Consider the following 72,089-nt stretch of genomic DNA (forward strand, 5'->3'; position numbering starts at 1 on the left):
AAACCTCTACGTCATTTGGTCTCTTATTGAAAGTTGTTCCATAGTCAAGCATACCACATTTTAGAAAAAAAAGTGCATTCGAAATAAAAGGAAGAAAACGTAATGAAATAGCGCCATATGCATATTTAGCCACTGCCATCGTCATATTTATACTTTCGGAACCATAATTTCTGAAATGTGACATATCTTTAAACTCCGTTTTACAAGAAATCAACGGCTGTCTCTCACTATTTACTGTGCGAATACACACATAGTGTTTACATATTTTAACTGGATCAATGACCACAACTGCACACTTCATTGATGAGTTTATCCCAAAACACCTGTGTATAGACGGACTGGTCTATGATAAGCGAACCAGTTAAACCCCGCCCATTTTGAATCCGATAAATCTTGTTTCAGGGCAGGTTTCACCGTTTCTTGAATCCGATAAATCCGGTTTTGGTTTCTTGTAAAATAACGTGTTGGTTTTCAAACCCAGTTCCTGATTCTTTGTAATCAAACACGGCCTTAGACTATCCCAATGTTATAGTTAAATAGAAAAGGTTTTGTTTTTGGTTGTCACTTTTAGAAGTGCCCCCCTTTTCAGTATACTCCTACGTCACTGATATGAAACAAAGCAATCAGTCACTGTAATAGTTATACTCGGACACAGTATCTAATATTTATTAATAAACGTATTAAAAATTAAAAAATTGCCTTTGCTTTGTGTATTAATTAACAGTCATTTTGGTTTTTAAACACTATTTTAAGCATTGACTGTCAGCTCGGGTATAATAATATAGTTATATAATTCTAACCTTCACTTTTTCCTATTTTCAATCTCTTTTCTTTTCTTACAAATATGTACAACTATATTACCTTTGAATTACCAAGTATTAAAATGTCAACTTTTAAAGTTTTAATAGATTAGTTAATTCATTCTTTACTATTGTATTTGGAAAAAAAAATCACATAGCACACAATTATTTAGTTAAGAACACTTAAATAACCATTTCGATGATTTGTTCATTTCAAATTTTGTTGGAAACGCTTCACGTACCGCAAAATTAGTTTGTTTGGTAAACTCGGCTAATAATTTGTTTGATTGTTCTCATTACGCACATCTCATTAAAGGTGTTGATAGACGGGACATATTAATTCAAATTATTCAGCTAAGTAAATAGAAGAGTTACGAAATGGTATATACTCGACGCTGAGGTTGACAAATTAGACTTTGACTACAGGTATCGTATCAAAACACAAAAGTGATTTAGATTACCTGTGTATCAATTAAATCTTTTGTTTAAACAGCATAGTAATGATGTTCGCGTATATATATTTCTGATAACAAACGCCCCTATGAAAACTTTATCATACATCATTTCATTATGAATATTCCTTATGGAACAAATATTCAATAATAATTATTCCGTGAAGAATAAAAAATGATAAACCCCAAAGTATTTCTTCCTTATTATAATTGGGAACACTGACAGGAGGCGAGGGTATCTATAGCAGAGAGGATATAAAATCCAGAAGGAAAGCCGAGAAAAAAAGGATAATGAGAGAAAAAATCCCTCGCCAACCTTTAAAAATGAAAGCAACTTGCTATTTTTAATTTTTTCGAGCTCATTAGTGACGGACATTTTAAAAAAAGGTGTGTTTACCCGTTTCAGAACGGGTTGGAAGGGTTGTACTCAATGCAGAACCGACTTATCATACAATAATATGAAATTCAGCTGGCGGGCGGGAGGACGTGAAGGCGAGCAGGAGATAAGGGTACCAATTTTTAATAATATAAACTCCTAACCTTTATGGCCTCCCTATCCCTTATAAGACGTTGAAAATGATTTTATATATAACTATCTGATAATACCTCCTCAGGAAAAGATTAATTTCCCTTATATTATTTTAATGTAAAATGTGACTGGTTCGACCCAACGAAATAACTCAAAGGATCTTTGGAAAAAGACATCATATACATATTCCTTCAAAGTTTCAAAATATTCTGCATTGTAATTTCTGAGGTCTGAAATTTTCTTACCCGTTTTATCTGCCTTTCAAATAGTCCGAAAAGTACCCGCTGTCATATACACTCTTATGCATGTATTTTCTTTGTTTATTTCTTTACCTCTAACTTAATCTTTACAAAAACAATTACAAAAACAAAAACAAATAAACTTCATTTGTAAGTTCTCTTGTATTAGTTCTATGTAAAATGTGACTTACTAATCGCCAGTTTCACTCCCATGACAACTACGTGAATGGGTAGCATAAAATGCCCGAAGCGTTAATGGTTATGGAAAGCAATTTTCGTGCCATTTTCAGACCATACACGGAGCCTCGGGCACAATTTTACTCCAGATACTGGCATTGCATACATACCAGGTTTTTGTGCACAATAGGAATCATATCAGGTTCACACGCAGTAGTTTCCTTGGACAACAGGATGATGATCAACAGTTTAGTTTACTGTCTAAATTGGCCAGGTATGACATTAGATTTCCCAGTAATTTTGTCATTTTTATTTAGGTAAAATAAAAATATCGCATGTCGTTCCACGTTCGTTATCCTCTATTGTCGCCATCAACTTAAGAACTACCCGTAGAACATGAGCAGAAAGAATATAGTGTAAAAAATGAACTTGAAATTATCGTTCAGGTATCAGGTATATGTGGAACACGCTTACAGGCGCTTTAAAACTTTCAAAGGCAGTGGAAGCCTATTGAGACATCCGAAAAAAAAATCAACTAGAGTGTAGAGCTTTGTGTCGGTTTTTTCAGAGATTGATTAAATGTTGTTTGTTTTTCGTCCAGTGACAAATATTTCATGCATTATCAGGACGAGGTGGAGTGACATATTGATATCGCAATTAAAAAAGTAACAAATCAAACTGGCTTATTATTTGATTTTGTTTTAATCTAGAAGTGCATACTAGAAAAAAACATCATCCGCACCCCGCAAACACGTATATCTTTCTCATCCTATTATCACAAGCAATAATATCAGAAAATGATTATTCTAACTTTTTGTATAATTTTATGAACCAATATATTTATTTATCTTTTTAATACTGGTTAATGACATCATAACAGTGTGTACTGGCTGGTCTTTATCTCGTATGCGATCTTGACACGCCTACATAGCTGATGAGTATTCATTACTTTATATATAAGAGCAGCACGTGTAGCCAAAACTGGGAGTTGAGTTGTCAGGGGCGGATTCAGGCGGGGGCGTGGCGGGTGTGCGCCCCCTCCCTAAAATTTGCAAAGCATGGGTTGTCCTCAGCTTAATAAAGAATATTTCGATAATTTTACCTCAAAAATGTTTTCGCTTCGCTCCGCTCGGCGAACATTTAGGTTTGCAGCCCCCCCCCCCCCCTAACCTAAAATCCTGGATCCGCCCCTGGTTGTAGATTGGTGGCATAACTGTATATATGTAGTTGATATAATACAAAAATAGAACAGAAATATAGAGTTGAATTATTTAATAATCCGAGCGAGTATTACATGGATTTATCAGAATGTGTAGGATACCTGGTTAACATCACTCAAATTGAATTTTACCTGTTTTTAGCGATAATCAGTGTTTTGACATAGTCCCACATTTAAAGTCCGATTTGTCAACCTCAGCGTCGAGTATATCCCTTTTCGTAACACGTCTAATAGAAACAAATACATTTCTTTAAATTTTCAGTTGTTTAGAATCGAGTTTATAAATTATATTTATGAAGTACAAAATATAAGGTCCAAAATCTCCAAAACTTTTATATAAAATAATATTTTACAAATAAACAGAACCTTATCATAGTTCATTGCATAATGATATTTCAGTAAAACTTCATAAGCAAATCTGATGTTTTGACGTTAACCATTCTATACAGTTTTAAAAATATTTTCATAAACGGGTTTAAATCTGGATGGTCAGTTGGTTGGAAAAGCAATGTTATGTTGATTGAATAAAGCCCGCACGTGACCCTCCAACAAACGACCATCGCGAAAACCTCATTTGTTCTTGATAAACGTGTCTCCGGGCTTAATACACGTATTTCCAAGGATATCAACAACTTGGAATACATCATAATAAAAGTCGATCATTCTAAGTCCATTATAATTTATATAGTTTGTCAATAACATTGAACAATTTGATGCCTATAGGTCCATGAAAATATGCATTGTAACCCCGCAAAAAAAAAATAAACAGGCCATAAAACAGGCAGTGCACTTTTGCGGTGTTTGACTGATGTTTGTGAAGTACGTGTACATCAGATATACACACATATGTCCTGTAATTTATTTTGATTTAATTAAAGTCATATGAAACGAGTTTCTTAAAAATTTTAATGTTATCGAAATTATTGAAACAATGCATGCATATATACTACACTAAGTCTTGTTTGCACGTTTTTTTTTAAATATTTATTACATATATTTCACGTATTATCGACAAAACCGACAAAAATTTTTCTTTAAGTGGTTGTTGATCGCAAGCTAATGCACTTTCGAGTTTGTTGCCGAAGTTACCCTGACCGTGATAATAATAAACAATAAATACAGAGCATGTAGAAAGCGCAAGAGATAAGTAATTTTCAAGAGCCATGTCATTTGTTTTTCATATTTTCCATGTGTTCCCATTTGTTAATTAAACTATGCCTTAACAGTTGTTACATGATTTTTGGTATTAAATTTGTTCTTTAAGAATCTGTTATTTCTATTTACCTTCATGAGAACGTATGTTTACATTCTTTCATCACGGTTTTCCCCTGCCACTTCTGCTGTGCGGTGGCTGAAGTTATAACGAGAGGTCTCGTAGTTAACGTCTCTGCATACGGGAAAATATCGGCGAATTAGTGTCTGAGAAGTCAATAATTCAATATCGGTACATTTATGAAGATTTTGATAATATAAATGATTTTCTTTTTTTTTTAAAGTTCGCGTTCACTTCTTTTAGAGTAAAACTTAGCCATTCAAATATATAAAACATGTTCAACTGTTTGTTTTTTAGTTTGAAGTTTCATATGACTTTAAGGTGTTTATAAAGCAATATTAGTAGCAAAAAACGATGACGCGAGAACAACACAAAAGCAGTTATTCTTCAGAAGTCGACAAGTCAACAGTTAAACAAAGTCGAAAATGACACATATTATAAGTTATTCCAAAACAATAATCGAACATTTTAAAGGAAAGTATTATTAGAAATATACATATAGATTCTAACATTTGCACAAGTGGATTATCGGATTGATCCAATCAAGATTTTTAAATTCCGAGCCTGTGCGAGGATTTACAAATTCACTGTGGGTAAGGTTGTCCTGCGAGAGAAAGTTCTGTGCTGGTGATTCAGTCCTGACTGGTGCTGGTGGGTCCTGATTTTGTGCTGGTGGGTTTGTTTACATTGTATCAGAACGGCAATAAAACAACCGTTCTGTTGCTTAATTTTTCTCTGATACGTCCTAAGTACCATTTGAGGTAAATTACAGAAATAACAAACGAAATTGTCCTGACGACGTGCTGGTGATTAGAAAAACGGTCCATGTTCTGTACACCTTTGTCCTGGTTCTGTGCCTTTATATTTATGTTAAAAAGGGCAAATATTCAAGATCATTGATGCAAAAAAATAGTATAATTGATAGAAAATATACCTTGCATATATTTGCTGGATATTTCATATGAACAAAGTTGAGTTTATTTTGTTTTAGAGGGGGCAAGATCGTTTCTATTAAGGTGTTTTAAACATTTTTAAACTTTTGTTAACTGTTATTTTGAAAATATATGTTATAAATAACTGTTATTGACTAATTAGTTATTATCTGTTTTCTAAAAATTGACATTGTTGTGAACTGTTATTATGAAAAAATGACCCCTGTTAACTATTTTTTGATTTTTGATTTTTGAATTCATTTTTTTCTGTTTTCTCATTTAAGATCATTTAAATTGCTGTTATCGGTTATCAGTATTTTAAATTTACTGTTATCTGTTTTGAGCAAAATATAAAAATATTGCCCTGTTAATGGAACCCCTCTTGTCCCTCTTTTGAGATAAGAAAATATGCATATTATTTGCGGGATTGCGATCCTTTTACCATCAAAATACGGTGTGCAATATCCATTACCTAAATAAAAAAAGATTATGCGGTATGCTTGCCAATGGACACATTTCCATCGGAAACCAAATAAAGTAGGTGTAAACAACTATACGTCACCGTACGACCTTCAACAATGACCCGAAATATCATAATGTAAAAGGTTTTGCATGAAAATGGAGAGCATAAATATAGAATAAAGTACTTTGTTTTACTAAGTTGATCACCGCAAACTATCAGGTGACCCTGAACACTTCTTAGACGAGTTAAGATAACAAATTCAGCGTAACCTAAGCATCCTGGATATTGTTTCTCTTACAAATTTTGTATGATACTGTTGATACTTTTCTTTTTATTCAACCAATGAATCTCAGCCTTAATTTGTTTCTGCTCGTTAGAATCATGTGTCCTCAGCAGCTAAAATCAGATCCTTTATAAAAATTTAGTGTTTTCTAAAAGGATTACAATAATATTTTGGCTTTGTTTTTTGGGAAAAAGGGAGAGGGAGGTCACGATGGAAGTTGCTAAGCTTGGAATAGTTTTGAAATTCTTAAATTGTTGATAAAAAATAATTGGATGCCGATGATCAAGAACGATTTTATAACTGCAGATGATAATTTTACCCTGAAAACATTTTCCAAGAGGAGAAGGAGGGTTCCGTGGGATATAAAACTTGTACTTTAAAAGAAAAATTTATCTATTATCTATTAAGCACCATTTGCTGTACCTTTAAGCCTTTTGTCAACAAAAATTATAGTCTGATTTGTTGTCAGGGGGAATTTTCGAAAGTTCAATAAAACACTGCAAAAATTTATTTAAATAGTTCATGGAAGGGCAGACTAGAATTTGTCAGAGAAAGAAGACTAGATAACCTAAATAACACACACAAAAATATTTTTTTTAAGTTATGCATTTTTTAGATCCAAAAGTAAAGTCTGTTGTGAAAGATCTTTGATAAAGAATTAAGGTAGAGTTAGTGTACGATGTGTCCTACTTTTCCTTTTTTAAATATATTTCATGAATTAAAATAAAATATGCCTAAATTTCAATTGAAAATGAGTGAAAAATTAGAGAACGAAAATAAAAATACCAGTAGAAATACGCCTTTAGTTAAATATTTGTATTAGCACGAAGCTTTTAATTTTAGTGATTCAAACACACCTTCTCTGTAGTAATGAGTATCACTTCACCCATTTATTCCATTTTTATGATACAGTGAATTCTCAATGTTATTATATCAACATGTAGCCTTAATATATATACACATGTCTTATGTCTATCTCTAGATTCGCCTTACGTGACAAGGTAACACTACGACTATTGAAGTTATATTTTTATATAGCGGATGTGGTCGTGTGGTCTAGAGCGCTGGACATGAGGCTAAGCGATTGGTGCTGTAGTGTATCAAAGGTGTGAGTTCGAATCCCGTTGAGGGACAAAAATTTGTCAGCATAAAAGTCTAATTCTAACACTGTTGGGTGTAATTTTCAGACTTATATAAATATTTGTATTAACCCTGTGTCTCAAACACACTGAGATCCAGTGGGCATATATATTGTATGGTTGTCACTTGCTTAGACTTGTTTGTATGATATACTTATTTCTAGTGACTGTATAATGAATTGAATCATTATCCCATACGGTATATAAAAATTGTTGAGTTAGATTGCTGACAAATAACAAATACATTGTGTATTAAATAATAATATAACATCTTCACACGCTTAAAACACATGTCTTATGTCTATCTCTAGATTCGCCTTACGTGACAAGGTAACACTACGACTATTGAAGTTATATTTTTATATAGCGGATGTGGTCGTGTGGTCTAGAGCGCTGGACATGAGGCTAAGCGATTGGTGCTGTAGTGTATCAAAGGTGTGAGTTCGAATCCCGTTGAGGGACAAAAATTTGTCAGCATAAAAGTCTAATTCTAACACTGTTGGGTGTAATTTTCAGACTTATATAAATATTTGTATTAACCCTGTGTCTCAAACACACTGAGATCCAGTGGGCATATATATTGTATGGTTGTCACTTGCTTAGACTTGTTTGTATGATATACTTATTTCTAGTGACTGTATAATGAATTGAATCATTATCCCATACGGTATATAAAAATTGTTGAGTTAGATTGCTGACAAATAACAAATACATTGTGTATTAAATAATAATATAACATCTTCACACGCTTAAAACACATGTCTTATGTCTATCTCTAGATTCGCCTTACGTGACAAGGTAACACTACGACTATTGAAGTTATATTTTTATATAGCGGATGTGGTCGTGTGGTCTAGAGCGCTGGACATGAGGCTAAGCGATTGGTGCTGTAGTGTATCAAAGGTGTGAGTTCGAATCCCGTTGAGGGACAAAAATTTGTCAGCATAAAAGTCTAATTCTAACACTGTTGGGTGTAATTTTCAGACTTATATAAATATTTGTATTAACCCTGTGTCTCAAACACACTGAGATCCAGTGGGCATATATATTGTATGGTTGTCACTTGCTTAGACTTGTTTGTATGATATACTTATTTCTAGTGACTGTATAATGAATTGAATCATTATCCCATACGGTATATAAAAATTGTTGAGTTAGATTGCTGACAAATAACAAATACATTGTGTATTAAATAATAATATAACATCTTCACACGCTTAAAACACATGTCTTATGTCTATCTCTAGATTCGCCTTACGTGACAAGGTAACACTACGACTATTGAAGTTATATTTTTATATAGCGGATGTGGTCGTGTGGTCTAGAGCGCTGGACATGAGGCTAAGCGATTGGTGCTGTAGTGTATCAAAGGTGTGAGTTCGAATCCCGTTGAGGGACAAAAATTTGTCAGCATAAAAGTCTAATTCTAACACTGTTGGGTGTAATTTTCAGACTTATATATATATATATATATATATATATATATATTCGAATCTAAAGCCAGATATATGATATGTCATACATTTTTTATATTATACTACGTTTTCAGGACAAAACAACTCAAACACGCCTGACCGCCTAAACGTAAAATGTGTACTCAACTGTCTCTTAACGATAAGATAATTGCCCATTTTCATAAACCTTTATTCATTCCAACAAAGTTATTGAGATTTTGTTGAGGATTTTATCACTTACTGCAACAAGAAAATTTTTAGAATTTAATGCAAAGAAGGTTTAAAGTCTTTCGCCAAAAAATACTATCAAATTCTTCTTATCGTATGTTTAACTTCATGCAATCTCCATCCCTTTATGATTAATAAATTCAATTGTAAAATACTACTAAGTAACTTCCACATGACTTTATAATGTCTGATGTATACATATTTATGACATTTATGTATGTTGTGAGCACAAGATTCACTGCACAGTTTTAAAATTATGCTAATCCAAAAATTTAAATGTGAACTTAAGTTTTGCGGAATGTAGCTGGGGAGGGGCAGAGTGCAACAAACATGTTAAGCCCTGTCACGAGTGCTTAAAACAAGTGGTTGTCGCTGGTGGCTATCTGTCATATTTGGTTTTTGTTCAAATTTGTATTTTAAATCAGGTCTTCATTTTTTAATCGTTTTCATTTTTATAGCTAGTATTCGTTATGGTTTTTGCTCGATGTTGAAGGTCATACCTTGATTGGCAGTTGTTCACATCTTGTTCCATTCTAGTAAGTTTTTATTAGTCATGACTGTATGAAAAGCAAGTCTAGGTCGTTTTTTTTATGCAGTCGTAAATGTATTGGTTACAATGTATATATTAAGGAAGAAATTAGAGGCACCAGTAGTTAGATCATCTAACTTCGATTATTTAACTGAAATAAACCAGTCAAACGTTTATTGTCGTTATAAATGTCGCTTTACCTTAAGCACCTTTTAAAACTGTTTTAGTTAGCATATTATATTGAGAATCATCAATTTAAGGACATTTAATATCTTAAATAAAATTATTCTAATTAGATATATTTTCATCTGATATTGGACGGAAGATGTTGCCCTTTTATGTAATATAAGTTACGATTATTTGAAAACGCTTATTAAACATCCAAATGGATGCACAGAAGTAAAAATAAGGGTCACAAATCCGATTGAATACAATTCTCTGCCCAATTTTATTGATTCTGTAACGTTTGTTTCAAATAGGACCAACTTTTTACCAAAAAATCACCAGTACCGTATCAGGACCCACCACCACAATGCCAGGACCCACCAGCACAGAATCAGGACATGTCTAAACTGAGAAAATGCCTAATTTTAATAAATTGCAATGGTTTTTCACAAAATGATTTTGTGGTGTGGATTTGGGTATAGAAAGCGGACTCCAGGAGTTTTTCTGTTTTATTTTTTCAGTTCTAGATTTTCTAAAAATGAGCAATTTTGTGTTACACTTATTGAAACAGTTTAGAAGGTCACGTTTTTAATTGTTTGCCTATGAACCCATGAGAAACAAAAACAAAACATCTCAACTGTTTCCTTCCATTTTTTATTCGAGAAAACGACAAAAATCATCATTTTCGTTTTGTTTACATATTTTCAATTATCACCAGCACCAGTAAGGACCAAATCACCAGCACAGAACGTTCTCTTCCAGGACAACCTTACCCGCCGTGAAATTCAACGATTAAACTATTGAGGGTGGATAAATCCGCTCATCCACGAATTACTATGTTAGAATCTGTGTCTCTAATGATTATAAACTAAATTTTCATTTTTATGATAAACGAAAATCCTCTTTGAGTGCTTTCATCATTTCGAATTTCTACGTCATACGAATGTTTAGATGTTAATTTCTCTAACACCTGTTACTGTTAGTACATTTTGACTCATCCATAAATCTGATTAAGGTTGTGACCTTTTGAAATAGCCAATCATCTACTGAGACCATTTGTATTCACACGTTGATCATTTTTTTTTAAATGGGTCCAGATTGGGTTAAACTGCCAAAGAATAATAAAAAAAGCAAATGCATGATGTTATATTTCATTATTTGTCGAGATAATTGCATTAAAAGCTTGTTCAACTGAAATTTAGTTATAGATATTTCGTTTCTTTTGGATAGTTTTTCGGTGTTTCGTATTTTTTCCATTGTTTTTGTTGAAACCCTGACTTTAACTCAACGAGTCGAGCGAGGTTGACGAGGGGTTTCAACAAAAACATGGTATAATTAACGATACGCCGAAAATTATCAAAAAAAAAAAAGGAATATCTGTTTTAACCAATCGCAGCTTTTGCTGTTTAACATTATATATTGCATATCAATAGTTACACACCTTAAAAATAACTATGATGAGAATAACTTAAAAATGCCATTTCGGGCCTTACCAATAAACACCTCGCCTACTTTTCAAAGACACGGACATCCTGAATGGCCGGTGTATCAGTTAGACAAAACTCGTCAACTGCGATGGACACATTTATAATGACGTCGGATAAAGTTACACACGAAAAAATGTTGAAAGAATTAGATGTTCTGGATGTGCTTTGCGATTAAGAAACAGACATTAGCCGAAATTACTTATCTATTTATCTGTAGGACAACAATCCAAGCTGCAATAGGGATTCAGGAGTAAGCATGCATTTCAGGAACGAAAGCTGACATATTTCTGAGATTTTAAAGAGCTCTGGATTCCAATATCAAAAGCTAGACTGCAAAAGGTTATTTTTTTAATTAATATTCAAAATTATAAAGTTCAAAATGTTAAAATCTTTAAATAGCAATATATATATTATACATATGTGATTGTGAAAATACCCCTTTACAACGGGGGCAAGCGTCAGCCGGGTACTGACACCTGCGTCATCAACACAAAGTATTTACAAATAACATTATATATTGTAGTAAAACATGGTGCAAGATACTTCCAAATATTAAAAGTCTAATAAATACAAAAAATGTATAGATTAACGCTAAAATAACATAATTCATTGGTTGTTTTGTAAAAGTAAATTACAGTAACAAGTAATACAAATCTGAAGAAATTAATTTCACAATGATCATATTTACATTGTCAAATTGAATAAATCATACCATGTTTAAATATGTATCAAAACCTTAAACCGTAAATTGATTGAAAGGCCTTTCATTTAAATTGCTATGCGATGTAGAAAAAATACATATTGATTTTTGTAAAAGAATTTTGAATGTTAAAACGAGTAAACCGAATTTCATGGTTTAATAAAACCATAATATTGGCATAAGCCATCTGTTCATGAAGTTTTACAATTATAAAGCACTACTAATGCAAAAGACTTGTGCAACTAAGAAAATATATATTTCGAGCATTGAAGCTCAGAAATGACTGCTTTTAAGTTGATTTGTACTTCATTTGTTAAATATATTTGCTATTTGGAATTATATTTAATATATACATTTATTTTAAGGTGTATTTACTACTTCCGTCTGTTTTGTCATGTTCGTCTATTTTTGTAATTTATATTTAGTATATATCAATGATACCTATATGTTATAAAACATTTGGTTAATAAAGAATTGAAATTGAATTGAAATGGGTCATTGTTGACGGTCGTACTGTGACATATAGTTGATTACTCCTATGTCAATTGGTCTCTTGTGGAGAATTGACTCATTGACAATCAGTGAACTTGAAATTAAGGATACTACTGATACTAGAAGGACTGCTTCATACCTTGATCTTTTCCTCAATATTGACACAGATGGACGACTTCACTCGAAAATCTATGATAAACGGGACGATTTTAACTTCCTAATTATCAATTTCCCATTTCTCAGCAGTAACATACCCCCTGCCCCTTCGTATGGTGTTTACATATCTCAATTGATACGTTATTCTCGTGCTTGTTCACACTATACGGACTTCATATACAGGAGTGTGCTCCTTACGCAGAAACTGCTCCAACAAAGTTATGAGGAGGACAGATTAAAAATGACACTCCGTAAATTTTACGGACACCATCACGAATTCGTTGATCCATACGATGTGTCTTTGTCCAAACTAACTAAGGACATTTTTACCACGTGTTAGATTGTGGATTGTCATTACGTCGTCTGATCTTTTTATTACCGAACGTGACTTATTTCCTCAATTGTGACTGTTTTGCTGAGTGTGAAACCGCATTGCTATAAGACGTGTCACGGTACTTTTCTATCCCAAATTCATGTATTTAATTTTGATGTTATATTTGTTATTGTCGTCGGATTTTGTCAAATGTCTTAACGTCTATTCTGTTATATTCGTGTGTTATGGTAAAGATAATTAATCACCCCCTTAATTTATTAGATTTTAGTTTGGTTCAACGAAATTTATACGATATATTTGGTTAACAATTTGATTCAGAAGAAACACCGACATAGCTAGATAATACAATTAATTATCTAATCACTACCACAATTTGAAATTAATAAGTATTGTAATTTTCATTGTTATTAATAAATGTAATGTCAGTATTACAAATCTAATTTTGAATCAATCCTAATCCTATCTTATTTTTGGGAAATATTTTTACAAATTTAAATGTGACGTCACTTTGTGAGTTTTTTTAGAATTTCAAATGTGACGTCACTTTGTGCGTTGAGGCTTTGGCTAACTCGGCTGTGTATTTTTATGTGTTGGGTTAAGTTGTTTTATGTAATGTATCCGTTTTTATTCTGTAGTCAGTCCCCACTTCGGTTTTATCATGTATATCTATTATATAGTCATTTTATAAAATTTACTGTTTGCAAAATTATAAATTATTCTAAATAATAAGGATGTTCTTGTCCCAGGCAGATAACCCTGGCCGTGTTAGGCGCAACATTTTGGAAGTTTTGGTCCTCGGTGCTCTTCAGCTTTGTACTTGTTTTGGCTTTCAAACTTTTTTCATCTGAGCGTCACTGGTTGGTCTTGTGTGGACGAGACCCACGTCTGGCGTATTGAATTTTAAGCCTAGTACCTTTTGTTAGCTATTATTCGTGTGTTTCTTTGTCCTATATATTCTCCCATTTATTTGTATTGTGGTCCTGTCATGTGATGTTGTCGTTTTGGTGTTGTGTTTGACGTTGCCATAAAAGCGGGAGGTTTGACATGCCACAAAACCAGGTTCAACCCACCATTTTTTTTCTTAAAATGTCCTGTACCAAGTCAGGAAAATGGCCATTGTTATATTATAGTTCGTTTCTGTGTGTGTTACATTTTAATGTTGTGTTTTTGTTGTGTCGTTGTTCTTTTCTTATATTTGATGCGTGTCCCTCAGTTTTAGTTTGTAACCCGGATTTGTTTTTATCTCTATCGATTTATGAGTTTCGAACAGCGGTATACTACTGCTGCCTTTATATACCATATCTTATCTTTATAACGGTTAGTAACATGCTAATTGAATTTCGAATTGTCAGCTTCGTTTAAGGTCACCTGACCCTATTTGATTTCTTATGATCCAACGTTATTTTTTTAGCAACCTCATTACAGTCCTGATGTCAGCTGTGTATCACAACTTATGTTTATATCCTATATGTGCACCTGCACAATGGTGCATATTGGAATACAATCTGATTAATAATCTGAATATTCGAAAATTCAGGAAAGTTACCTTACTTAAAATTTTCAGGATTAATTTACAGAAGAGATATTAATATCAGGACCATTAACACGTTATTAGGTTTATTTGGCATACTTAAAGTTAAATCTGTCTCCATTATATACTATATATATTCAGGTGAAATAGGATGCAGATAGACTAAGAAACTGTTGAAGCTAATTGTACATTGAATTTTGCTGCCTAAAAATAAATTCAAACTTTAAATGAAGTTCAAGATTATTTATTTAGTTGGGAAATCTGTTGTTGGAGTAAGGTAAGTTTGCAACGTCTATTGGCCAATATTACAGAGATATTAAGGACGATGCTACATAATAAATTATTCTTCGTTGTTTCTTTATCTTTGTTCTTCTTTTTTCATTTAGACCATCAGGTTCTAAAGTATGAAACTGGTGGATCCAAAAATTTTCTCTTCTCCTTCTCACCGAGGACATCCTAGGCATTAAATTTCATCGGCTGGTACAAAGCTGGAATATTAGCTTAGTGAAATTAGTGGCCTCGCGTCAACTCTGTTGTACTTGTGTCTAAAAACTAAGTCGATCGCGACTAAGTTCCTTGAAAATGCTTTCTTCTTCTTTCTATTGTTTTCTCGAAATTCAGATTTAACAAATAAAAACTATGGTATAATTGTGAAAGTTATACCGCACGTATCTGTGCAACTTAGTTTTTTGGTGTGCCGGCTTGCTCATTACACATTCATGTAAACTTAAAGCCAAGTGAGCTTTTCTCATCACTTGGCGTCAATTCTCCGTCGTTGTCCGATTACTTTTACAAAATCTCCTCTGAAACTGCTAGGCCAAATTTAAACAAACTTAGCCACAATCATCATTGGAGTATTTTATTTAGAAAATATCCGGGTTGCAACTAATATGACCAACATGGCTTTTAAAAAATAGAACATATGTATAAAATGCAAGTTTTGTTTATAATCTAGAAAACCGCTATAATTAAGGAAAATCTGACAGTGGCAATAATGTTCAGAATGTTGGACTTACCTTATTATCTATATACATCAACACTATGAAAAGAAAAAAGATTACTTAGTTAACTCTATATTGGAGTCATTACCTTAAATGACGATGTTTTGTGTAAAATTTAAAGAAGATTAGCAAAACAAGATCAACAGAAAAGATATTATTGCCATTACTTCTATTCTAGCCTGACAAATTCCCTATTTAATTCTCAATTCTATTCAATGTTTAAGATTGTCTATTGCTGAAGATGCATATAAACCAAGGTGAGCGACAACGTCGTTTTAGAGCCTCTAGTTTATTTTTATCATTACTATTTAACAAACAGTTTTCATTTGAATTTATAATCAAAAGCGTCCCTGTAGAAAAGAACAGACACAAGTTGTTTCCTTTTTCCTTTTTCGATATTCAAATTTTGAAAAAATATTTTAAGTCCAAACTGAATTTTTTTTTCACGAAATTTTTTTTTTCCTCAAAATTTTTTTTTTTCAAATATTTTTTTTCCTCAAAATTTTTTTCTCAAAATTTTTTCCTCAAATTTTTTTTCTCAAATTATTTTCCTCAAAATATTTTTTTCCGCCAATTTTTTTTTCCATTTCCTTATTCGGTTTCTACAGACAGGTCTGCTCCTTACCAGACCTGTGGACAAGTCTGCTATTGACCAGACATGGGAACAGGTCTGCTTATGACAGATTACCCAGTGGCGGATTTACCGGGGGGGCACAGGGGGCACGTGCCCCCCCAGTCGGGGTCACCAAAAAATTTTCTAACATAGTTTTATTGCTACTGTATCTGCTTATCTAGATATCTAGATCAAAAATCAAGACACATGCAGCTTGATCTGACTTCCTAAACTGGTCGTTAATTAACCCCAGCTTCAACATGCGTGATTTATGACAACTTATCGATGGGTGTGTAAATATTGACACCTTTGTGTAATGTCTATATCCAAAAGCATTTATGTAAACTACATGTACATCTACATGCTGATTGGAATTAATACGAATATATTTATTGATTTCTAATACAATATTACAGGATCAAGATCGATTAACAAGAGAAATCTTCTGATCAGGAAAGAAATTACCAACTAAAATCGGTCTGAAAAGAATATGTAAAAATAGATGTTTTGTGTCAGGAATGTTAGTATCGATATGAGATACGTCTTTATTACCAAGCACTCACATTGTATACGGTTTCTGGGGAATGTGTCTTTCTCAGGACAGTCTTTTTCGGACTTTATTAAACAACAAACGCTTTTTTTTCAATGCATACATCTTTTTTTTAAACTGAATGTCGTGTTTTTTCCCTTAATTTTTTTTATGGAAACCAATGATTTGTCTTTAAAAAAAACCCTTAAGTCCCCCTCCACAAAACATGAATGGTCTGTGCCTTATATATATATCATTAATAAAATGATATTGTACTTTTAGAAAACCTATACTCATATTTGAGATAAAGAACAGCAATAAAAGCGCTGTTCCTTTGCTTATTGTGTGTTTTTTTGCTGTGCATGTACTGATTTTGTGTCGTGGATGGATACCCAATATCCATTCTTTTTCTATTATAGTACAGTAATATGTGTATACACATTTTTTTCTTGTTTTAATTACCATGTATGAGGGTATGAATAGGTTACCATGAATGAGGGTATGAATGGTTTACCGTGAATGAGGGTATGGATGGGGTTTACAGATTAGAGAATAATGGTCAAAAAGTAAAGACTAGAAAAAAATGTGCCCAAAAAATATAGAAAACAGATTAAAGGTGTGATGAACTATAAAGAATAGAGGACAATTGGCAGCAAATAAAAGAGTAGAAAGAAATGGATCCAAAAATAATGAAAAGATAATAGAAATGAAGACCTAACCACCCCCCCTTTCCACGACCACCATCATCCCTAATACATGACACCACCACCACCCACACTCGCATATATACATATCTAAACAAATCTTTAATTTTGGTTTCATGGTGCCCCCCCAGACTTCGAGGTTCTGGATCCGCCCCTGTTACCGTGTTTATGACTTTTGATATCAGACCTGAGCTTTTAATATGTAAACAATAATCGCATTGTTCTTTTTTTCCCAGTATAGCAAATTTTTTTACTCGTTAGACTCTGTCGATATTATACACATTAAAAAAAAATCTGTTTTTCATTTTATATATTATTATATACATTAAACAATGGCTATAACATTACACACTTGTGATCACATACAGCTATCATTAAAGAAAGGAACGTTTTTGTTTAATTAGAAGGCGGATAGAAAGGTTATCCAACGCATCGGAACAACATTTTTATGTCATGGGATATCAACATCATTGTCGACGTTGCTTCGTTCCCCATTTTTACAGTCTCTTTCTAAATTTAACTTTATGCATTACATGGATATTTCATCGTAATTCACCTTGTTTGCCTTGGATTTAGGATTCTGTTTTCGACAAAATATACTAACGAAAATTGTACAGTGTCCGGATACATAAGTTGTTGAATAATTATGAACAATCTCGTCAATTTCGTCAGATTTGTCTTTACCGATTAAAAATGATGATATGGGACTTCCAAAAAATATACTCGTTGTGCACATGAATGAAATAGTTGCCACTTGAGGTTTAGCTACACACAAAATCAATCAACTGAAATAATGTACTAACAGTATACTATTCCCAGAAGAGAACTTCTTATACTTTTCATTATAAAGTAAAAATGAAATCAGACATGTTAGTGTTGGATGATGCTGTCAAATAGTTTTGTTATTGTTATACACACCATCCTGAACAACTAACTTAAGTGATGGTCTAATATTATGAATACAGAGATGAAATGTTGACAATATAAATTGATGTGGAAAAGATATTGCATCCATTGTTTTCCAATATTACTTTCATTTGTATTATAATACAATACACTGATACATCCTGACATAAAAAAAACTTCTAATTAAATATAATGCAGCCATGTAGATTTACGTACTAAAGTGCAAATATGGTCAGTTTTAGTTGATACGGTCAACAAATTTTGCTATACCAGTCAACCTGAGGTATCAAAAGTACTGAAATGTTGTTACATATCAATATATTGAACAAAAGGAGGACATGCTGGCACTCTTAATTTATTCGGACAAAATTTTGTATTCACTGTGTTCCAATATTACTGTCATTTGTATTATACATTAAATCCTGACATAAAAATATTACTGAATTATTATGCGGCTATAAAGATTTACATAATAAACATGATAAAGTGCAAATATGGTCAGTTTTGGTTGATACAGTCTAATGATTTTGCTATACAAGTCAGCCTGGGGTATCAAAACTACTGAAATTTAGTTACGTATCAATATATCATGTATATTGACCAAAATGAGGACATGCTGGCACTCTAAATTTATGCGGACACAAACTTGTAGTTGTTGTGTTCTAATATTGCTGTCATTTATATTATACATTAAATCCTGACATAAAAATAGTTGCTGATTTACTATGCGGCTATATAGATTTACAAAATAAAGTGCAAATATGGTCAGTTTTGGTTGATACGGTCAAATAATTTTGCTATATGAGTTAGCCTGGGGTATCAAAACTACTGAAATTTTGTTACGACGTACATGTATCAATATATTGAACAAAAGCATGAAAAGGAGGACATGCTGGCAAAAATTTGTGATTGTTGTGTTCCAGTATTGCTGTCATTTGTATCATACATTAAATCCTGACATAAAAATAGTTGCTGATTTACTATGCGGCTATATAGATTTACAAAATAAAGTGCAAATATGGTCAGTTTTGGTTGATACGGTCAAATAATTTTGCTATATGAGTTAGCCTGGGGTATCAATACTACTGAAATTTTGTTACGTATCAATCTTTTGAACAAAAGGAGGACATGCTGGCACTCTAAATTTATGCGGACAAAAATTTGTAGTTGTTGTGTTCCAATATTGCTGTCATCTGTATTATACATTAAATCCTGACATAAAAATAGTTGCTGATTTACTATGCGGCTATATAGATTTACAAAATAAAGTGCAAATATGGTCAGTTTTGGTTGATACGGTCAAATAATTTTGCTATATGAGTTAGCCTGGGGTATCAAAACTACTGAAATTTTGTTACGACGTACATGTATCAATATATTGAACAAAAGCATGAAAAGGAGGACATGCTGGCAAAAATTTGTGATTGTTGTGTTCCAGTATTGCTGTCATTTGTATCATACATTAAATCCTGACATAAAAAAAACTTCTAATTAAATATAATGCAGCCATGTAGATTTACGTACTAAAGTGCAAATATGGTCAGTTTTAGTTGATACGGTCAACAAATTTTGCTATACCAGTCAACCTGAGGTATCAAAAGTACTGAAATGTTGTTACATATCAATATATTGAACAAAAGGAGGACATGCTGGCACTCTTAATTTATTCGGACAAAATTTTGTATTCACTGTGTTCCAATATTACTGTCATTTGTATAATACATTAAATCCTGACATAAAAATATTACTGAATTATTATGCGGCTATAAAGATTTACATAATAAACATGATAAAGTGCAAATATGGTCAGTTTTGGTTGATACAGTCTAATGATTTTGCTATACAAGTCAGCCTGGGGTATCAAAACTACTGAAATTTAGTTACGTATCAATATATCATGTATATTGACCAAAATGAGGACATGCTGGCACTCTAAATTTATGCGGACACAAACTTGTAGTTGTTGTGTTCTAATATTGCTGTCATTTATATTATACATTAAATCCTGACATAAAAATAGTTGCTGATTTACTATGCGGCTATATAGATTTACAAAATAAAGTGCAAATATGGTCAGTTTTGGTTGATACGGTCAAATAATTTTGCTATATGAGTTAGCCTGGGGTATCAAAACTACTGAAATTTTGTTACGACGTACATGTATCAATATATTGAACAAAAGCATGAAAAGGAGGACATGCTGGCAAAAATTTGTGATTGTTGTGTTCCAGTATTGCTGTCATTTGTATCATACATTAAATCCTGACATAAAAATAGTTGCTGATTTACTATGCGGCTATATAGATTTACAAAATAAAGTGCAAATATGGTCAGTTTTGGTTGATACGGTCAAATAATTTTGCTATATGAGTTAGCCTGGGGTATCAATACTACTGAAATTTTGTTACGTATCAATCTTTTGAACAAAAGGAGGACATGCTGGCACTCTAAATTTATGCGGACAAAAATTTGTAGTTGTTGTGTTCCAATATTGCTGTCATCTGTATTATACATTAAATCCTGACATAAAAATAGTTGCTGATTTACTATGCGGCTATATAGATTTACAAAATAAAGTGCAAATATGGTCAGTTTTGGTTGATACGGTCAAATAATTTTGCTATATGAGTTAGCCTGGGGTATCAAAACTACTGAAATTTTGTTACGACGTACATGTATCAATATATTGAACAAAAGCATGAAAAGGAGGACATGCTGGCAAAAATTTGTGATTGTTGTGTTCCAGTATTGCTGTCATTTGTATCATACATTAAATCCTGACATAAAAATAGTTGCTGATTTACTATGCGGCTATATAGATTTACAAAATAAAGTGCAAATATGGTCAGTTTTGGTTGATACGGTCAAATAATTTTGCTATATGAGTTAGCCTGGGGTATCAATACTACTGAAATTTTGTTACGTATCAATCTTTTGAACAAAAGGAGGACATGCTGGCACTCTAAATTTATGCGGACAAAAATTTGTAGTTGTTGTGTTCCAATATTGCTGTCATCTGTATTATACATTAAATCCTGACATAAAAATAGTTGCTGATTTACTATGCGGCTATATAGATTTACAAAATAAAGTGCAAATATGGTCAGTTTTGGTTGATACGGTCAAATAATTTTGCTATATGAGTTAGCCTAGGGTATCAAAACTACTGAAATTTTGTTACGTATCAATATATTGAACAAAAGGAGGACATGCTGGCACTCTACAATTATGCGGACAAAAATTTGTAGTTGTTGTGTTCCAATATTGCTGTCATTTGTATTATACATTAAATCCTGACATAAAAATAGTTGCTGATGTACTATGCGGCTATATAGATTTACAAAATAAAGTGCAAATATGGTCAGTTTTGGTTGATGCGGTCAATTAATTTTGTTATAGGAGTCAGCCTGAGGTATCAAAACTACTAAGTTTTGTTGCGTGACAATATTTTGATTAAAAAGAGGACATGCTGGCAATCTAGATTTATACGGACAAAATTTTGTATTCACATTATGTTCCAATATTGCTGTCATTTGTATTATACAATACATCCTGACATAAAATATTACTGAATTATTACCCAGCAAACACAAAAACATCTTTAAAATGTTTTTAAAATGTTGTGTCTAATGTCATGAAAATATCACAAAAAAACGTGAGAAAAACATTAAATGTATGGTAGAATATATATCGCTAAAACGTTTTCTAATATATTTTCTAAAATATTTGCATAATATAATTAAAATGTTGTAAAGAAATATCATGATAATGTGAAAAACAATGGAGTTTAAAACATTTTGATAATCTTTTAAAAAATATTTTCTAGAAATATTTTCTGAACATTTGAAAAACATCATGAACATCAAATAATGTTATAAAAATGTTTTTTGGATGTTTTCTTGCAAGTGAGACTGTGCCTAAAAAATGTTTTCAAAATGTTTTAAGAAGATGTTTTTGGTTGATATCTAGATCATATCAATATAAAAATTTCTGTACTTTTGATAGAGTTTCCTGCTTTTTTAAATAACAAATCATTAGTTAAATTAATTTATACACAGTGATTAATTCTATATACAAACAAGAACAAATCAGTTGTTTTGCTAAGCATATGAAATTCAATTCAGTCTCTAAAAACAAGAAGTATCTACAAATTTTGACACATCCAAAATGGCAGACACAACTCATCATGGTCAAGCCACTTACCAAATATGAAGTCATTCTGTTCATCAGCATTACTAATTAAAGTAATGAAAAATTTGAGAACATTCATCATTTTGAAATACAATGTATAAGCAAACAGGAAACAGGTGCCAGATACAAAAATGTTCACACATCACAGTTCATCACTATCAAGCAGCTCATTAAATATGAACTCATCTTTATCAGCAGTTTTGAGAAAAACAGTGATGAAAATATTTGTTGGACAAAATCCGACAAATATAGGTGGACAGACGGCAGACAGTGCGAGAAAGCCCACATTCCAACCACAATGGTATAATGTTTAGTTTTTCACTCTCAACTTTTATTACCTATCTTATACACATCATGCATATGTCAACCTGAACATGCATGAAATATATGCCATTGGACATTATGCAAACATTATACACATTTTTAAGTTCAAGTTACATTGACTAAAACTTGTGTCCCAAATTCAGATTTTTCAATACAACTTCTCTTTCTAAACTAAAACACTACACTTCTAATAGGGTTACATCTTAAGTCAATAATCATTGATAATTGGCTGAAGAGTTGAGAAAAAAAACACCATTTTACATCAATTATTTGATTTATTTAAGAATACATCGAAAAAGTCAATCAATTGTCTTATTCAAAATCACTTGGAATGTCTTGTAGTGTCTTATATCTTTTTCTTGCTGTGCCATGCTTCTGAAAAAAAAATAATCTTACATTCATATATAAACTTCTTGCACATTCCTTTATTATAGAACGATTCACGTTGCCTGAAGGATATACATCCCCTCCCCTTTAAAGTTTTGAAACAAATAACGATGATAGTCTGTCGGAAGGGAACGATAAATGGCTGACAGTGTTAAGAGAGAGCAATATGCCACGCTGAACTTCATTAGTTATCAAAAAAAAACACATAAAAAACTTTAGACTAGATATGTGTCCAGTCAAGAATCTTATTTCATTATACTCGTTGATTGTTGTCTATCATATTTTTTTCTTTTATTGTTTTGTATAAATCAGGCTGTTGTTTTTCTTGTTTTTTTTTTAGTTTTCATTAAATGCATTGTATCATGTAGGGGCCTTTAAAAGCCCTGCTACATAATGTCATTAAACATATTATTGTCCTTTTTAAGTGTTAAACTCTGTAGAATGACATAGTTTATAACTTGTCATTTGTATCTAAGGGCATATGATACAGTCCTAGAAGTATACTATAGGCACATAATAACTTTAATATATCGAAGTGTTACGCATTGTTTTCGCAATGATGATAATAATATAACTTAACTTCCGAGAAACACACAGATGTCATTAAATGAAATGTTTATATGTATTTGAAATACTTCAAAGGAAAGCAAATATGTTGTTTATGAAAGCACACTGTTGGTCTAAAAGATTGATTTAAATAAACAACTTGTTTCTATTTTGTCACAAAAAAAATAATTTATTCAAATATCTTGATATCTTTTCTGTATTGTATGCCCTTAATCTTGAATGTAATGCATTGTTTATGCTAAATATTTGAATTAAATATGGTATAACAGTAATTCTGTATGAAACTCTTACTTCAAAAAAAAATTCTCCTGAAAGGTTGTAGACATTCCAAAGAACCTGCGCCACTTTAACTTCCAAATTGTAAACCTGCATATTGAACTTGTCCTTTGTGGCTTTTCTTTTAGCTCCTGTTAAAAAATAAAAGATACATTGTATGTACATTGTGTGTATGAAGCAATAAATATAATTTTAAGCAACAGTTTATATTACCTTGCTTGTACTGAAGTCTTACATACTAGTCTTTGTAATGTTCGTTAAGCTGTTTTGCAAATACATACATACACTGATTTTACTAGAAAAAAAAATCTCCACATTCAAACGGTGCTTATATTAGTGTTATTGTAACTTGTTTGTGTGCCTTGGAAACAAGGTATTGAGTCATGCTTATTGCAATAGTTGTTGTTGGTTTAAGTCTGTCAAATTTCTTTTTCATAATGTGTATTTAATGTAGGCAATTAGTTGTTTTGTTTCAATTGTGTTGAGAAAAATTTAACATTTGTTTGTCAAGGCTTCAAAGTGGACTATATGGCATTGGTTTTCTCAGTTTTGAAAGCCGTACAGTGACCTATAATTTCTTTTATCCAAGTCATTTAAATTCTGGTGGATAGCTGTCTCATACACCTTATCGCAATTTCAGTATTTGGAAATCTGTCCCGCTTGAACTTTTTACGTCAGCATACGTCATACAATAATACACCTTATCGCTATTCCCACTGGACCCGAGAATCTATCCTGATTGGAACTTTTGACGTCAAACAACAATCACTTTTCCATTGTGGCATCAGATATTTTTTATGATGACGTCAAAATTTTAAGGGAACTTGTGACAGTTGTGTGATGTCCAGTAATGGCGGACAAATAGCAATAAGGTGCATTACTTTCAATTGTGGTGTCAAATATTTTCTAATATGACATCAACATTTTACGGGAACTTTTGTGATGTCCATGGCCAGTAATGATGGACAAATAATGATAAGGTGTATTGGCAATCAAACACACAAGCCACATATCCTTATAATTTTTTTATATTAATGAACAAATTCATAATTGTTGTACGTAGATGCTTGAACAGTGGAGGATTTAGTGGCCCCGACCCCCTTATGGAGCTACTTACAAGATAAATGTATACACTATTTACAAGTATCACTCCAAACGTTTGCTTGCCTTGGGCAGGGCCCCCCTTTTTCAAAACCTTGATCCGCACCTCCAGAAACAGATGTAATTTGGTTCCGATTATGATTGAACACACACAATGAATGCACAAGTTTCATCTTAACAGATTAATCATTCTTACCAAGTGACTATATATCGCGTAACAAACAATTTTCTTGGCTCTCTTTGTTGATATCCTGTCTTCGTTTCGAAATTCAAATTTCAAAATCATTTCCGGTGATAAAACAAAAGTCGATTCCGGAAAAGGTCGGTTTTCCGTAAGGCATATAAACGATACGAAAATTGAACTTAGTACAGTTACAGTTTTCAATTCTTAATTTCTAAAATATACACGAACGAAATGAATAAACATTAAAGAAAGGTGATTGTTTATTAATACATTATTGCTTAATTTAATGTTGACTCTTTTGAATTTTAATATAAGAAGGAATAAAATCTGACTTCAAGGATCTTCAAGATATCAATTAAGGATTTCAACCATAGTATCTTGCTTGTCATGATATTGATGAAATGTAGTACTATATCTTATCCTGAAAAAAACGAGCTAATTCCACAAAACGTTGTTTGTGGGGTTTTGAATAAAGTTTAAATAAAATGTTATTTTTATATCCGTAAAATGTTGAATAAAATATCAGTAAGACTATTAAGTAATGTGTATGTCAGAATATTTTATAGAAAACATTTAGCTGATATTTTTCAGATGTTTTATGTAAAACATTTTAATTTTACGTTATAAAACATTTTATGCAAATAGCAAAACTATATTTTTCTGTAAAACATTTTTTTGCAGAATGTTTTTTGGATATTTGGAAAATATTTACTTTAAATGTTGTTAAAATATAAAATACCAATTGAAGAAAATATTATTTTTTTATATTATAAAATATCTACGGGATATTTTAGAACAATGTTTGAGAACATGAATAAAAGATATTAGCAAATAATATTTTGTTAATGTTGTAAAAACATTTTACTTAAATGTTAGAAATAAAACATTTCAAAAACAATAAAATAAACATTTTTTTTATGTTTAAATGATATCTTATTGAAATATTTTGTGAGAGACGTCCATATGACATTTAAAAAATGTTTTTAAAATGTTGTGTGTTTGCTGGGTATGCGGTTATATAGATTTACATAATAAAGTGCAAATATGGTAAGTTTTGGTTGATATGGTCAAATAATTTTGCTATATGAGTTAGCCTGGGGTATTAAAACTACTGAAATTTCGTTACGTATCAATATATTGAACAAAAGGGGGACATGCTGGCACTCTAAATTTATGCGAACAAAAATTTGTAGTTGTTGTGTTCCAATATTGCTGTCATTTGTATTATACATTAAATCCTGACATAAAAATAGTTGCTTATTTACTATGCGGCTATATAGATTTACAAAATAGAGTGCAAATATGGTCAGTTTTGGTTGATACGGTCAAATAATTTTGCTATATGAGTTAGCCTGGGGTATCAAAACTACTGAAATTTTGTTACGTATCAATATATTGAACAAAAGGAGGACATGCTGGCACTCTAAATTTATGCGAACAAAAATTTGTAGTTGTTGTGTTCCAATATTGCTGTCATTTGTATTATACATTAAATCCTTACATAAAAAATAGTTGCTGATTTATTATGCAGCTATATAGATTTACAAAATAAAGTGCAAATATGGTCAGTTTTGGTTGATGCGGTCAATTAATTTTGTTATAGGAGTCAGCCTGAGGTATCAAAACTACTGAAATTTTGTTGCGAGACAATATTTTGATTAAAAAGAGGACATGCTGGCAATCTGGATTTATACGGACAAAATTTTGTATTCACATTATGTTCCAGTATTGCTGTCATTTGTATTATACAATACATCAAGACATACATGCAGACTTTTTATACGTTCAGGTATTACTCAACATGCAGACTTTTTATACGTTCAGGTATTTCACATCCAATTTTTTATGGAAATATTCTTTATAAAGCACAAAAATGTCAGTATTCACCTCTGAAGCTAACAAAACCTTTAAATAGACTAATTAAGAAGGGATATAGTTACGATACTGTTGTCAGGTCATTAAAGATTGCATATTTTGGCGTTAATATTGATTCACTTATAGGGTCTTTGCATCGGCACTAAACACATTTATTTAAAAACCAGTTGTTGGCATGACACGGGTTATGTTCTTCTCATATATGTTATGATGGTATGATACTAAACCCCTAACGGGAAGGATTGTGCCTGATATTCATATGATGAAGACATAATCTTTCAATCAGTTTAATTGAAGTCTGGAGCTGGCATGTCAGTTAACTGCTAGTAGTCTGTTGTTATTTATGTATTATTGTCATTTTGTTAATTTTCTTTGGTTACATCTTCTGACATCGGACTCGGACTTCTCTTGAACTGAATTTTAATGTGCGTATTGTTATGCGTTTACTTTTCTACATTGGCTAGAGGTATAGGGGGAGGGTTGAGATCTCATAAACATGTTTAACCCCGCCGCATTTTTGCGCCTGTCCCAAGTCAGGAGCCTCTAGCCTTTGTCAGTCTTGTATTATTTTTAATTTTAGTTTCTTGTGTACAATTTGGAGTTTAGTATGGCGTTCATTATCACTGAACTAGTATATATATTTGTTAAGGGGCCAGCTGAAGGACGCCTCCGGGTGCGGGAATTTCTCGCTGCATTGAAGACCTGTTGGTGACCTTCTGCTGTTGTCTGTTTTATGGTCGGGTTGTTGTCTCTTTGACACATTCCCCATTTCCATTCTCAATTTAATAAACTATTACTGAATTATTATGCGGTTATATAGATTTACATGATAAAGTGCAAATATGGTAAGTTTTGGTTGATATGGTCAAATAATTTTGCTATATGAGTTAGCCTTGGGTATCAAAACTACTGAAATTTTGTTACGACGTACATGTATCAATATATTGAACAAAAGCATGAAAAGGAGGACATGCTGGCACTCTAAATTTATGCGGACAAAAATTTGTAGTTGTGTTCCAATATTACTTTCATTTGTATTATACATTAAATCCTGACATAAAAATAGTTGCTTATTTACTATGCGGCTATATAGATTTACAAAATAGAGTGCAAATATGGTCAGTTTTGGTTGATACGGTCAAATAATTTTGCTATATGAGTTAGCCTGGGGTATCAAAACTACTGAAATTTTGTTACGTATCAATATATTGAACAAAAGGAGGACATGCTGGCACTCTAAATTTATGCGAACAAAAATTTGTAGTTGTTGTGTTCCAATATTGCTGTCATTTGTATTATACATTAAATCCTGACATAAAAATAGTTGCTGATTTACTATGCGGCTATATAGATTTACAAAATAAAGTGCAAATATGGTCAGTTTTGGTTGATGCGGTCAATAAATTTTGTTATAGGAGTCAGCCTGAGGTATCAAAACTACTGAAATTTTGTTGCGAGACAATATTTTGATTAAAAATAGGACATGCTGGCAATCTAGATTTATACGGACAAAATTTTGTATTCACATTATGTTCCAATATTGCTGTCATTTGTATTATACAATACATCCTGACATAAAATATTACTGAATTATTAAGCGGTTATATAGATTTACATGATAAAGTGTAAATATGGTAAGTTTTGGTTGATACGGTCAAATATTTTGCTATACGAGTCAGCCTGGGGTATCAAAAGTACTGAAATTTTGTTACGTATCAATATATTGAACAAAAGGAGGACATGCTGGCACTCTAAATTTATGCAGGTAAAATTTTGAAGTGATTGTGTTCCAATATTGCTGTCTTTTGTATTATACATTCTATCTCGAAATAAAAATATTTCTGATTTACTTTGCGGCTATATAGATTTACATTATAAAGTGCAAATATGGTTAATACGATGTGAAGAATTTGATATGTATTTGAATATATATTCAGCTCGTTAGCATTGTAACCATTATCGTTTTTTTTTAATATATAGAAAGACAGATCACGTATAAATTTGTATATAAACAAGCAAAGTTTTATGCGTACTTTTATTTACAAATAGATATAAGAAGATGTGGTATGAGTGCCAATAAGACAACTCTCCATCCAAGTCAAAATTTATAAAAGTAAACCATTATAGGTCAAAGTACTTTATTGTTTTATGTTTATACCAAGAAACAAAGACATTAAAAAATATTTTAAAAAAATCGATGTAGAGCGGTCCTGGTTACAAGTTAACTTAGTGTTGATCAGACCAGGCCAAAAGTTACCTTGAGATCAGGTCTGGTTCGATCGGAGTTGTCAAAATCAAAGTTAACTTGTGTTAACTTATGACAGAACTGGTTTCGAAGTTAACTTATATCAATAGCGGACCTGTTTCCTAGTTAACTTTTTTAGCAGACATATAAACAGTCCTAGGACCAAGTCCGCTTTTCAAGTTAACTAGATTGTAGTCCTAGGACTGGTCAGAGCAGTCCTAAATCCTGTTACAGGTTAACTTTGACCAGTCCAAATGACTGGTTATCAAGTTAACTTGCTGTACAGGTTAGGACTGCACCCATCTGTATTTCCTTATTCGGTTTCTATTTCCTTATTCGATTTTCATTTCTTTATTCGGTTTCTATTTCCTTATTTGATTTCATTTCCTTATTCGGTTTCTTTTTTCTTATTCGGTTTCTATTTCCTTATTCGATTTTTCAATTCCTTATTCGGTTTCTATTTCTTTATTCAATTTTCATTTCCTTATTCAGATTCTATTTCATTATTCGGTTTCTATTTCGTTATTCGATTTTTTATTTCCTTATTCGGTTTCTATTTCCTTATTCAATTTTCATTTCCATATTCGATTTTTTATTTCCTTATTCGGTTTCTATTTCCTTATTCAATTTTCATTTCCTTATTCGGTTTCTATTTCCTTATTTGGTCTCCATTACCTTATTCGATTTTTCATTTCCTTATTCGGTTTCTATTTCTTTATTCAATTTTCATTTCCTTATTCAGATTCTATTTCCTTATTCGGTTTCTATTTCCTTATTTGATTTTCATTTCCTTATTCGGTTTCTATTTTCTTATTTAATTTTCATTTCCTTATTCGGTTTCTATTTCCTTATTCGATTTTCATTTCCTTATTCGGTTTCTATTTCCTTATTTGATATTTCATTTCCTTATTCGGTTTTTATTTCCTTATTAAATTTTCATTTCCTTATTCAGATTCTATGTCCTTATTCGGTTTCTATTTCCTTATTTGATTTTTCATTTCCTTATTCGGTTTCTATTGCCTTTTTCAATTTTCATTTCCTTATTCAGATTCTATTTCCTTATTCGGTGTCTATTTCCTTATTCGATTTTTCATTTCCTTATTCGGTTTCTATTTCCTTATTCGATTTTCATTTCCTTATTCGATTTTCATATCCTTATTTGGTTTCCATTTCCTTTTTCGATATTGATTTCCATCAATTCAAGTTTGAATTTTGTTTCGGTCTGATGATTTTTTGCAGAGTTATGGTCCTTTGAAATTCTCTGAAATATTTGGTTTTCCACTTTTTGCTTTTAATGCTTAAAGATGTTGACTTGAAATTTGGCATATAGTTAAACCATGACCAGTTACAGATCAAGTGCGAATTGTGTTTCGGTCTGATGATTTTTTGCAGAGTTGTGGTCCTCGGACTTAGAAAATTCATAAATTTTCAACTTCTTTTTTTTAATTAAAGATTTTTATTTGATATTTGGTTTATAGATTTACCATTACAAGTTACAAATCCAGTTTAAATTTTTTCTGATCTGATGATATTTTGCAGAGTTATATGATTCTTAGACCTAGAAAAATCACACAATTAATAGAAATTAAGTTTTGTACTTAAATTCTGTTATCACGGTGCGCTGTACCCTATATGTTTTGTTTGGTTATTAGTGAGTTTACGTATACATTTATACCATACTCTCATTAGTGGTTACTGAACCTTTAAATCTGACGTTACGAGCCTTTTTCAATTTGAATCCAAGGAGGAAGGCGGCAGACAATTGAACTCCAATATAAAACCAAAAGAAATTGATAATCTGTAATATTGTCAGGGAGTATTGATAAATATTTAAACCTTCGAAGAATATTTGTTGGTTTTACTAACGCATGTAAGGTGTTTCGTCATAAAGTGAAGTTAATTATGAATTATTTTTGAACGTGTGCTGACTAAAACACAAAAGCACATGGCGACCACATGTAAAAAAAGAAGCGAAAAAAAAAACATTTTCCGAAGATTATTACCAAGTTAATTTATTTGACTATTGGGTTTTTATTATATATATTGGGCACCCTTACTATAGTTGAACACTTACTCATCAGATGTATTGCGCCGATGCAGTTTATCTACCTAATATTTATTATAATATAATTTGGCATATGTTTAAATTTTGCTGTTCGTGTTGTAACTATTGCAATGAATAATTTTTTTTTGTGGTCAGTTTTCAAGATTCACTAACGGTTGATCAACACAGGATTGAATACCTACTACTGGGCTGATACAGATTTTAAATAGAACACTTAAACGTGCATTTAAAAGAGAAAAATAAAGACCAAATAAGCAACAAGCCTGTGGCTGCAATTTTTAACTGCAAAGATGACAGACATACATAGTCAGAGAATTTTTTTTGTTTAATATGTGATTATTAACTATTATCAAATCTTGCATTCATTTGGTAATTTGTTTCATGATTTCATTATAAGTATATTTGCAATTCGGTGAGCTAGCGACAATCTCGGTTTCAAAATGTATATATCAAGAATAATGAAGCTTATTCACTGAAGATTTGAACACTTTTTTTTTTATTAATGTACGAGAACAAATAAGACGATACGAGTCAAAAAAACCACGAGGCATGCACGTTAACCAAAAAAAAAAAAAAAAAAAAAAACGTAAACTCTGACCTTTTGTCACCAATGTCTTGACCTTAGAAGCCATTTAATCGTTTGCCGTCCAACTGAAGAATTTTATAAATGTTCGTAATTTTTGTTGACAAGCAAAACACATCAGTATTGATAAGCTAATTGCATTAGAAGCTTGTGAAACTGAAGTCTAAAAGATTTTAATCTTTGCTGTATATTATTCCTGCACATTTAAAATCTAAAGGTCTTTCAGGTCTCCCATTTTCGAAGTGTTCCACAAAGTCATAAGCACGTTACAATTTGCCAAAATGTACTTATTTTTACATCTTAGGTTTTGAGTACACCAGTCTGCTCTTCTCACGTGAGCATTTGATAAAGACATTGTTTTTTCGTGAATAGCTTGTCAGTTCTCTTGAAATTTTTTTTATATCGACCCAAGGTGGTTGTGTTGCTCATGCATAAGGCTGTTGTTAAGTATATATTTTCAACTACTGAAACAGAAGATTGATATAAAAATATATGTATGATTAATTATCTAGCTTGTATAGTTTAAGTTACATAAAATGATTTTTATTTTTTCAGTTATTAACGTCACCTTATAATTTAAGTTTGAAATGTTTTGATTATTGGTTAATGTATTTGGCACACAGCTTGGCAGCGAACCCCCATTTTATGGCGTTTGACATTGTAACCAAGGTCTGGTTTCAATGTCAATCTGGCATAATTCGCTGCACCATAAAACATTTCGTTTTATAAATAGTATCATTCACTACAGATGAACAATACAAGGGTTTTGATCCCTCACCTGTGTTCCCACGGTGATCCAAATTGTTCTAGTCTTATATTCAGTTACCACAATCTGTGGTAGTCATTTATATATATATTTGATAGTACGGTTGCCATAATCAGCGATATCCCGGTAACCTCATATTTTCAGATATACAAGTGACAGTTAAATTGCTAGCGATCTGCGGCACATACATACATTTATATTGAGATTACTTATATACAATATGTATAAATTTAAATAATAGTAAAGGCTCTGTCCAAATACCGCCAATTTTTTGTTGGGTTTTAACAAGCATCTGGGATAATCAATTGTCTGCACTTTATTTAGGCATGCTTGACTACCGTTATATTGATTTGATAATTAGTATCTATATAGTTTTAACATGACAATAGTTCATTTTTTTGGTTTTCGGGAACAATGAATTCTAACTAGTTGACTATGTATTGCCATGCAATACCTTCAGTATTCTGTGTTCACACTTGTTCTCTTTTCATTTCCTTATTCGCTTTTTAATTTTCATTTACTTTTTGACTTTCATTTCCTTATGGACTTCCAATTCCTTATTCGATTTTCGACTTTCTTTTCCTTATTTGACTTTCATTTCCTTATTCAATTTCCATTTTTTTTTAGATTTTCTTTCCTTAATAGATTTCCATTTCCTTATTAGACTTTGTCATTTGGGCTCGTTACAGCTGTCTTGATGTTTAGTATAAGTATTTCTTACTTCTTAGAACTTAAAAACACACATACATATTGCATATCGTTTGAAAGAGGAAAGTCTGTACAAAAATATGTAAGCCTAGATTTTCCATCCGCATTTTATATCAATGCGTGTGTCAATTGAATGCGAATCTACATCTTTGAATGAAAGAATCGTATGCTTCCGAATTCGACAGATCATTTTGCAACCAAAAGAAATATTATTGTCAACCGATACGAGGACAAGCAGGGAAAATTTTAAATTTGTGTTATCATTTGGTTAAGTATTTTAATATTATATTATGATTTAAGGATAAATTGGTTTAATACAAGTAGAACTCCGTTTTTTCTGGAATCAAATGTAATTGTGTTCGAATTTAGTCTGAGATTTCATAATATGTTTGGTAGCCATATATACGGTAGCATAGCTATATATTTGATTCTTTATTTTGGGGGAAATTGTATAAGCAAGAGTGCAATGATAGGCGTTTGACTAGCCTAACTCTGTTATCAATGTCAATTATTTGTGCATTTGGTATTGAATGGTTTGTAGTAGACTAGATTTATATTTGATGTCAATTGTTTGAAATTTGTGTACACATGTATGTTATGATTAGTGTGTTATACAAGCCTACCTTCATTGTGATTCTCAATTGTTTGTACATTTTTATAGTAAATGAACACTGCGTATGTGTACTATTATATACTAGTCTACAAAAGAAACGACACAATGCAATGCATTTTCCGTATGCAGGGTGCTGTTTTCTGATCAAAAGCATTAATTTTAAGTTTTAATAGAAAAAAATGTTTATGCAATTTTTGAGATTTCAAAACACGCTTTTTTAACAAAAAATTAGAAACAATATTTATGTTAACTCAAAATGTGAAACATGAGCATAACTTATTTCATTTGTCTTATTTGTTATATTTTATGATAAATGTCAGTTCAATATTGTGTATCGCTACTTTTGTTGACTAATATTATTAGTTACATGGTGTGCTAGTGACCTAATACGGTATATATGGGGTCAGTAAATTCCATATGGGGTGAGAGCGAAGCTCGAATCCCCATATGGAATTTACTGACCCCATATATACCGTATTAGGTCACTAGCACACTATGTAACGAATTTATCTTACCGACTATCTTAACGTGTGAAATTTAGACTAGTGACCTATCAAATGAGCAAGTCTTCAATACTGTTAGCATTAAGAAACTACTTCCATTGATCCTACAAAAACAGATACCAACAATAACAACTTGTTAGGTTTAAATGTGTTTTATGAATTAATTTCAATCTTAATCATCACTTTCTTCGTCTGTTGAAACCTTAACGATTTTTTCTCAGTACCGTTTTGTTTTTATAAAGGGACGTAACACCACTAATAACCGTGTATGAAATAAGCCCCGCCTCCCTACTACCTTATAAGGAATATAAAGGGACGTAACACCACTACTTACCGTGTATGAGATAAGATCCGCCTCCCTACTAACCTGATTATGCTAGACTAATTCAGCCACAAACTAATAAAAGTACTAATGACTTTTATGGTATGTTTCTGGGGGACTTATATTTACGGAAATAGAAAAAGAACTAGGAAATGACATTTTAATAAGGTAATGAAAATCGAATAAGGAAATGCAAATCTGAAATTGAATAAGGAAATGGAAATGAAACAGGGAAATGGAAAGCGAATAAGGAAATGAAAAACTAATAAGGAAATGAAAATCCAATAAGGAAATGAAAATCCAATAGGGAAATGTAAATCGAAAATCAAAAAATGAAATGAAAATGGAAAATTGAAGGAAGTGCTAATTAATAAGGAAATAGAAAATGAATAAGGAAATGACAGTCGAATAATGAAACGAAAATTGGTTAAGGAAATAACAGTTGAAAAAGGAAATGAAAGTCGAAAAAAGGAAATCAAAATCAAACATCGAATAAGGATATGGAAAGCAAATAAGGAAATGAAAGTCGAATAAGGATATGGAAAACGAATATGGAAGTAGAAACCGAATAAGGAAATGGAAACCGACTAAGGAAATAGAAACCGAGTAAGGAAATAGAAACCGAATAAGGAAATGAAAATCGAATAAGGAAATAGAAACCGAATAAGGAAATGAAAATCAAATAAGGAAATAGAAACCGAATAGGAAATAGAAACTGAATAAGGAAATAGAAACCGAATAAAGAAATAGAAACCGAATAAGGAAATAGAAAACCGAATAAGGAAATAGAAACCAAATAAGGAAATGAAAACAAATTTTGAGGAAAACAAAAATTTTGAAGAAAAAATATGAGAAAAAAAAATTTTAAGGAAAAAATTTTGAGAAAAAAATTTTGAAGAAAACATTTTTTGAGAAAACAAAATTTTGAGGAAAAATATTTTTGTGAAAAAACAAATTCAGTTTGGACTTAGAATATTTTTCAAAATTTAAATATCGAAAAAGGAAAAAGGAAAAAGGAAACAACTTGTGTCTGGTGTAGAAAAGGTACAAACATTTAAAAGATCCAGTTTTCAGTGTTTGCAAGAGGGGTATATTTTGGCACTAGATAACACAACGGGAGTAAACTAGAGAGTGTTAAAACTGCTGTTATGATTTCCAAATATGCCATATCTTCTACTTAAAATTTGTGTAGTTTATTCCAATACTGATTTGTAAAGATCGAAGCCACATACAATTGAATTCAAAGTCATGCATCAAATTTAAAAAAAAGTTGATTTTTTTTTATAAACTTGAATATCTACGTTTTACTATAAAATAAGTGTACATGGACTACTTTGTAAAAGAAGATCCTTTACCTTATAAAAACACATGATAAAAAGATTGTGTTTGATTTGAATGGTTATTTCTATATCATGTGAGGATGCGTTAAAACTACTTGGAGTTACAACTGATTTTAAACTAAACTTCAATTTACAAATTTCAAATATTTGTTAAAAGCCTGCAATTAAATGTTTTTAAAAATTTGGGAAACACTTGAACAAATTGAGTAAACTTACAATTTATATCTCATTTGTTATGTCAAACTTTTGTTACTGCCCTTCGATTTGGCAATTCTATGGGGAAAACAAGACAAGAAAAATACAAAAACACAAGAACGAGCTTATTTATTAAGACCATCAGAACTCGTACAAAACACTCATGCAGGTTTCAAACCTTCTATCACTGAAAACTCGTAGAATGCGCACAATTGCCTTTGAGACCTTTAAAATAATTAATAAAAAATGTCCTATTTTTATTCAAGATCTAGTTGTTATAAAAAAAACTATTCATATAATTTCAGGTATGTGAACACTGCTGAGGTACCTAGGTCAAGAAAGGCAGCACAAGTATAGAATTCTTTCCCAACGAGGCTAGAACTATGACCTATTCTGACCAATATATATATATAAACTCCTGGTGTTTTGGTCAAAAATGGAACTGTAGTTCATGTCATTTTCATCCAGTGCTGTCTCAAAGGTGAGATTACTTGTTTTCTTTTTCTGGACTTTTGCTCTGCTTTTTATGCATTATTATATATAGCTGCTATTCAATGCCAGTGGTGAATTAATCTATTTATTTTATGCTTTTAGTTTGTTGATATTTCAGTCATTTTCTACTGGTATGTAGTAAGGTTTACTCTGGAGTTGGTTCACATGCAAAACAAGATTTCATAACCGACGTGCAAAATTTGCCTCTAATATGAAAAAAGGTTCTATTAGTTGGAAATTCCGGGATGAAACAAAAAATGAAGTCAACCGAATTATCAATCATCGATTATATATTAGTCAAGTGTCGATCTTAATGTAAGGGGAAACGGGATATAGTGTAATTTTCGACAATCTTTATGTGATTGTTAGATGATATTTCCAAAGAAAAGAAATCCTTAGACAAATATCCGTCATTCTTACAATGTAACAATATGAATGTTTTATACACAAGGTTAAACTTACCTGTACACACACAGGAAGTTATATATATATATATATATATATATATAAATATATATGCGCAAAGCTTTCCATACATTATTCGTGGCAACTAGTCTGTTTTGGTTATATCAGACCGCGGAATACTATAGCTGATATACCTTCTATTATCTTTATATCTATCGAAGGCAGCCAAATAAGTCTTTTTGTATTCAAACCGAAGGTAAGTGTTTAATAAACAAGATTTTCATAATGGCTTTTTAAGTAAATATAATAAACATTACATCATATGAAATAAATGCTTTTCAAAAGAATTTTACTGTGTAGAGTTTGGGAGATATCCAGTGTCGAATGTACTGAATGTAATTTGAAGTTTTATCAATTAAAAGGGCACTAGCTACGAGATATAAAAAAAAAATGAAATGTATTTTTTGTGCAATCATTAATGAACGTGAAATAGTGAAATAATAATTCGCTTTTAGCAGCCTGTATGGTTTAAATTTGTCAAAATAAGCTAAGACGCATCGATGATGGATTATTTGCTTGCAAGTGAATAATTCGACCTCATTAAATCCGTATGCATGTGACCTTCAATTTAACCCCTTAGCTCGAGATGGATTACGTATCAATTGTGCGTGTTCAGATATTAAAAGGAAAAAAATGTCAACATTGAAAGTGAAACGAAGGTTAATCATTTGATTGACTGATTTGATCCACAAAAACTCATTCTAATACAGGTAAAAACAATAATTAACTTATTTTTTTTACCTATAACATAAAATTAAACAGACATAGAAAAATCCAATTGCACGAGATCGCTATCCAGTTATATTAATGTTTATGTTTATATCGTTTTATGTGACCGTCGGTAGTTTTCAGAGGTAATCTCGATAGTTAATTAAATGGCGTCTAGACTTTAATACACACGAAATTCTGATATGTATTATCTAGTATATGCATTATTTCAGACTTATTTTACTTTGGATATGTGTTTTAGTATGTTATAAATCAAATATAAGAATTTGAGTAAAATCAGTGAAGATGATTTTGACAGCTTATGCTCCTATAAAGATAATTTTAACAAATGGTAAAATTTATTCAAGACATGAGCTAGAGGCAGAAGGAGACACTTACCGGACCGGATCTTTATTTTTCTGTAGTTATTGATATATTAATAAAAACCTTAAACATTGTTGATTAAAAAAAAATTAACACGAGAGGAATTGCGATCGAAGCTCAAAAATTGGAAAAAATGTCGGATGAAATTCAATTTGAACACATTAGTCAATTACAAATGTAAGTTATTAAGGTAGGATCCTTGTACACTCATTTAACCATATAATAAAATCATTCCTTAAGGTTATGAATTGAACACAAAACAGAAATCCACCAATATTGTTTTTATCAGTTTTTACATAGATTTTATTTTTGCTGAATTAAAACAAAACTAAATGTATATTGCTATATATATATATATATATATATATATATACAAGTCTAAATTGAAAACAACGTTCAAACCTATGATTGCGTTGGATGAAAACCGCAATTTTTATACGTGTGCATGTAAAACAAATTTCTTGGCAGAGGGGTCTAAATACAGCACAAACAACATTTTCCAAAAGACCAAAAAAGTGAAAATGATATTTTAACAAATCGCATTTGACTAACAGGTCAAATAACTGATGTTCTTAAACCCTGCTGACTGCCATTGGCGATTGCCACATAAATTGATCACCAGATGTAACAAAATAATCTTAATATTAATTTAATACCAAACAGAAAACAATAAACTTGCGGAAAAGATGGTATACCACAAACATGAGGTGTAAAAGTTTGTACACCATATCCGGATTTCGACAATTAATATCTTTTCAGTTATGTTAGGGATCGAAATGGTATTTGGAAGGCCAAATAATTTACCTCAATTTGGGATAGACTCTTGAATTTTAAAGAGTCGAAATAGGATAAACGGATCATATAAACCCGAAGAAAAATATAATACAAGCCCAAACGAAAAAATATAAACAAGTCTCAATTGAAAACAACGTTCGAACCTATGATTGCGTTGGATAAAAACCGCAATTTTTATACATGTGAATGTAAAACAAATTGTCATGGTAGAGGGGTCTAAATACAGCACAAACAACATTTTCAAAAAGACCAAAAAAGTGAAAAAGTATATTTTAACAAAACGCATTTGACTAACAGGTCGAACAACTGATGTTCTTAAACCCTGCTGACTGTCATTGGCGATTGCCAAATAAATTGATTACCAGATGTAACAAAATGGATCTTAATATTAATTTAATACCAAACAGAAAACAATAAATTTGCGGAAAAGATGGTATACCACAAACATGAGGTGCAAACATTTGTACACCAAATCCGGTATTCCGACAATAATGTCTCTTCAGTGATATATATATATCATATACTTAGAGTAAATAACTCATAAATTTTACAGTATGATAATAGCATTAAATTTACGTGAATTCCATATTTTTCGAAATAGTGTTTAGCGGGCTAATATGAAAAATTTATCACATGCTTCCGACTATTATCACATGTCTTTCCGTAATGTTATCGACGTTACTAGGCAAATTTCGGAAATACACCTCAATGGAACGTGAAAAACGTTACAAAGTAGGACATGTAGGATACAATAAATGCAATTGTCAGCATAATTTAGAGTGTTACTTTACAAATGTTGACTTTTCCAAACAGTGTTTATATGTTTTGTTGAATTTTGTTTTGAAATATATTATACTGTTGTTTTTCTACTCTGTTGAGGCATATGATAGATAGATTTAATATCGGATGTATTACATTTGGTGTTCGCCATCCGTAAATCTTTCACTTTTTGAACTTCTACTTGAGAACCACTTAAAAGGGTCAATATATTAAACTGTTATTTTTCTCCATTGTTGAAGCATATGATAAAAAGATCATAACATGTCATTTTTCATATCAAATGTATTATCAGCCCTCAAGCCTTCGGCCTCGGGCTGATAACGCATCTGATATGAAAAATGCCATGTAATAATCTGATAATATATGTACGGTTATGATTCTATATCCTGTCGATTCTACTTACTTAAATCGACACTGTGTGTCTTGTATTCTTATTTTAGTTGGTTTATTTGTGCTTCATATCAATTTATTGAGTTAAAAGTTGATAAGTTTCAACTTTCGAATGATTTTGCCTCAATCGCCAATGAAGAGACATTCATTGTCATAATGGTAATATGTTGCAGGTGCAGTAGAATTGGTACCGTTAGTGATATTAAGCTATTTGTAACTGATATGTTCAGTTCATATGTTTTGCTATAACTACACTGTCCCAGATTAAGAGAGGATCGACTGTTCACAAGCATGTTTGACCTCGCAAAATTCTGTATGTGTATGTTCCTGGTTAAGGGCTTGCAACATAGTAGTTGTTCTTGGTTCATGTCTGTCTACCATGTTTTTTTCGTAAATGATATTTTATGAATAAAGCCCTTAGTTTTTGAGTTTGAATTATTTCAGATTTTTCATGTCAGGTCACGACACGTTTAACTTCGGCAACAAAATAGAAAGTTAATAAGCAGCTAAAGGAATTAAATATTTTTTAACGATAACATTTGTACGTTATGAATTATGTAATAATTGTAATAAATGTGAATAGAGGACATAACTATGTAAATATGCATGCATTGGTTCAATAATGTTCGTACATATTACATTAACAAAAACGCGTTTCATATAGCTTTAACAATAACAAAAATAGAATTTTTACACAGTTAGAATATTGATCGAAATTAAAAGTGTCCACTTAACGATATGTAATTTAAATGTGTGTATATCTTTTGAGCTATGATAGTAACGAACACTACACTTTTATTTGTTTAAATCATTGATAAATGAGGTTCTTAAGGGAAAGACATAAAAATGTTAGGGTAATAAAACTACGGCCTGCCATTGAAAGCGTACACTTCTCGTTTTTACAAACATATTGACAAACAAGCTGTTCTATCTCATATAAAATCAATGTTATGAATTTGCAATATAGACCAAAATGCATTTAAAACTGTAGATGAATTGGAGCACTCAATTGAGGAAATACTAACAAACACATCTAGTCAGCTTTACTCGTGGCTGATTATTCTTAAAGCAGTTTTTCACAGCTGTTAGAAAGTACTAAAAAGGGTTTTTTGTTGATATTAACTGCCATTCTAAAGGTAGATAATAATTTTTGAAATAAACAAATCACAAAATGTCAAATTGATACAGGTATTTCCTATACGATATATATTGCTACATAGGTTACTGTATGGCTTTTCTATGATATTCTGATGGCGTTTTATATAGGAACGTGATTGGTTATATTCTTGGACTAATACTGGCATGTTTTTAATTGGAATGTGATTTGCTTGTATTCTTCAGTAGGTAACGGCAATTTTTTTTACTCGAATGTGTTTAGTGATATGTTTAGTTGGCCCTGACATTTCCTACTTGATTGTGATGGATAATATGATACTTAGTTTACCACTTGAATTGGATTGAGAAAGTACTGGTACGGGAATGTGAAAGACATGTTATTAAGATAGTACAGGCTTTACCAACTTGAATGTGATGTGTTATATTTTTAATTCGTACAGAAAACTTCAACGGCGAAATGGTTAGAATATTGGAAGCAATCAAATAAAGGTTGATGATGATCACCCGAGTATTTTGGTCACTAATGATAATCTTCCAGATCTTGACCTAAACAATTTTACCTTTTACCCTATTGATCAAGACTTTGTTGGGAAACGTATACGTAAAATTAATGCTAAAAGAGCCACTGGAATAGATGACATTTCACCTATATTACTACGTTTTGCTTAACCTGCTACTGCAAAACCTCTTACAAAAATATATATTTATCATTATCCCCATCAAACTTTCCTAACCGTTTTAAGGAAGCTCAAGTTGCACCTATTCAAAAAAAGAAAAGTGTTTTAGAAACAGGAAATTATAGACCGGTAAGTGTGTTACTGGTTATTTCTAAAGGTATTAAAATGCCATAGAAGTTTAATTAGTACAGTACTTAAATAATATCTTCAATCCATTTTTGGCAGCTTTTAGATCAGTCTTTAGATGTCAGTCTTTATTAAGAGTGATTGAAGATTAGAGATTAGCCCACGACCAAGATAAATACCTTGCAGCTATCCTGATGGACTAGTCAAAAGCTTTTGACTGTCTCCCCATGACTTACTGTTACTGGAACTAAAAGTTTATGGTCTTTTAAAATCCTTACTTGATATGTTATATAGTTATTTAACAAACAAAAAAAAAAACAGTGTGTGAAAGTAAACCAACATTTTAGTGGTCTGCTTGACATATTTAAAGGGTACCACAAGGTTCCATCCTTGGACCAATCCTATTTTTTTTTATAAATGATTCGTTCTTTTTTGTACAAAAAAGTTCTTTATATAATTTTGCTGATGACAATACTTTGTCAAAATTTGGAAATTCCTTACAAGATGTAATTTTTTATCTTAAAGAAGACCAGTGGTTTATTCAAATAAAAATGCAGTCCAACACAGAGAAATTTCAAGCTATCTCTCTTGGCAGAGATTGTGTTTGATTTGAACGGTATTCTATATCATGTGAGGATGAGGTATAACAACTTGGAGTTACAACTGATTTTAAACTAAACTTCAATTTACATATTTCAAATATTTGTAAAAAGCCTGCAATGCAATTAAATATTTCTTAAAATAATTGGGATTCACCTGAACAAACTGTGTAAACTTACAATTTATTACTCATTTGTTATGTCAAACTTTAGGCACCACCCTTTGATTTGACAATTCTATCGGGAACAAAATACAAGAAAAATAGAAAAAAAAAATACAAGAACGAGCTCTTCGTTTTATTTATGAAGACAATCATAACTCGTACGAAACACTCATGCAGTTTTTAAACCTTCTATCACTGTAAACTCGTAGAATGCGCTCAATTGCCTTGGAGACCTTTAAAATAATTAATAAAAAATGTCCTTTATTCATTCAAGATCTAGTTGTTATAAAAAAAACTATTCATATAATTTCAGGTACGTGAACACTGCTGAGGTACAAAAAAAAATGTACCTAGGCCAAGAACCTGAAGTTATGGTAAAATAACTTTTTGATTAGAGGCAGCAAAAGTATAGAATTCCTTTCCAAAGAGTCTAGAACTATGACCTATTGAGACCAGTTTATATATATATAAATTCCTGGTGTTGGGATCAAAAATGGAACTGCAGTTCGTGTCATTTCCATCCAGTACTGTCTCAAAGGTGAGATTTCTTTCTTTCTTTTTTTTTTCATTTTCTGGACTTTTGTTCTGCTTTTGTTCTGCATTATTATACATGTTATATATAGCTGCTATTAAATGCCGGTACTTTACTTAATTTATTTATTTATTTGATGCTTTTTAATTTGTTAGTATTTTGTGATATTTAAGTGATTTGCTGGTTCCCCCATTCAATGCACAAAGAGGTGTTTCCGAATGAGCACTGATCCTGGAGGTTCAGATGATTTTTATATGATAGTCGGTTAAAGAGCTCATTAGAGGTCATGTTTTATCAGTTACTCAGTATTTATATGCCGACCTTAAATAAAATTTACTTATTGACTAAATATACTTACTTTGAATGTCGATTTGGTTCAAACAATTTCTACTGGTATGTAATAGGATTTACCCTTGAGTTGGTGCACATGCAAAACAAGATTTCATAACCGACGTGCCAAATTTGCGTCTAATATGAAAAAAGGTTCTATTAGTTGGAAATTCCGGAATGAAAAAAAATGAAGTTCAACCGTATTATCAGTCATAGATTATACATTAGTCAAGAGAAGGGGAAACGGGATATAGCGTAATTTTCGATAATCTTTATGTGATTGTTAGATAATATTTCCAAAGAAAAGAAATTCTTAAACAAAGATCCGTCAGTCTTAACAATATGAATGTTTTATACACAAGGTTTAACGTAACTGTACACACGGGAAGTTATGTATATATATGCGCAAAGCTTTCCATACATTATTCGTGGCAACTAGTCTGTTTTGGTTATATCAGACCGCGGAATACTATAGCTGATATACCTTCTATTATTTTTATTTCTTACCAAACTGGGCAGCCAAATAAGTCTTTACTTATTCAAACCGAAGATAAGTGTTTAGTAAACAAGATTTTCATAATGGCCTTTTAAGTTAATAAAGTAAACATTACATCATACGAAACAAGTGCTTTCCATTAATAGAACTTTACTGTGTAGAGTTTGGAAGAAAACCAATGTCCAATGTACTGAATGTATGTAATTTGCAGTCCTATCAATTGAAGATAATTTTAACAAATGGTAAAAATTATTCAAGACAAGAGTTAGTAGCAGAAGGAGACACTAACCGGATATTTTGTTTTGTAGTTCTTGATATTTTAATGAAAACCTCTCAACATTGTTGATTTAAAAAAAATAAACAAGAGAGGAATTGCGAGCGAAGCACAAAAATTGGAACAAATTTTGGATGAAAATGAATTTGAACACATTAGTCAATTACAAATGTAAGTTATTAAGGTAGGATCCTTGTAAACTCATTATTCTATATAATAAAATCATTCCTTCACAGTACTGAAATTCATCCATATTGTTTTTATCAGTTCTTACATAGATTTTATTTGTAATGATTTAAAACAAAATACTAAATACCGTTTCGATTCCTAACATCACCGAAGAGACATTAATTGTCGAAATCCGGTTTTGGTGTACTAATTTTTGCTCCTTTTGTTTGCGGTATACCATCTTTTCCGCAAGTTTATTGTTTTCTGTTTGATATAAAATTAATATTTAAGATCCATTTTGTTACATCTGGTGATCATTTTATTTGGCAATCGCCAATGGCAGTCAGCAGGGTTTAAGAACATCCGTTGTTCGACCTGCTAGTCAAATGCGTATGTTAAAATATACTTTGTCACTTTGTTGGTCTTTTGGAAAATGTTGTTTGTGCTGTACTTAGACCCCTTTACCAAGAAATTTGTTTTGCATGCACACGTATAAAAATCGCGGTTTTTATCCAACGCAATCATAGGTTTGAACGTTGTTTTCAATTTAGACTTGGCTTTATAGATATATATATATGTACGGTTATGAGTTCTCATCATCCTATATCCTGTCGATACTACTTACTGAAATCGACACTGTGTGTCTATTATTCTTATTTCAGTTGGTTTATTTGTGCCCTTTATCGATTTATTGAGTTAAGAGTTGATAAGTGTCAACTTTCAAAAGATTTGGCCTCAATCGTCACTGAAGAGACATAAGTAGTGTCAATAGGCCGATTCTGCGGCACTTGCCATTTTAAGCACAGATTCAGCATAGGAACCCCAACCCCAAACATAAAATGCAAACGCAATACGTTTCAATTAGTCTAAGGGTAAAAACAAGAATGTCTTTCAGTTTAGCACAAAACCCAAACACCTTAGAAGGATGTAATCCTAGGGTAGAAACAAAATATGGCTTTCGTACAAAAGATGGAGGAACTCAGAAGTCCACAAATCGTAGACAACGATTTTATGAACGATAATGTTTTCGAGGAAAAGGCAAAGGATCAGAGCCTGGAAACCCTGAAATGGAAGGAACTCTCAACCGGTGTGATCTATAAAATCCTGGAAGTGGTGGAAGTAGATGGTAAGTTTTGAAAGAGTAAGATCCTCACCTTGAAAAACAGAGAAGGAGAAACGAATAGGGTGTGGGCCTGCAGTGGACTGAACAGAGAGACAGGACCCATGGTAGGAGCCTTCGTGAGAAGTACAGGCTTTAAAGTCAGCAAAAAGACCAAGCAGGAGTACTTCTCTTACGACCTTGTGAGAAATTAAGTCAAAAAAAAAAATAATGGGCCGGGTGGGGTACAAAAATGTTTTCCGATCCGACATTTCTGCCGGATTGGAAAAGTTTTTTTTTATGCTTGAAACGTCGCACATCATGAAGTAAAGCGGAATGGAGCACATCGTGAAACGATGTGTGGAGTGAAGTGTAACGGAATGATGTGTGACGTTTTTTACGGCGCATGCGCATTAAGGTCCTCACTAAAAGTGGTGGAAGGTTGTCGGAGCTTATCTTTTTCATCGTAGTAGTTTTTGAGGCAGGTGGTGATTTTCCTAAACTCAGCATCATCAATTTGTTCATCATCAGCCAAAGCAGTACTAATACATTGTTCAACCAAAAATTTTGTGGACTGTGCCAATTGCAAGGTGTCGCGGTGTTTTTTCTTCTTTTTCATGATACGCCTTGAGATTAGTGTGAGTACCGTCACGCCAGTGGCACTCAAGCACGCAAGGGATCCTAGGGGAAGGGAGGCTATAATACCTATACCGGTCAAAGCTGAACCCATGGTGCAGCTGGTTAACACCAAACTGCCCACAGAACAAACACCCAGTGCTACAGATACAACTTTGTTCAGACGTTTGTAGATCTTCAAGGTATGTTGATACTTATGTATATCCGCGTTGAGTTGATCTTCCATACATTCGACTCTGGTCTGTCGGTATCCAGAGTCTAAATCATCCATTTATTTATAGGAGCATACCGAGGAGGGGAATATTTTTGAAGGGGCTGTTAGCACCTAAGATTAGACCAGCTCCGTCGTCGAATTGCTGACCACGCTTCAAGTAGAGTCCATCACCATAGGTGATCCGGGCGTTTGAAGGTTTGAGGTAGAGACCGTTGCCACTAGGTTTCACGGTGCAAACGCATCCACCACGTTTCAGGTACAATCCAGACCCTAAGGCCTTGTTGACGGCTACACCACCAAGACCACTCAAGGCTCCAACACCCAAGGCGGGTAGAATGGTTTTTGCTAACATGGGGAGAGCCCTCATTGCCAGCCCCGCCAACATGGGTAGGAAGCCACCCACCTTCTGCATGTTTTCCTTCAATTGGGTCGCACTCAACTCTAGGACCATACCACCAGTACCCTTTTGTAGGAGCTTGGCGATCTTTTGAACCTGGCGGGTGGTGAGCCACATCTTGTGTTCACCTTGCAGGTTTGCGTGGAACAAACGAATGGAGACCGGACAACCTTTTTTGGCAGCCCGTTGTAGTTTATCAGCTTGACCTTTTGTCAAGTTCAAACCTTGTTCGTGATAAGTCATTTATTTATACCTCACGAAGATGAAAGCGGATGGTGAGATGTTCACCCCTGAAATCGATGGGCCTACCATCTTGATCGGTGAGATACGTTTGCATGCGATTGATGGTTCGCAAGGTCACCGGCAAGTATACTAGATTCTTTGGGGTTTGAATGATATTCATACCAGGACCGTCTGCGGGAAAAAAGCTGTAGATGGTAGACTGCTGTGTACCATTTACATAACTTCCATGGATGATATCACTATTCACCAGAATGCTGTTGATGCTGATGATATTTACAATGTGTTCCCCTTCCGTATAGCCGTTTGTGATCATATCAAATGTGTAAATCTGCCGCTCGAATCCCAAGACGGCGTTGATGCTATTGACAACGTTGAAGTCTACTTGATAGTGTCTGGCGAGGGTCAGCGTTGCTCTTAGGGTCGCCCGGTTGGCATTGATGATGATCTTCGTTTTGTGTTTGTTGAGCCGTAGCTGCCGCTGGATCTCATTGTTGATGTCTTCGATGTCATAGGAACCTGTGCTTAGTGCGATGGGAAACCAGTTGGCACCATCGTCGGGGGAGTAGCGGAAGGAATTGTTACCTGTATGAATGTTGGGGATGGAGTTATAGGTTTCCAGGTTTACCAATGCCATCTCGTAGGCCTTGGATTCCTTGAGTTGTAGTGGGGGGTTGAATCGGGTAAGGATTTGGCTATCGTTTTTAGAGACGATGAAGGAAAACCCATGCTTTGGGTCGGTGTTATTAGCAATTTGCTTCAACAATGTGTTATCCATTTATTTATGGTAGACCATTGTCACATATTTTTGCTTCCACTCTTCGATACCGTCATACTGCTCCTTGAGCTGTTTTCCAGCTTTCACCACGATTGCGTAGACCTCGGCGGGACGACTGGCAAAGAGGAGTTGTAGGTGAATTTTATCCATTTACTTTTAGTACACAACGTTCATCTTTTGACCATCGGATTCAAACTGTAGGATTCTGTCGGAAATGACAAGTGCAAACGCCTCGGTGTTGGCTGGAACATTACGGGCGAATTCGGCTCTGATCTGAATATCCACCGTAGATTCTTTGAGACGCTCAGACTGATGACTCACATCAATCACAAACAAGGGGTACAAGTCGATGAAATCGGAGGGATTAATCCCACCATTACTGAGGAGACTGTCCATGTTATGGAATTTCTTTCTGAAGTCGGAGGCCTCTTTGAACACTCTGGCGATCCTATTTTCGTTGAAAGCTGCATTATAGTCGACTGCTGGATAACGTTCAGCGTTGAGGGTGACATGGATATTTCGCAATCGACAGTGATCGAACACGGCAGCATTATGGGTTTGATCACCACTTCTGTTAGTTTGGAAGGCAACGATGATATATCTAGGCTTTTCGCGACCACTCTTGGCAGCTAGACGCCAGTTAAACTGTGAGGCTTGGGGAACGGCTATGGAATCACACTGTCTCATGCGAAATCCACAGTGAATTTTGGATTTACTTTGGATGGTTTTGTACAGTTGCATCTTATTTTCGTCTGAGGGGTTGATGTGAGGGACGAACCACGATAGTTTACTCAGGACGATCTTTGCCGGATCGTTGACGGCAGCTGCTCTCAAAATGGCATTAGCATTTGAATCGCGAACGAGTGAGAGTTCGTGCCTGAACCCGTACACTATTTTGTTGTAATCATCTGCGAATCCAAAAATATGTTTTAGGGGGATGGCAAACGAAAACGATCCTTTGTTGGTGGGCTTGGTGATAATGTATCCATGGCGGGCTGCAAATCCAGTGTTCTCAGCCTCAGCATCGGTGGAAGAATCCTTATACCACAGTTGGTTGAGACCCTGCGATTTGGAGAAGTCGTCGGGGTAGGTTAACATTCCAAGCATAGTGGTGGCGATGCCGGGGTCGTTAATATGTTCGATCTGCTGACCGGAAAGCCTGTAACTGATGCTCTTGAAGAGATACATGATACCATTATGGGTGAGCGACACAAGATCGCCATCGGCATATGCTGTGTCATCATTCTTGAGAAGTCGACCTTCCACCACGAGATAACTTTCGGCGGGGTGTAGGAACAAATCCTGGGTTTCGATGTTGATTCGGATTTCAGCACCGGGATTGTTCAGCTGGGCACCGGCTTGTGGTTCGTATTCTCGAACCTGATATTCCTGGAGACTTTCATCGAAGGTCAACCCTTCGGTGATTGTAAGAATGTCAGACATGTATTTATTTATAGCGTTGGACGAAGTCGTGGATGGTTTTGATACCAGAGCCGGAGATTAGATTGTTTAACCGAACTTGCTCTGTCTTTTTGCGTTGAACACTAGGCTGTTGAGGGGTTTTAATACGTTTCCTGGGGCGGGTCACTTTATCAACCACATGGTCGACGGCTTTGGAAGCCCCTTTTTCAACACCTTTCAAGGCTGCATTGGTGGCAGCGTTCATGGCCTTACTTCCTAGGGTTTGGGCGGCAGAGGAAGTAAACATGCGTCCAGCCAAACTGGCGATTGTGTCAAACAGTCCTTTACCACCGTAGGCGTACTTTCGAGCGTAACCTTTCTTGATTTGCAACATTTATTTATAGGATGCTACGATGCAGTGCCTTATATTCCTCGATGCTGATATGTCTACTACTTTTCATAGCATCGATAATCGACACAATTTCGTTGCGCACACCATTGTTTCCTGCTCTGTATGCTGCAGCACACAGTTCCAAGCGATCGAGAAGCTGCTTGAAGTTGGAAGGAAGAAACACGGTTTGCAGCCCACTGCCAAACTTATCCTTCTTGTAGATGTGGGATACGATTTCCTTCCACTTGTAACTCTTTTTCGCCTTCGGGGTTCTCGAGAGGGTGGAATTGCCTTGATACATGGCACCGGAACTTTTCAGGATCTCTGCATAGTCGTAAAGGTCGCCAAGGGTTCCTTTGTACCTCACACCATCTACGAAAATATCATCATCGTCAAAAGTAACTGGTGAGCTTCCGATGAAGATACCATCGTTTTCAGATCGCAATCCAAAGGTGTGGTCGGCGGAAGGAGTCATACTGAGCTGCAAATACTGCTGTGCTCGAGGTCCGAGGACGGTGTCTGTAGGTGGTGCGATGGGTAGTGGATCAGCAAACTCGGGCGGTGGAGGAGGGAGGGCTGGCACTGTTGCAGGTAAATCTTCGATTGTTTTGGTGATTTTTGAAGCTGCTTCCCGCTGAGCCTCAACCACAGGCTTGAACACCCTGGAAAGGTCTCGGCTGAGTCCAATCTTGTCGAGACGATGCTGCATATTACTGGCTTGAATCTTCCGCTTGGTGTCTTGCAACTCCCTAGCAAGTGCCTCACGCTGCTTAGGGTCGGTAATCTTGATAAAAGTCATTTATTTATAAGATCGAACGCTGTCGAACGCCCCTAAGCGTTGGTGTGAACGCCCCTTAGCGTTGGTGTGAACGCCCCTAAGCGTTGGTGTGAACGCCCCATAGCGTTGGTGTGAACGCCCCTAAGCGTTGGTGTGAACGCCCCTAAGCGTTGGTGTGAACGCCCCATAGCGTTGGTTTGAACGCCCTAAGCGTTGGATCGAACGCCCCTAAGCGTTGGATCGAACGCCCTTAAGCGTTGATGTGGACGCCCTTTAGCGTTAGGAGAAACGCTCCCAAGCGCCTGGGGGAAGGTTCAGACGCCATTCCCAAGCGTCCGGTGGAAGGTTTAGAAGCCAATCGCTAGAATCCTCCTCTGTATTCTCTATGAGCCCCTTTTTCTTTGCAAGATTCAAGTGTCTGCCGCATAGGTCTTTACCAGGGCGGCATGGGTGTGTGCACTGGTGGCCTCGAATCGTCTTGGCAGGGCATTGGGGTTGTGGGGGACGCTGCACCTTACCATACAGACGGCCAGAGTTCCACGCGTCGAAATCACCTCTACTGCTATCGATCGGGCGGATGATCGTGCGACCGCATTTCCAACACATCCTTGTCATATCGACCGAGTCCCACTCGTGCTTGCATTCAGGGGGTGGTCGTGAGGGCTTGGGAGCATTCTCAAACTCCCGATCCAAGTCCCGTTGATTCTCCAGGAAAAATTCCTGTAAGTGATTCATTTTTTTTTTTATTTTATACCTCATAGAACTCTTCTAATTTGCATCGATATTTTCCATTTGCCATGGGGCTTGTGAGATCGATGGTTACAAATCCATAAGGTTGGGACCAGCAATGCTTACACAGAGCGTCGAACTGTTCCTTGGTAAGATCGTTGCAGTGATCGCGCCGAATATAATCGAGATTCTTTGCATCTTGCTGAAAGAGACAGATAAAGTTTGCATTTTCTCGGATCGTTTGTCGGAGTAGTTTGAAGTAGTTCTGACACAGGTAGAAACAATCGACGTTGTTGTGACGACCGCGCACGTAGTAGTCTTCACACGTGTTCTGTTTGCTCAGCATCAAGTCGTCGAACACCATGAGGTTTTTGCGGCTGGGATCGAGTTCCCTGGGGTCTGGTACATCGCTCCCTTGCTCGAAGAAAAAAGTGGCGATACCACTCGGGTGTCGTGGTGGTGGTAAGGCGTTTACCACATCGATCAACGAGTAGGGTGAATTGCTCTTACACTGTAGGAGGTCTCGGATATCTTCCTTAGGGAAGCCTTTTCCCAGCGCTTGCTGCAACAGCTGGTAGATGGGCTGGTGAAGCGATTTTCCGAAGACGTACAATCGATCGTAGTCGAGCCATCCATCGCGCAGGAGTAGGTTGTTCAACAGCGTTGTTTTACCACAGTCCGACTTCCCAATGATCAACCCTCTGATTGACCGCTGCGGTAGGAGGTAGTGATTGCTCCTCTTGGGAGCGTTGGCACTGTAGGAAATGTCTTCGACGTTCATTTATTTAAATCAAATAACGATGATCTTCTGCGTAAAATGTCGTAGGAAGACGGACACAGTTAACCCTGGTGAAACAATTACCATCAACGGAAGACGGAGGAAGGTTGGCAACTGCAAGGGTTCATGAACAAACTAATCAACCGATTATCCATGGAAATGCATCTCCCCGGACACAACTTCACCGGGCCAGGGACTAAACTTAGCAAGCGACTACTCCCCGATGGCACCCCGAAGGCTTGGTCAAAACCCGTTAATCGAGTGGACCAGGCTGCATATCACCACGATCTTTGTTATGCCCAGCACAAGGATACAACCGCAGGCAACTCCATCTGTGACAAAGCTATGCTAGCCTCGCTTAACACCATTCCCAACCCTACCACACGCGAACGCATGGACCGCAGCATCGTCGGACCCATCATAGGTACCAAAGCTCGATTCGGTCTGGGTGTTAAAAAAAAAGTTCGCTGGACCGATGATTTAGCTGAGGAGTTGCACAAACCAGTTCGACGTAAGTTTCAAAAACACCGTGTGGTAGTGGGTGGTGTGGATGAGACCTGGGCGGCCGACCTTGTTGATATGAGTGCCTTTTCTAGGGACAACAAGGGAAATAAGTTCATCCTGAGCATCATCGATGTCTTCTCCAAATATGGCTGGTTGATACCACTCAAAAACAAGAAGGGGGTGACGGTGCGGGATGCCTTTCAAGCGGTGTTCAAGGAGCGTATGCCCAGGAAGCTTTGGACAGACAAAGGCAATGAGTTTTACAACAAGGATGTAAAGCAGCTGCTTCAAAAGCATGATATTGAGCTCTACTCCACCGAAAATGAGGAAAAGTCGAGTGTGGTTGAGCGCTGGAATCGCACCATGAAAGAGAAAATGTTCAAATATTTCTCGGCCAACTCTACACGCACCTACATCAATGTTTTGGATAATCTTGTTCGCCAGTACAATACCACCAAGCACCGATCCATCAAAATGACCCCTGTCGCCGCAAGTCACAAGGAGCATGAAAACAAGGTGTATTGGAACCTTTATGGCAGCATACCTCCCATGAAACCACCACGATTTCGTGCTGGCGACAAAGTCCGAATCACCAAGAAGAAAAGTACATTCGAGAAGGGATACACACCCCGCTGGACCGAGGAAGTATTCACCATTTCCCTAGTGTTGAACACTCAGCCGCCCACCTATCGCCTCAAGGATTTCAGCGGCGAGGAAATTCAGGGATCCTTCTATGAGCCCGAACTTCAAAAGACTGATCAGGACGTCTACCGCATAGAGAAGATCCTCCGCAGGCGAACCAAGAACGGGATTAATGAAGTGTTTGTGAAGTGGAAGGGTTACCCTAAGAATTTTAACTCGTGGGTCCCACAATCAGATCTACAATAATCCTCAACAACCTTTCCGGTCTCAACCTTGAGACTGGAAAGATTTGGAAAACTAAGCATGCTTCAATTCGACAAAAACCCTCAATGCATCCAAATCCGACTGTAGACGATCGTAAAGGGCTTTGGTGATGGGTTCGTTGTCAGTTCGTGGGAGTGGGAGATTCAGCACATGAAATTTTTGCATGTCCAAGTCTGTTTTCATCTTACCACCGTTGTTTGAGACGCATTCTGACTTGTCGACTTTACCATTTTCTACGGCCATCAGCTTTTTGGTGAGTTCTCCGATTGATGAGTCATACTCCTTTTGCATTCGCTTGATGGTCCTCTGCATCTGTTTACACTCAGAATCTAATTTATCAATATCTTTCATACCATCTTTCAACTCTTGGGTTACCCACCGTTTTGTCACAGCATCCGAGCTGTCCTTGGGATGTCCTAGGCTAGTAATGCGATTGTCGTTCATATCCAAATCCTGCAGCATTCGCCAAAGGGATGCGCGCTTTCTTGCATGAGATCCAAACTTATCCATTTATTTATAGAGTGAGAAGACCGCGTCCTCTAGCGACTTCCCCGCCGACAGCATATTCAACACGTACAAACAAAAGTGGCCACACACCACCGAGCCTCGCTGCTGTAATTCATCGGTGCTATATCGAATTTCAGGCTGTAAGTAGTTCACCATCTCGTCAGGCGGTGGCAATCCATAGGAGTCAAAGTAATACTTTACCGGCCCACGTTTATACCAGCAGGTCCAATGCGTTCCAGGACCTTCCCAGCTATCGTGATTCAAGATTCCACATTCGATGCGGCGCAGGCTGGGTGGTAGGGTATCTCGCATGAACACCCCTCTGAAACATGGGATCCCTAGGTCCTTGGTGGCTTTCACAAGGTCTACATTCGAAAGAGGTTTATTGGGAAGGGTTATGTTGTGCACACGTATGCTGCTCATTTATTTAATCCTAGCTTGCTGAGGTGTTGTAAAATCCTGTAATAATTTTTGGTAAATTCCATCATCGCTAAGATCTTTTCAGCTTCTTGTTCTTTAATCTCTTCAGCCTTTCTCTTCTGAATCTCCAAACGGTCTCTGAGTTTATCTTGTTTTTCATAGAGTTCCATCTTCTGGCGATATTCATTAATACATTCTTGACCCGAACCAGCATACCTGGTGAATTTTGTATAATTGTTGCGTTTACTTTTACCCATTACTTTATTTATATGAATCAAAAGTGACCTTTAGATATCCTTTTCGATTTTGTAATGTCCATGGGCAAGAGTACTGATCCCATCCTCCAGAATATGTCGCTTGTCATCCTTGGCCGAGAGTGCTATTTTGTTGATTTCCTCGGTGTAGATCTGGTGAAGGCGGCTGCGGATGATGTTCATCGGCTTACATATTTCCAGCTGAGTGTCTAGGCATTGTTTGTACTCAGCAAAGGTGATGTTTTGTTTGATGACAGACTTTGTTACTCCTTTTGCTCTCTTGGTGGTAGTGTGGTCGTTCATCTTGTAGGAGTATAACTTTGCCCGGAGACCTACAAACTCTGTCATCACTTTACCACCACACTCGTCCTTAAACATTCCAACCACCTTTTTGTTTACACCGGTGGGAATGCCTGAAGGATGTTCGGTAGGGTAGCTGGAGGTATCGAATTTTTCTTGGACGTGTGATGTAATGTCCTTGTAAAAGTCCTCGGTCTTAATCTCATAGGCCAAGCTGTCAGTGTCGGTAAAGAGCAGCTGGGCGTTGTCACCGTACATCTTCCTGATGAAACCGTAGTGAAAGTCATACATCAGGGTCTTTGAGATGTCCAGAATGCAGGCTCCCAAATACACAGGCTTATCAAACTTAAGCTTGGTCTTTTTCATGTGGACGGCTGCTAAGTTGTTGGTAAAGACGACCCGACGATCGAAGTTGGGTTTGGCCACAAGCTTAAGTGCCTGCTTCTCACTATTGACCAGTCTGACGTCCACCCTCTTGCGGATGTTCTCCATGGTCTTTCCGAAAACTGAGACATTCATAAGTTTGAAAAAGTCTTTCTCAGAATCGGTCTTAGCTTTGGTGCGGAGAGCGGTGTTAAGATCGATGTAGTGTTTGAGCCATGGGGATTGTCTAAACCTGATAATCCGACGTGTTTTGGTGAGTTTCATGCCCATCGTCAGGTACATTTTGAGATTTCCGTAGTGGAGAGTATACTTTTCGCGCTTACCTAGGTGAGGCACTAGCTTTCGCACCTTATTTATCTCCACATTCTCTGGAGCTAGTGGATAGTCATTGTGAGCATCATGAAGCTTTTCGGGGTACTCCAAATCACACTCTACCATGGCACCATATTCATGGTCATCGGGGTACTCTAGGATCTCCTCAATCTCCTCTGGCTCTACCCACTCAAAGTCTCCCGTGGGCAGAGATTGTACCATCGCCCATCCGTAGAGGTTGTTGGCGTCAAGATAGGTCAAATACTTAGTTGGCTGGGAGCTATCAAAATTCTTCATGTAGGGATTGTTAGCCTTGCCATGTCGATGAGAGATCATGGCGACACCTCCTCTGGTTGCATTCTCAAACATCATCAGCATATCAGGGTCCGAGAGGAGTTCTAGTCTCACTCCTGTACATTTTAGCATTGCATCGTAGGATAGTCCTGGAGATGTGAAATAGTGTGCAGGGTCGAGTTTATAGTTAGCCATACATATATTCCTGAAGTCCTCAAAAATATCCTCCAATATGGCTACATCACTTTCCAGGTATAGATTGTGGTAGTCCCGCAAAGTCTTACACTGTGCATAGTCCTCGTCGCTGATGTGTGTGCCATAGAGTTTGCTGAAGAATTCCTCCTTGGGTGGTAGTTGTGTTTCCTCTAGCTTGGCAGGTCCATCCATGTAATCATAGGGATATACTCCCTTCCTGATCATCAGTTCATATCGATCGCCAAAGCACTTCTTTATTGCCCCGAATTGTTCCTTTGTAAGATTCCCTGCCAAGGTTTCCAGGGAGTTCGGTAGAAACCTGTATGAATCTATGAATCTCATCTCCAATGCTCCATCTACTTCTTTCGAGAAGCTGATGTATTTCTCATCGGTGTTAGGGATGCAGTTTATCTTACCTTCTCCAACTCCTAATTCGCTCACAAAAAGATGGGCGTCGTATCCACTCAAGTTGTGGAAAACAATGGGTACATGTCTTGGAAGTTGGAAGTCCAAGTTGCACTGGTTGTGTGCTGCACCGCGATACTTACCTGAGAGGTGATCGTGGTCGCGAACCTTGTCACCAGCTAATTCACCACCGCAAATGTGACAGTTTGTGGTTGCTTCAAAAATCTCCTTATCATCGTCGGTCATCTCTATAGGTTTGTTTTCCTTGTAAAGCTTAGCAATCTCCCTAACTTCCTGCTCCATGCACTGTACAAACTTTTTAGCTGCATCCTCTCCACAGTAGATGACTGAGTCTTTGTAATCACCGTGAGCATATTTCACCCTATAGCAAAAACCTGATGGTCGATGTTGTTGATATGCCTTTGTGTAGGCCTGTGATGGATCTGGCTGGCAAGTGTCGACCTTCTCCGTAAAACACTCGAAATCCGCATAAATGACGAATGGAACCCTCATCAACTTTTTGTGGTTATGGAAGGCTATGTGGGTTCCTTCCTCTGGCATCTCGATCCTTACTGCATCCTTCTGACTGCAATACTCCATATGCTCATCCAGGATATCCTGTCTTGAGAAGTGAGACAAACACCTGCGGCAAAAGAACAGTTCATGACCATGCTCTGAGATTTGACAGCTCAAAAGTCGAGATAGGCTCTTAATCCAGCAATAGTGCTGCTTGCTCTCATTGGTCAGGAACAGAAGATCCACATGTCTCGAACCTGTATTCTTAGATATTCTGAGTGGATATATTTGGAGGTCCTCTTCTTCATCTTCACCCTTCTTTACACCGTCAAAGCCAAAGACGTTAATGTTTAGGTCGGTGTTCTGCCTCTCGAATTTGTCAATGGCCTTTAGCGAGACTGGAAACTCAATGCCGTCAAAATTGAACTCATCAGCCCACTTTTTGTACTGACCCACCCGTTTGGTACAGTTTTTGTCAACTTCCTCATGATGTAGGGCTGAAAGAATGGCCCAGCGTAAGCATTCCTGATCAGTATTCTGCACATTGATGATAGCTTTCTTTTGAGCGGGCGGTTTTGGCAATGCTATGTAGGAACTGCCCTTGAGAGGTTTAAACTTGTTTAAATGGATTTCTAGCTTTTCAATATGACCAAATGTCCACCCACTACCTTCACGCATGTATTTAGCCATATTTTCTTTTACCTTCTCGACCATAAATGCTATTTCCAACTCAAGGTCTGTGGATTCGGTGATGGTGGTAAGGGTTGATCTAAAGTGGGGAATGACGTAGATATTTTCTCCGGTCGCTGGGTTTGTTTTTACCATCTCCACCTGTAGTACTAATTGCACTTTTATGGCCTTCTTTTTGGTGAGTGTATCTGAAATTGTGCTGGCGATAGTGCTTTGACTTACATTAAAAAACGTTAGCATATCATGCTGTTTCAAGGGTTCAATGGTGATTGTGCCAAATACACCTTTCAATGCATCGCGTCGGTTAACAATTTTGATTTCCTCTTCAACGGGGGCATTTTCAATGTTCTTTTTCACCAGTTCGGTCAGGTCAGCTCTCCCTAGTCGGGAATAGTTGGTAATTCCCCGTCTTTTGGCAATGGTCTTCAGTTCCTTTTTGGTAAAAACCTCTTCGCGAGTAAATTTGTGGGCAGTATTGGTCTCAATTAACTTAACCAATTCCCCCTTGGGTTTCCTACTATATCCCTTAAGACCCTCCTTCTTTGCGATTTTTCGAAGTTCTTTCATGGTGGTTTTCACCACAATATTCCCTACAACTGGGGTATCCTCCTGCTGGCGTGGTTCTTTACTGTGTCTCCAGCAAAGCCCATCTTTCCTTGGTTTACTCTTACAAAACTGCCCCTTCTTTCTTTTTAGTGGAGCACCACAAGTTTTGAGTTCTTCATTTTCTTTGAACTGATCCATATTCATATCAACACTATTGGATGCCATCCCTTCATGTATATCAATTTGGGGAATGCTTCCTTCTAAGGTATTTGGGGCTGGGGTATCTCTGACGTTTTGTGTAAAAGACATATTTGTATTTACCCTAGGATTACATCCTTCTAAGGTGTTTGGGTTTTGTGCTAAACTGAAAGACATTCTTGTTTTTACCCTTAGGCTAATTGAAACGTATTGCGTTTGCATTTTATGTTTGGGGTTGGGGTTCCTATGCTGAATCTGTGCTTAAAATGGCAAGTGCCGCAGAATCGGCCTATTGACACTACTGACATACATTGTCATAATGCTAATGTGGTGCAGTAGAATTGGTATCGTTAGTGATATTAAGATATATGCAACTGATATGTACAGTTCTTATGTTTTGCTATAACACCAGTGTCCCAGGTTATGAGAGGATCGTCTGTTCACAAGCATGTGTGACCTCGCAAACTTATGTATGTGTCTGTCCCTGGTTAGGGGCTTGCAACATAGTGGTTGTTCTTGGTTCATGTTTGTGTACTTTGTTTTTATCGTACATGATATTTTATAAATTAAGCCCTTAGTTTTTTGCGTTTGAATTATTTCAAATTGTTCATGTCGGGGCCTTTAATAGCTGACGATGCAGTATGGAATTTTCTGTTTGAAGGCCATACGATGACCAATACCAGCTTTAATCTTCGTCCTTAAAACTCTGGAGGATAGTTGTCTCATTGCAATCATTCCATATCTCCTTATTTTTGTACAATAATCATTTGTCCTTTCTTTGTTTCAAATGTGGAATTAAATTTTCCTCTAAAAACACGCATCAACTCAGATAAATATTTGCCTTTTATTGCTACGAAAGATTGTTTTCCGCCAACTTTTGTCTCCAGTTGATTCCAGTATTAAGTAGCAACAAGAGGGTAAATAATGATCACACCAAATTAATTTTTAGTTTTTTGGGCTCTTTGCTTTGAAAAAGTGTAGCGAGAGAGCGAAATTATTTCAATTGTTTTTTTTCCCGAAATTTGATTTTTGGCAGGCGAAAGAATTTTTCACTTGATATTATTTTTGAAATAATTTTTGATTAAAATCTATGAAAAGAATTTTAAGCAAGCGAGCGATTAGAAAATTACATAGTTTTGGTGCTTGATATTTGATATATTTCATATACTAGTTCTTATATTAACCTATTGTGCTTCTCAATTTGTTCTCTTGAAACCCAGTTTAATCTTTTGAAAATATTTCCAAGTATTAAATGGTTAACTTGTAGCATAACCTACAACTTTGTGTAGTCTGATCAAATAAATATGATCCTGATGAACATGAAAAAAGTGCAACAGCTATGAACAGGCATGCATCCATGTTTATTGTAAGTTATAATTGATGAATTGTATGTAGTTTTAAATGAACGTATGCAAAGCATAAATGCATGTATAAAGCTTGTATATGCAACCATAAATATTTGTGTATTTAACAAGCTGACAATTGATAAAGGACTGTCCTTCAAAAACCATTCGAATGAACCAGTCAAATGCTATATACTAATTAAACAAATGGAACATTTCAAAACATTCCACTATATAAAAGTCATTGCTTTCCTGTAAAATTTAATGACAATCAAATTGATATATCTGTGCATGTGGATATTGCTCTGTGATGATGCCCATACCGTTAACTAGTTGCAAACTTCAACAAATTTTGTATCCGGTTGAAGGTTGTCTCATTGACAATCATACAAATTCTTATTTTTAGAAGATTTTCTAAATTGTAAAGATGGATCAATGTGTTAAATTCAATTAACTCATAAACATTCTTGTCAAATTCAAAACAAATTCCGTGGTTTTAACGTGTATACATAATTGTCAGCTGAAGCCAGGCTCTGGGTGCGAGGTTTTCGTGCTGTGTTGAAGATCCATTGTGGCATTAGGCTGATTTCTGCTATTTGGTTGGGTTGCTGTCTGTTTTACACATTCCCTATTTCTATTCTCAAATTTTTTTAAATATAACTTTGTAATGATACCTGTCAGAGATTAGTCTGACGTCCAACGGCTGTTTTGCCAGACCAGCTGGAACCGTGGGACGGGGACAGTTTGTCTGGCAAAATAGCCGTTGGACGTCAGAGTAATCTCGGACTATAATGATACTAGCAAATATAATAAAAGATAAAAAAAAATCATGTTTTTATTCGTATGCATGTTATATTGTCACAATTTAAATCTTTCAATTCTGTGGCGTCGTTGCTTTGTCATTTGATCTTGATAGGTATACAGTAAATCATTCAAAGATATTCCTACACTGTGCGTGAGTCAACTAACTCACTAAAGTGGGTCTCCCCTTACACTGAAAGTTTTAGCTGGTTCTTGGTGAAATAATCCGGTGGTAGTAGATTCCAATCTTTAACTGTGTTTTGTGTGAAGCAGGATTTTAATTTGTCTGGTTTAGTTTTCAGTCTCAGGAAATGTTGACCATAATAGGTATAAGAAGATGTGATATGAGTGCCAATGAGACAACTCTCCATCCAAGTCTCAATTTGTAAAAGTAAACCATTATATGTCAAAGTACGGTCTTTAACACGGAGCCTTGGCTCACACCGAACAGCAAGCTATAAAGGGCCCCAGAAATGACTAGTGTAAAACCATTTAAACAGAAAAACCAACGGTCTAATCTATATAAAGAAACGAGAAACTAGAAACACTTATGAACCACATGCATGTTCTTGTTGTCCTAGATGGTTTTGTTCAGTTGATCAGATGGTAAATTGGCTTCGCCGTGTATGCCATTGCAGAAGAGGATATTATCTGTTTTGGGTTGGACGATCTTTTAGGGATGGTAGTTGCAGCTGGTCTAAAAATTGCTGTCATATTGCCTGGTCGTAATTGTAGTTTTATGTTATGAACGTTTGTGGTCTTGGACGGAGCACTTCCAACAATTCGGTAAACGAATTGCCCAAATCATATTTTAGAGATATACTCGTTTCTGACGTTAGTAATGTTTATCATACTAAATATGGCTATAATATTGTAACACCAACGTTGTGATGTTAGATCTAGATCGTTTTTATGTCAATTTCACAACCGATTTCAATTTTTTTTTCATATAAATTTAGAGACGGACGCGCGAGGCTTCGTACCGGACGCGGTTTTTTTTTTTTTTTTAAGTACTTTTTTCTGGTCGACCCTTCACGACACGCGGGGAATCCAACGAACGAGGTATTAATTTGGGGTGGCCTTAGTTACCACGTGTACAAGTGTTCACATTTTCAATTAAAGTACAAAGAATAAATTGTTGAAATTAATGAAAAACAGAGTTAGGTACAACTGAACAGTGCTCACTCACAAAATAAATAAACACAAAAGACAATCAGAACTCTGTTAACAAGACTTTAAAAACTATGAGTATGCAGGCTTATTGCGTTTCCTGTTATATACAAGAAATCCAAAAGTTCAATATATTTATGATAAACGTACGATTCTGTGTGTATAGAAGTGGTAAATAAAATAAAAGGCAGTTGACTGTTGTTGGTAACGCGATTAGTTCAGCAAATCCAGTTTGCAAAATGACAGATTTTGAAGATTTATTTTTTTGCAGTCTTTTTCAGATATTCATTCTGAATTATTTCTTTAGTTAAATTGTGAAAAAATTTCATCAGAGACGATACAAACTGTTCTTTACAAACGAAACTGAAATTATTGGTAAATGGAAACATAGCGAAATATTAAAGTTCAAACGTACCATGAATACTAAATATGTTGATGAATCGTTTTTATGTCTTTAAGAAATGAGCAAAGATGTCGATGGTTTAGAGCAAAACTACAGTAGATGATGTAACAAGTTTTCTTTTTAAACTTGCTTTAAAAACCTTTCGTGTTCATGTCAATATGTCCAAATATGAGAATAATAATAATAATAACAAATATATATCAATTGCTTTAAAAAAGCAAATGTGAACGGTTTTTCCCCTTTGAAACTGAAACATGATTGATTGCTATATTTGTTTGTTTGTTTGTTTGTTTCTTAATTTTAATTTTTGTTTGTTTGTTTGTTTGTTTTATTTGTTCAATAATGTCTTAACGTCTTCCTGTCAATTGTTCACATTGCAAGGATAAAAAAAGAAAAAAACACACGAGTAAAAGAAAAAAACAAGTTTAATGACTCTCCCCTTAAATAAAAAGAGGGGCGGGACCCAAGTTCTCATTTTCATACAAGGGTCCACATTCTTGTATTGGTTAAGTTTCTATATTTAGTTTGGAAAGTTTTTATTCTATTTCACGTCCCGTGCGTGTCTCTCGAGCCAAATTGTGGTGTCACGAGGCTTGTTCATAAAAGCGAAAACTAAGCATATTTATGCAAGTCGACGTAATTACACATAACATTATTATTTTGTTACTGTATGTAATTGGTGTTTGATTGGAGTTCACGAGCAGGGCATGCTTTTGGTTTATTTTATCTTGTGTACTTTTAAAACACGTTTATCGATTATTTTCATTCAAAGTACATATTGCAGTAGCAGTTTGTAACACAGATTTGTATTTTAATCTAGGAACAGACATTTTATTGTAGGATTTCACTGATGTTAACGGAGCTCGAAAGCGATTTTTACAGCATTGAAATTTGTTTTGTCTACGAAAATTCTTGGAAGGTAGCTGCACAACGATTTGATTGAATACATGTATACCCTGGTGGCTGCAAAGTTTGGGATCAATTGGACAAGTAGTTTCAGTGAAGTAGAGCACACAAGAATTTGGTCCATGTATTCAGAGAAGAATTGTTAATCATTGATATTTGTTCCCGCTACGATAAATCTTGGGAGGTTGCTGCCCAACGTTGTTATATGAAGATGTTTAATAGAGCAAGGACCTCAAATCAGATGACTCTCCGTCCCCACTATGTATGGAAATGAGTTCTATCCAATACAGCTTATTTTGAGTATTGGAGGGGAGGAAACTCCCTTCAAATGTCATCGCATGCTTTTAACTAAAATATGTATGTTACGACATGTCGCAAATATCAGTTTAGTAAAAATATTTTGTCGATATTTTATACGATTTCTTAAAAGAAGCAATATTAAGTCAAATCCAAATTTAGAATCTGATCTTTACCTTTGACCTTGACCCCGTTTTCTTTTTGGTGGACCAAGAACCTCAATTCAAAAGACACTAGGTCTCTGTCACTTATGGGGTACTACTTACAGTTACATTTCACTTGTTTTAAATACAGAAGGGGGAATAACTCTCATAAAGAGTCTCCGGACTGCTGCGGTCAAAATTATTCTTCAGATCCTGAGGATATAACGAGCAAATTGGTGAAATAATTTTGTCGTAATCTTTTATGGTTGCGAAGGAGATTCGCACACAAGAAAAACAGTGTTTGGGGAAATAACTCTTACAATAAAAAGCGTTCAGTTAAACAAGGTCAGTTTCAAAATAGAAATATCTGTTCGATATCATATGCAAAAGATCTAAGCGACATCTTGCGAAACCGCTATACACCGTATAATAAAAATGTGGCGGAAGAAGAAAAAATACTTATAAATATAAATCAATTGTTGTAAAATCAATTGTAAACGGTCTTTCCCCCGAAAAATGATTGATTGGCTGATTTATTATTGATTGATTAGTTGGTTGGTTGGTTGACTGATCGACTAATTAAACACATGGGATAGGGTCTCGTGAAACAAGCGAAAAAGAAACAAATGAGATATTGGACTCCGTATTAAACTCATGGGAACGATGCATTGATTGATTGATTGATTGAATGCATGGCACACTCTCTATGCGAGGTATCGGACTTAACGTCCATATTCTGACCGAACGTGGCTGCGTATTAATACATCCTGGATAGCCAAACGGACGGCCTTGGTGTCCTAATGAAAAAAAAATCCTTACATCTTCCTTTTATAAATTTTCTCTATTTTCTACGGCAACTCAGACTTCAAGTTTTTTTTTATATTTGTTGTGTGTGTATTTTGTTTGAATTTGTAGGAAAACTTAGTAACATTTTGTCTTGACAGTTTTATATTTGGATATGGACTTATTCTAAAATTCGGTCTGCGCGCGCGGTGGTGTTTGTAAAGCTACGTGATGCTCAAATATGTTTATCTGGAGTTTTAATATCTTTTCAGGGGAGACCGTTGAACAGAGCACATGTGTTTTGATAAGAATAACACGATAATTATTGATTTTATTTTTACAGGTCATTGATAACGGATCATGCATGCATTTTTCATACAAAACTTTTACGGGAGAACAGATTTGTATTTTAATGCATGTTTAGAAATTTGATTGTAGGATTTCAGTAAAATTTACGAACTTCGGAGCGATTTCTACGTCATTGGTTTTAACTTCTCAATCCAGGACAGGCCGTCAAGCGGACCGCACGTATATTTATAGTGCTAACGGATACATATATTTTATCGATTCATTTTACAGGTAAAATATCGTCTAATCGCTGATCACGAGTCTTCATTCAGTGTATGCACACAAAAATAATGCTGTTGTTGTAGTAATTTAACAAAACGTTTATCGGTTAATTTAAAAAAAATACATGAATTGGAGCAGATTTTGTTAAGGATGGATTTCTATTTCAGAAATTTGTTTTCATAAATAAAGGAAACAGTAGTATACCGGTGTTCAAAAGTCATAAATCGATAGAGAGAAAACAAATCCGGGTTACAAACTAAATCCGAGGGAAACACATCAACTTTAAGAGGAAAACAAAATCATTAGAAGGATTAGCATTTTACAGTAAGATGTACGGAACTGACTTGGCGATTTTCATTTCATAGAAATGGGATAACGAAAAAAATCAGTTGGAAAAAAAGGGGGGAGTGTAGTAGTAGACTTTGGTTGATAATTGAGATAAGATACATTAACAAATTGATAGCTGCAAAGTTTGAAGTTTCAATTAGTAATTTGTTGATTTGACAATTTCAGGGGCATTGACCCCGCAATAAAATAACGCGCACCATTTTGACAAAAAAAATTCCAGTTATGACATGTCGCGACAAACATTATGGTTAATCTGTTTTGTCGATATCCATAGCTCTTTTTAGGAAAAGGCGATATGAACTTAATGTAGAAAATAAGAACATGGTCTTGACCTTTGACCTTGACCTGATCTTCTTTTTATTTTTACCAAGGACCTCAAATCAAAAGAACCTAGGTGAAATAACTCTCATATGGAGTCTCAGTGTAGCTTCGGTCCAAGTGATCATCCTAATCCTGAAGATATAACGAGTAATTTGGCAAAACAAATTTGTCGTGATCTTTTATGGTTGCGAAGGAGTAGAGGCCACAAGAAAAACAGTGTTTAGGAAGAAACATCTTTCAAGAAAAGGTGTTCGGTTAAACAGGGTAAGTTTCAAAAGCGTATAAACTGTTCGATATCATATACCAAATATCTAAGCGATATCTTGTGAAATAATAATACTGCGGAAGAACAAAAATTAGGCGGAAGAACAAAAATTAATAATTAAAAACCAATTGTTCAGAGAACAATTGAAGGTCTTTCCAACCGAAACGATACATTTTGATATGAAAATCTTAATATCTGTTTTAAAATGTCAATTTCAGTGTCAAATGATAGCTTATTGTACGCTGAATTCAAAAATATATGGTTTCTATCCACTTTTGTTTGAAATCTGGGAATAAATTTGTTACTTCCAGTTTGAAAAATGTCTCTTCCGTTATTATTTGATAGTTTACTTGATACTGATTCCTAAAATATATGGTTCTAAAAAGCTTCTTCTGGTTTGCACAAGTTTACTTCCGGTTGGCCTTTTCAAGGTCATATGGCTTGCAACCTAATGCACAGTCTTATGGCGTTATCATTTATACATAATAAGTTAAAGCAAAAGTCAAAATCTAGAACGCCATATTTACCTATGACCTTGACCTAAATTTCAAGGTCATAAACCAAGGACCTCATATCAAAAGACCCTAGGACTTTATTATATATGGTTAATGAGTTATATAATCATACGTGTAATATTAAATATAAGAGGGAAAAAAACTCCCATTAAATGTCAACTTACCCTTTCAACCAAAATGTATGTGTTACGCAATGTTGCATCTAACAATTTAATAAAAAAAATGTTGTCAATATCTTATATGGTTTTTTAAAAGAAGTGAAAAGAAGCCAAAATCAAAATTTTGAATATGACCTCGACTTTTGACATTGACCTGATTGTCTTATTTTGGACCAATAACCTCAAATCCAAACACAATAGGTCTCTTTCACTTATGGATTACCATTTTCAAATGTATGTCACTTACATAAAATGCATAAGGGGAAATAAGTCTCATATGGGGTCTCCGGAACGCTTCGGTCAAAACCATACTAAACATTTCGAAGATTTAGCGAGCAGTTTTGTAAAATAAATTTGTCAGATTCTTTTACAGTTGCGAAGGATTAGTGGCAACAGGAAAAAACAATGTTTGGGAAGATAACTCCTACAAGAAAAAGTGTTCGGTTAACCAGGGTCAGTTTCAAAAGCGTATAAACTGTTCAATATCATATACCAAATATCAGAGCGACATCTTGTGAAACAATAATACTGCGCAAGAAAAAAAATTAGGCGGAAGAAAAAAATAATAATCAGAACAGAAGCAATAGGTTTTTCCACGGAAAATTGGAAAGACCTAATAATAAGGACTCACTCTGGCTAAATAAAGATTGTATTTAAAGTAGACAAACATATAGAAAATCACTCAGGTGATATTAGCACTATATCTCTGATGTATTTAAGCAATGATTAAGAAATAGAGATAAACATTATAAGAAAACTGTGACTGATAGCATTCGACTCTTGATCAATGATTTTAAAAAAAATATGAAAACGCTTATAAGCGAATCCGCCAGTGAGATTTGGAAACCTTTGAACGTGCAAAAAAGAGAGTGTATGTAGAATGAGATCGATTTATAATTTTATTTTATTTTCTTAAGGATATGAAGCAAACTCAGAACCTTATTTCAATATTATTCTTAATAATAAAATGATTTCTTGAAAAATAGTATTACAAGAAACGAAGTTATCAAAGCTATTAATAATGTAAAAAAAAAATAGCAAATGTATTGAGTGATGTATGTGTGTATCTTTTTAAATTTATGTTTGTTATCGGTATTTTACCCGAGGTGTAGTTTATAGATAAGGTAATCCCAGTGTTAAAAAAAAACCAGTAAGGTAGTAAATCATTGCCGAAGAATTACACACTTTATCTTTACTATTATATTTACTTTTATATTGATTGCATAGCTAAGTGATTATATAGAAAAACTTTTAATACTTCACGAAAATCATGCTGGTTTAAGCCGCGTATATATCACGAATGATCATATATGATCGTTGAACGCATTATTACAACTATTGAAAAAGAGAGGCCAAAGATACCAAAGGCACAATTAAACTCATAAGTTGAAAATAAACTACCCATGACAAAAAGAGAAAAGGACCAAAAATACAAACTACAGTATACAAAATACAGCATAACATACGAAACTAAAGACTGAGCTATACGAATCCGCCCCTTTTTTATTCAAAAAAGGAGGGTCGATCTCAGGTGCCTTGGAAGTGTAAGCAGATTCTTCTCCACATATGGCACTGGCGTGTTACCGCTGTAGGGAAACATCCGATAATAATTCGTATTCGGTAGTTCATAATAATTCAGGATTGTTGTTACGACAATTGAAAAATATCAGTCATCATCTATTAAACAGATATTTTATAACGGTCAACCAACTTTTACGTTCGTAAAATTTTCGTAGGAATGATTTCAACTTCACCACTTTGATGTTTTGGTTTAATAGCTTCCTGGTGAGCAGCAAAATATGATTAGAAATGTCAGCCCTTGTATATCGTATCAACTGTGAATTATATACTCCATATGCAAGCTCTGTTGTTTTGTTTATTACATAGAAATGTAAAGTTCTGTGAATTTGGAAGGTGAAATCATCTTTTTAGTCGTAAAATGTTCTTCTCAACCGACTCTTGTTGAAGGCCGTACGGTGACCAATAGTTGTTAATTTCTGTGTCATTTGATCTCTTGTGAAGAGTTGTCTCATTGAAAATCATACCACATCTTCTTTTTTATGTATCTCTATGTTAATTTTTATAGACGTAAGTCAAGATATGAGGTAGAATTAACTGTATATGGTGCATCCTATATTTCAAGTTCAATGGGATAAATGCATTCAACATAGTCGCTTAACCTTATTTAGTTAGCGGACATCATTGAAAATTAAGGAAAAAGTTACAATGTTGATCATGATTTCAACGTGCGTTTCATTCTATTCAAAAAAATTACTTTATGCAAATTGTTGAATTATAGCATACTGTATTCCTGTCAGGTAGTGTTGTCATTTTAGCGACATTTTTAACATTGCCATATAAACGGGCTGTTTTATTAGCCATTAAACCAGGTTCAACCAACCATTTTTTTTCTTAAAATGTCCTGTACCAATTCTGGAATGTCGCAGTTTTTATCTACTATCTACAGTTTGTTTCTATGTTTGTTGATGTTTGTTGATGTTTGCTTTTGTTGTAGTTCAGTATTTCTGTTGTTCCGTTGTTTTCCTCTTTCTCTTCAGAACTTGTACAAATATATCACCTTGAATGTATAACAATAAGAAATTATTTTTCCAATGCGAAATCTTCGCTCAACAGGTGTCTAAATGATCTCCAAGCTTTTTGTTTGACATCTTTTAGCTCAGATATGGATAATGACCATAAATTTTATTTAAAAATGTTTTTTTGCAGTCGATTCTTTGGCATTTCAGTCTATAGGAAACGTTTATGGCATAAATCTGTCTGTCATGACATTCGTCGACTTGATTAGCAGTTGACGTTGCAGCCGTAAACATGTCTTGCAAATGAGGTTGTAGTTATCAAATTTTTATTAACGTTGCGTTCACTACAAACCAGTAAAAGTCTGAAATGTTCTATATCTGTACTCGAATGTACTGATTTTTACTCGACCAGTCTGAATTGGTCTGATATTTCCTTAATATTACTCGACCCAGTCTTAACAATACTCGAATGCACCGATTTGAACTTGACTCTATCTTTCCTAGTGAAAAAAGTCTGTACTATTACTTGACCAGTCTGAAACCGTCTTAGACATTTAGTTTTAGATGCATGATTTTTTTGATTAGTTGTTAGTGGCTTTGAACTAGCTGTCAGTAACTTCGAGTACTCTCAGATCTGTACTTAGTGTCTTTTTGTTGTTGGGTTATACAAGTACCCGGCCACGTCCACTCTGTGTTTTTGTTAGATGTATTTCTATTTGTATCCATCTGATGAGTTAAGCCATTTTCAACTGATTTTTCTAGTTCGTTCTTATATTGTACTGTTACACCACTGTCCCAGGTTAGGGGGAGGGTTGAGATCCCGCAAACATGTTTAACCCCGCCACATTCTGTATGTTTGTCCCTGTCCCAAGTCAGGAGCCTGTAATTCAGTGGTTGCCGTTTGTTGATGTGTTACATATTTTTTTTTTCGTTCATTTTTTTTACATAAATTAGGCCGTTAATTTTCTCGTTTGAATTGTTTTACATTTTCATTTCAGGGCCTTTAATAACTGACTATGCAGTATGGGCTTTGCTCATTGTTGAAGGCCGTACAGTGACCTATAATTGTTAATTTCTGTGTCATTTGGTCTCTTGTGGAGAGTTGTCTCATTGGCAATCATACCACATCTTCTTTTTTATATTTACCAATTCTCGACCTGTACTCGACCAATGCTTGACCAGCTCTTGACCTATTTATTCAGTCTGAACAATACTCGACCAAAGGTCTGAACAATACTCCGCCAGTCTGGACCTTACTAGACCAAATATCCTCTACTTTTTATCATTTTTATTTTTTGTTAAGCTCACTTTCTTTTCAACTGATATGAAAACAGCCATAATAAAATAAAGATAAATCTTTTTAAAATTGTACAAAAAAAAAACAAATTTTAGGAATTGTTATATACATGTAAATGTGAATTTTTTTGTTCATAAGTGTCTCATAAGCCAACTCAATGACTGGGTATTGATTTTTTTAAATGTATATTTTTTATTATATCATTGTTTAATGTAAAATCAATGTGACACAATAATCAAATAAAATTAAAAACCAATTGTTCAGAGAACAATTGAACGTCTTTCCACAGCAATTTTTAAATTTATTGAAAAGAAGCTAGTTCGTGTTAACTGAAAGTTAAAATTGGCATCTTATCATCAGTTTCTTCATACTGATGCGATAAATAAGTGGTTTCTATAAACTTCTAAGTGAAATAAGGGAGATAATTAGCTACTTCCGGTGAAGTAAATGTCACTTCCGGTCTCATATAATAGTTTCATTCACACTGATTCCAAAAATATATAGTTTCTATATACTTTTGCTTGTAAACCAGGAGATAATTGGCCACTTCCGGTTTATCGAAAGTCATTTCTAGTCTTCAGTGATAAGTTAATGTATTAAAATTACAAAATATATGGATTCCGAGTACTTTTCCATGAAGAAAGTACAAAAATGGCTACTTCCGGTTTTCTCAAGGTCACTTCCGGTTGTCATTTTTCAAGAGCATATGTCATCCAACCTTTTGTAAAAGGTCATATGGCTTTATAATGAACCAAGTTGAAGTAATAATCAATTAACCTTATATTTGGACCTTTCAGGGGCACTTACTCCTATAAGATGCCATTAGATTGTTTCAGACCCATGTAACATATCTTAATTACAATAAAGCAAACATTTTGCACTTGTTGTTTCATATATATCTTTAAAAGTGTTTGAGAAAATGCAAAAACAAGGAGAAGTCAAAATTGAGAACTTGACCTTGACATTTGACCTTGACCTCATTTTCCAAGTAAGGACCTAGGGACCTAAAATAAAAAAAATTCTAGGGTTATAAGGTTAACGGTTTATTAGTTAAAAAAACATACCGACAAATTTATTTGGGTAAGGTAGATAACTCCTTTAAAATTTCATCGAATCTCTTCTATCCAAATCAGCCAAAAATTCCTGAGGATGTAACGAACAATTTAGAAAAAGAATTTTGTCGATATCTTTTTTTGTTACGAAGGCGATGCACACACTTGATAAACAGTGAATAGGGAGATAACTCTTACAAAGAAAATTGTTCGGCTTAGAATGGATGAAAAT

General features: G+C 34.5%; 1 long non-coding RNA gene across 1 annotated transcript; it reads right to left on the reverse strand.

Moving 5' to 3' along the window:
- Positions 1 to 23,102: 23,102 nt before the first annotated feature.
- On the reverse strand, positions 23,103 to 26,018 carry LOC127711931 (uncharacterized). Its single transcript, XR_007986916.1, has 3 exons — positions 25,378 to 26,018; positions 24,096 to 24,211; positions 23,103 to 23,225 (listed from the first exon to the last, which is right to left on the reverse strand). It is a non-coding gene; the product is annotated as an uncharacterized LOC127711931 (long non-coding RNA).
- Between the last annotated feature and the right edge of the window lie 46,071 nt (positions 26,019 to 72,089).

This window comes from Mytilus californianus, unplaced genomic scaffold, assembly GCF_021869535.1.
Source record: "Mytilus californianus isolate M0D057914Y unplaced genomic scaffold, xbMytCali1.0.p SCAF_8, whole genome shotgun sequence".
Classification (NCBI taxonomy): Eukaryota; Metazoa; Mollusca; class Bivalvia; order Mytilida; family Mytilidae; genus Mytilus; species Mytilus californianus.